A 51,832-nucleotide genomic window follows, 5' to 3' on the forward strand; every position below is an offset into this window, starting at 1 on the left:
ACAATCAACTTTCCCCCGGTTTTCCAGATTAGCCACTTTGGGCCCGCCACATTTTGCTATCATTACTCAGCATCACAGTTCAAGGCAAGATGTAAGAAACTGGCGATCAACTCCCAGTGACCAATTTCTTCCAAAAAAATGTTTTTTGATCTTTCAAAACTATACCAATCTAGAATGTTAGAAGGTAAATGACTTATTTTGGAGGACTTTTTTGTTAATTTTGGCCAATAATACTCAGAAACAGCCTCCTCAAAGCATCATTTCAGGTCCCCTTCTCTTTTATTTGTACATGCTTAGCCAGGTCCAGTTTTAGAATAGATAATATGTCTTTCAATTGTTATGCAGATGATATGGAAACCTATCTGCCAATAAAAAAAAATATGTCCATGCAAGTCTTGCTGAACTGTCTAAAAGCAAAACTATGGATAGAGTTTAACTAAATTAATTTTCATGAAAAACAACAACCCTGAAATCATAGTAAGCTGAACTCTTGGATGGCATTAATAGTGATCTAGGTGTTATTTTTTATTTATGATTAGTTTATTTTGCTTGAATTCTTTGGGGAAGGAAAAGACTTTTGTTAAGACATTTACATGTTTATAACTTCATGTTTATCATGACGCAAACAGCAATGGACCCACATGCAGAAACCAAAAAAGTTATTCATTTAAACTAAAATATGCCAAAAAAGACCACCTTTCAAGTCCAACAATGTCTAAACTGAAAAATACACAGGAAGCAGTGAAACACAAGGATACAATTAACAACACAAATAGGGAATCACAAATGAAACAAGAAGAAATGTTTTGGTTTACTGTAACTGTTTGTGTGTTAGTGTTGACCAGTCATCTCTTTGTCAGCTTGCAGCAGCTCGTGGCCTGACTGGGAAGAGAGAGACAGCGCAGTTGTTTCACACTGGTACTGGCTTGTCTCTACTGACTTCCTGTCAGCTTCAGGATCCAGTTTAAGGTTGAATTACGGGCTTGAACCACAATACTTGTCTAAGCTGTAGCACCAACATGTTTCAGTCAAACACACCAGATTCTTTTAGACGTTTTAGATCCATGCTGAAAAACCCCAGGTAACACAGCCTTTATGGTGGCTAATCCAAAACTGTGGACAGTTTGCTTAAGACCTACTTTTTTGCATTGGCTTTTAGTCCATGTTGACGTTGACATCTATTTTTTATATGCAACGATATTTCACTCGTATTCATCATGTTGTTATTGAGTTACTTGTGTTGTTATTTTTAATCATGTTGTCCTTCTGTATGTAGTTTAAGATCACACACCTAGGTCAACTGTGGTCGTTTCATGTGCTTTTAATGTGTTCTTAAAGTGCTTGATGGATTTAATATAAAAACAGCTTGTGAGAAAGAAGTGATATGAAGAGAAGTGTATGCAGCTCTGTGTCTGATACAGGCTCAAAGATGCACGCATCTAAAGGAGAATACAGAAAGGTTTTAATGACCTGAGATCCCTGTCACACTACACCAGAGTTAAGTCTGATTTGACTGACAGTTTGACTGCACGTCAGGGGTAAGAGAGAGGCCAATAAGTTGTCACACCACAGAGCGGGTCAGAACTCTGTCGGTCCATCTCAACATCGTCTCCCTCCCTCTGAAGTTAGCTCAGGCTTTTCACTTTCTCTTTTATGACCTGCCTGTCACATTCACTCACATCTGAGAGGCTGAAACTCAGTCTGAGGGCTGTCACATGTTCACAGTGTGTGTGTGTGTGTGTGTGTGTGTGTGTGTGTGTGTGTGTGTGTGTGTGTGTGTGTGTCTGTGCAAAAAGCACAAGTCAACTGCTGCACCATCGATTTGTATGAGCAGACAAAAAACAGAAGTGTGTGTGTCTATGGGGAGGGGGAAGACGGACTAAGGATGAGACAGTTTAATGCAAAAACCTGCAGACGCCCAGACACAGTTAATTAAAGCCGTGATTTCTATCTCAGAGATAATGCGGCAAATGAATTAACAAAAGCCTGGGGAGCCTCATTCAATCATAGTTTCCAACAACAGGTGGTTTCCTTTTTTCTTTAAATAGCTCATCCTAATGTTATAACATCCAGACTGGTCTAAAGGGTTAGGGAGAGTGGGGTAAGATGACACAGCAGTACATTTAAAAATGTAATCTTTACATGGGATGTTGCCTATATACTGAAATATATGAGAATGCATCTATGACTAAGAAAAATTTGACATCAGAATAAAGAGTGCTCCAGTGGCTCACCATTCTCCAGGCTCATGGTAACTAGATCTGTGTCAGTTTGTAAAATGAGCCACCAGGGGCTAAATCAACCATCCTATTTTTCAAGATTAATTGTAGTCATAATTTTAAATAAATAACTTCATTTAAAAATGCATTCATGTTTTCAAACAATCTCATGTGTTTTTTAGAGTTATAACAACTATGTAGAGTTTAATCTTTTTTTCCCTTTGGTGAGAAGTAGTTTAAAAAGTGAAGATACTTTGAAATTAGAAGGATTACAAACTGGTTTAATTTATCCAGAATGCAGGGAATGTGTGCCTTAGGCCTCAAGTGCATGCACGGAATAGTAGCCCCCTTATCGGTATTAACAGAGATGTAATGGGGATAAGACTGTGGCGATACGGATCATAATGCAATGTGGATTTACAGCCTGAAACACCAGGGGCATGTTGGTACTGATGTGTACACATGCAAAGGTAATGACAGAACAGAAGAACTTTGTAAAGTGCCAGGTCTGCGATCTCACATTACATTAAATAAATAAAGAAACGTGCTGTGTAAAGAAACAGGACCTCCACACAGCTGAAGAGCTGATCCACTTTATCCCCGCTATTATATCCCCATACAGTTATACTGAAGGCAAGACGTCAAAAGGATGTAAATCTAAGAACCGCTGCAGTCTGCATCGGGCTTTTGAATGTGCTATTTTCTAACTTTGGTGCATTAAATGCTCTGGTACAATAACAAAAGAAAATAAAGAGATCAGTGCAGCAGAAGAGCAACAATGTGTGTGTGTGTGTGTGAAGTAAAATAACTGTTTTTGTCAATGGTGTCTTTAAAGAGAGAGGTTAAAATGTTCTTCCTCTTTAACAAAAGGGGTCTTCTGTTATGTTGTCAGACTCTTAAAATAACAATCTGAGGTTGTCAGTGGCAAAAGGAAGAACTTTAAGTGGGGTTGCTAATTCAAGAAGCAAGGTTGAAGGAGGTGACCAACATTGATGTATCACACTATTTTTATCTGGTGAACTCATAACTAGCATTAGTATTGTTTTGTCTGATCGTAAATAATGTTTAGGATGTGATTTAGAAGGAATTTTAAATCTGGTTTACTTTGTTGAGGAGCCTCTGACTGTATGTTAGAATGATCTGTGAGAGATGTTCAATAACATATTTAAGACACTGCTCTGCACTTCACTTTTTATGGGGAACACTGCCACCTAGTTATCCACTGGCTCTACTGCAGTGTCAGTATGACATTACTTCTTTAACACCCTGTGTGCTGGTTTATTTTCAGTAGTATTTCTTTCTGTGCCTACAGATAGATTAACCTGAAAGAATTTAGACTCTCAGATTAAACATTCAAGGTCCGACTCTTTCCATCCACTTCCTGTTCCAACACTTTCATGACCTCCCTCAGTAGTTTTGGACACAAATACTTTTGTTATCCAGTCTCTTCCCCTGTGTGAAGGTGTGTCATAGTGTGTGCTGTATTTGGTTAATGAAGGTGATAAAGGTGTACCAGACTTTATTTGGTTTCACTTCAAACAAGATGAAGAAAATTAAATCAATACCAGGTCTGAATGAATACTAAATCAGCCAACTACAAAAGGTCTTTCAAATTAACTGTTTCCATTTCTCATTAATGAATCGTCTACATTTTAATCTAAACATAATGGAATAACAGATCCTGGTGCAGCCCAAGTGAACAGAAAGTCAATGATGACAAGAACCACACTGAATCTTGAGATGCTGCAGCACAGCACTGCTGGATCCTCATGAGTGCTGACTGTCGTTTCTGCCTCCGTTCTCTGCTATGATCCTGCGTTTCTTCTCCTCTGTAGAGTCTTTGAAGACGTGGGCTCTGTAGAACTGCAGCTCTTTGATGCTCTCCTGGATGTCGTCCAGAGCTCTGACAGATAAAAGCAGACAATTATCGGCATGTTTGGATCATCTGACTTTTAAAACTCAGTTCAAATGCACCTAAATGTCTGGACTAAAAGAGTTTTCTTAAGTAGATTAGTGATGTCGATGCAGCCTTGTTTATTTTATTTTTTTACTGTTTATCAAAACAAACAACCATGTATGTAGCTTAGTTATAGTTATTATCAATATCTATTTTGTTTTACTTTTACAAAATCACAAAAATTAAATGTAAAAAAAACAAAAACATTGTCTTTAAAGGAATTGAATTTCATATTATGAAAAATAATGTCTTTTACTATGTTTTTGGATATTTATTTGGGTAACTTGAGTGTCTATTGACCCACAAACTGTGAAATAAACCCATCCAATCAGCATAAGTGTCCGTTTCAAATCTTGTGACATCACAAGTTACACTGTTGGATTTTGGGGGGGGGGGGGGGGGGTCTTATTGCATTTAAAGAGACGTACACACCAAAACGGAGCATTCAGAGAGAGCTGGTTTCTACAGGGTCACAAACCTCCTCTGGTGCTTGATTCATGTTATATTTTGACCAGAACACAGCACACACGTTTCATTAAGAACACAGTGGACTGTTTGAAAGAGTATAATATAATATGTCATTTTTTTCAAAGATGCCTTGTGATTACAGTTTAATTATGGTCATGACACTATTAACATCAATTCATGAATAATTTCATCACCTTTAAAAGAGAAGTCAATCAAAACAGAACAAACGGTGACTAAACGAAACCAAAATTAGGGTGATGCTCACCCACCCAATAGATAGATCTTAAAAGATCTTATGAAGGATAGAGATATTCAAAAAAAAGGAAATAAATTAGGAAACAAAAAGAAGGAAGCGATAAATAAGGAGGTAAGGAAATCAAATAAAAGGAGGAATATGATACGAAGTCCACATGACTCCTAGTATTTCACTTCTGGTTCTTGTTCAGAATAATAGTTTCCTCTTTAGTGCCACGCATCCTGGCCACTAAAAGCTCCAAACCCTTAATATCTTGAACAAAAATATGACCAAACTTTAAATTTGTGCATTAAAGAACTGTTGAACGAAAAGGAAATTGAAAACAAAACATTAAAAAATAATAATAATAGGAAAAACTAATGAAAATGTGAACCTATTTAACGCACAGTTTACCTGTGAGTTCCTTTCTTTTGAGGGGCCATCTTGTAATCCTCAGGAAACCACCGTCTGAAAGTACAGAACAGGAAACCATACATTTTTCTAAATCTGCCAGGACATGAGCAGAGTCAGTTTCATCAACAAGGCTAGAACAGAAACAAATCTATTGACTGAGGTTGAGTTTACCAGAGTTATTCTGCGGCTCTGTTCTACCTGTACGGCTCAGAGGACAGGTCTGAGACTTATGTGAAAATATTCAGATGTACATATACAGACACAATCTTAACACAGAACACAGCCTCATTAAAAACAGCACACACACAGTCAGAGAATGTTTTTACTAGGCTTACAGAGAATCTGTCTTTCTTTTCTTCAACTAGAGCTGAAACGATTCCTCAAATAACTCGATTACAAAAATTCATCGAGGAATTTCCGATTTTTTTTGCGTCATCAAAACTTTGGTATGAGTATAAAACCCGTTTAATGTAGCTGCAGCTACCTGCTCCTCTCTCTGACACACAGACACTTCAACACGCACGCGAGCGCGGCGCGCCCCTTTTAACTTTTAGTCAGCACACAGTTGATCCGTGATCCATACGACCCAGTCGGGAACACGTGATCCGGTCAAACGGTCGGCTTTTCTCCGTTCACTCTCTCCGTGTTTGCAGCTAACATAACGATAGCAGCGTCCTCTCACAGTCTCTGTCATAGACGTATGTCTATGGTCTCTGTAGTCTGTGAGCGCGCTGAATGCACGCGCTGCAGGAGCAGACAGAGAAACACCTTAATTAAGCAAAAGTATGATTTATTCGATTACTCGATTAATCGACGGGATATTCGATAGAATACTCGATTACTAAAATATTCGATAGCTGCAGCTCTATCTTCAACAATAATCAGCCATGAGAAAGATCAATGAGAATTTTGCCATCCATAACTGTTGTACTTAGCTGCCTGATGAGCCTTTTTTGTTACTTTAACACCACATGGGTTTAAGGAAATGCACTATATGTTGCTGTCTCCCATCCATAATAGCACTCCAGCTGTAGCAACATCTCATCACACTCGCATACAAAAAACACTTCACATGTATATGTTAGTACATCTCTATAAATTTTTCAAATTTAAGATTTTTTATAAATTACGTGTTCCACGAGCATGCCTCCACCCCAGGTTCCTAGGAGGAGACTACGTAGTGCAGACACTGTTCCCTTTAGCAATAAATGGAATGATGAACAAGAGGAACGGAGGATGAATGTCACTGTACGGTGACAAGATTTGGGGTGAAGGGGTTTCCCCCTTTGCCCCTGTTGAGTCATCAGCATTCAGGTATGTAAAATGCATTATTGAGGTGTTTTTTTGTTTGTTGATCTATCCTTATTCAAAAAAAGAGCAAAGTTTATTTTTTATAAATGAAGGGGAAAAGAATGATCCTTATCCTAGTTAACAGAACACTGTTGAAAGCCTAAATAGGTAGGCTCATTTTTGTTTTTGGAATATTTGTTGTTTTTCTGACTCTACAAAAAATATGGGAAAAGAAATGATGACAGGTGGGACAGGCTCAATAAACGAAACGGGAAATGTACCAGAAACAATGACTGTGAATCAGCACCCACTTTTAGTATATACATCAGACAGACACAGACACAGAGAGAGGGACATGAACACTGGCCTGCACAGCTCCTTGATGGTGCTGACATCAATGATCCTGTAGTGAAGGTGGTACATAAACTGGGGCATGTACTTGTCCAGGAACCTTTTGTCTGCGTGCACTGAATTTCCTGCAGGAGGACAACAATAAGACACCTCTGTAGAGTCAGTTGTATTACAGAAAGGGCTGCTGGTTTTAAAAAGCCACGCACCAGCAAGAGGACACTGTCCAGGGGGGGTGTGCAGTCTGATGAAGGACAGGAACTCGTACTCGGCTTGTTCCAGGCTGATCTTACTGTCCCGCACAGCCTGGGTCAGTCCTGACTGAGACACAAATGCAGTTTTATACAGTTTTAAGGTTAAGTTATAACATAATGGACATTTCTCTTTATTGCGATGGTTGCTTCTGTTGTTTAATTAGTGGGCCAATACACATCTGATTCCACTGCTTAGCTTTCTTTATGCCATATTATAATATGTCTCATGTATCATGGACAAAACTCCTAAACATTTTACACAGATATCATTGACAGGATGGGCTAGGGAGGGTCTGAGTTTTTGATGGTCATATCCCAGCTTGGGATATGACCATAAAGCACTTCTATCTATCTATGGTCCCATTCTTCGCCCGTTTGAGCAGAGCTTACCTTCCCATGATGCTCCTGGCACCACTCTGACATCCCATCCAACAGCTTGTCTGGCTGCTTGATGATCAGGTTGGGACCCTGCAGACAGAAAACATTTTTTTTTATTATTATGATTACTTCTTTTTTTAGGACTGGTAGAAGACTACTTTTTTATGGGGTTTTCATGTACATGTTAAATACCTCAGCCACAATTTTCAGGTCAGAGTCGGTGATGATGCAGGCCATCTCAATGATCTGATCCTTCTCTATGTCCAGGCCTGTCATCTGTCACACACACACACACACACACACACACACACACACACACACACACATACATACTTGTGTATAAATGCATAGATGGGTTCACAACAGCGACAGTATGCAGAGTCAATCTAAAAATAATCCTGGGAAAAGTATATAAAAGAATAAAAGTTTATAAAAGTTCCAGTTTCTGAAATTAGAAACAAGTGGTGGATAATAGAAAACGTGATGCAGCAGATTTCTGAGCCCAATGTGTGACACAGTTCAAACTCTGCATGCAGCTGCGCAGTTACACAGTCACACGCAGACATGTAACTTCACACGGCTGTTACTGTTGTTCTTGTGCATGCATGTAGGGACTTCACTGTTATTGTAGGTTTCTCTGAACATCATCTGGTTGGCACAAGCTAACTTACACAAACATGCAGAACCGGACTCAGCCCTGAGACTTACCTCCAGGTCCACCCAGACCATCCTCTGAGACATAGCTGTGGACGACATGCTGATTCTTCGGAACCCGTTAACTTTGAATCTTGAACCGAAACGTGAAATAACACCGGGACCTGTTTCTGCTGCCGTAAACCGGTTTTTGTCAGGACTTGAAGTCGCACTTTTCTGTAAAATTGTCCCACAAAGTGTATGATGTGCTACCTTAGAGCACCGGATGACAAACTGTCTCCTCCAACAAAACTGCGAAAGAACCCACGCTGCTGTCCGTGAATACACCGGCATCCCCAGGCTGACTTCCGATCTCAACTGTCGCAAATACAACAAACGGTACCCAACTGCAGCCGCTGATGCAGTACATACAACGCCTCCTACAAGCCACGCCCAACTAATGTGTTAGATTAGATCTGATTGGATCAGGGGATTCTAGGGGCCGTGGTTCTTGCACGCGGCTGCAGCTAAACCCTTCTCTACGTTTCTCCAACGTCCCCTCACTTAAACTCTTCAGGAAAAAACACAGATAAATGATTTAAAAAAATAAATAAATAATAATAATAATGAAGCTCTTCACAAAGAAATTAGGTCTAGTAGTAATTATCGACACTGCCGCCAGGTGGCGGTAAAGTTTTGTAATCTTTGTTTACACTCCTCATTGGCTCACAGAGGAAGACTAAGGTCGCCCCAGGTAGCCTGTGAGCTGTAATGCTAACTTTAACATTAGTCGGTGCTTTGCTCTGTCGTCGCAGATATCTGTAGTCAGCATGAAGTCAACTTTGAGCTTTCAGCATTCGTTGCGGCTAGCTTCACTTGTTTGACAGCACCAAGAGCCAAGATGTTCTCCTCCGTGTATGCTGGCTAACATGTTAATAACGCTGTGCTACGTCTACCTGTGGGTGCGCTTTCACAAGTGTTACTCGGTGCTGATCCGGAACAGTCTGTTCAGACTCAACAGCAGCCGCTTCGGCTTCAGCTTCAGCCTCTGCTCCGGCCCAGCCTCAGCACGGCAGACCGGACCCCGCTGCCCCGTCCGCAGGCAGCCCAGCCCGCCGTCATCCGAGGAGGAGGAGGAGCGGGTCTTCCTGCAGCTGGGGGACAAGGCCGTGTATGTCACAGAGCCGCAGGTCAGTGAGAGAGCCTGACTTCAAACACCACATATCACTGTGTGGATGGAGGATACTGCAGGCCTGACACAGGCCGTTTACATTCAGCCCCACCACTATGCTTTACATTATTGTAATGCAACACATTGTTCTTGAAATGACAAAGTCCCTGTTCTATCTTCCATGTGTAGGGAGAAACAGAACAGCATTCACTATTGATGGATAATGTATTTTTAGAAAGCACAACATTTCTTCACTTGCAAACTTGGCACAGGACAGAAGGGACAATGTGAATGTAATGAATAGAAGGGAGGGAGCAAAAGAAGAGTGACTTTGACATGAATGGATGTGTAAATGAAATCAGTAAATGTTCATTTGAAATTACTGTTATTATGATTTATAATCAGGAATTACATCAGTCAGGGGATGCTAGACCCTTATTAGCATTAGCCCCTTTGAGATGTACTGTCTAGTTTCCAAAAGTGCCAACAGAATGAACACAAAAAAGAAATAGCACAGGAAAAACAAATAACACAAAGTAAAGATTACACATATTATTTGCTCCTATGTGACTCAAATCTGATATTTTAATGAATAATCGCATGAAATCTGATCTTTTCAGTCAGATTTGTTCCACTATCATTTCTGGATCCAAATCCGACACATGGGATCTTTTACCGTGTGACCTCAGTCTGAATGTATGCGACTTTGAAGCCACTCGCTGGCAGCACAGGAGAGAAGGGCAGCTTACATTACCAACCATGTGAGAGACCAAAGCGTTCAACTTGACCTTCATTCATTTGTTTTCAACTTCAATCTGCTTTACAGCAAAAGGAAATAAAAACGCAACTCAAACACAAGGCCCCACACACGTCAAGTCAGGCGTGCAAGGAGGGGCAGTAATGTAGGTCAGTGCTTTGTGGCCCTCCGCTGATTGCTACCTCACGTCTACACGGCCTACTCGGCTCGTTTGTGTATGTTTGGCTGCACTGGTGGTGTTTGTTTCGCTGTGGACATGCCTGGCATGAAGCGTTTGATTCATGTGTAAAAATCTGAGATCAGCACAAACTCAGATATTTCTTTCAAGGCCTTGCTGATCACGGCCGAACAGCTGGAAAAAAAAAAAAACAGCTGGTCAATCAGTGAGTCTCTGAAATATTCTTGTGTTACATCTTCTCCACACATTTACAAAGTGGAGCTGCGCACATCTTTTAACTTTAAGTCTGTTTAACCGCTGGATTATTCAAACTCTTTGCATAAATCATAAGATGCTTTTTAAGTTGACTATCCGCAGGGCGCTGAATAGCCGAGCAGTTACGGTGCTCGCCTCATGTACAGAGCCTTTTGTCAGCATTACAGCAGCCGTGTGTTCAAATCCGACCCCGGGCCCGTTGGGTGCATGTCCTCCCTCACTCTCTCCTCCAAACATCTCCTTCAGGCAAAAAGGACCCAAAAAAAAAAACAATTAAAAAAGAAGCAGCTTGCTCATGGTTGGCACACATCTTTGTGTTATTCTCTATTCTCTTCAGTTACCTATTTGTCCGACAGAGCCACCACAGATTTTTTTCTAATTGCATCCAGTGTCTTTCTCTGTTTTCTTTTTCAAAATATGCAAAATGAATCAACATCTAAATCTTTGCAAGTGGAACCTGAGGCAAACAGATGTGTGTACAATACCACCCGCTACTTCTCATGCACTTGAAATTGCATTCATTTCCCTCAAGGTGGTGCAAGGTTTGAACTGTTATCTCAGTTTAGGTTTTTTTTTTGCAGAGCCACATTTTGTCATCAATCAATCTTTATTTATCAATCAATCACAAATATTTTCAGTCTTCACTCATCTTCACGACCCGTCGGCTCCAGTAGTTCAGTTTCTTTCTGTGCGTGTGTCTGCCGTAATCTCTCCTCTCCACAGAGTCCGCATGACCTGACTGTGACTCTCACTAACTACTAATCTCTGTAACAAGCTTGTAGTGCTGTGAGTTACTAGCAGCCGTCTGTCTCTGTTCTGTGCCGTCCACAGGCATGCGATGACCTCAGCAAATGGACTGTGCTGCTGGGCTCCTCTCTGCTTTGTGGTCCTCGAATAGAAGACATTTCATTCATCATTGAGGCTACAGGACACAGAGTGGGCTACACATCTGCTCACACATCCAATAAGAAAGTAGGCACCACACATTGACCACCAACCAGAAGCATGAGTCTCCTTTAACACTAAACTCTGTGCCCACAGAAGCATTTGTTTGATGTGGTTATTCCATGACGTAGCACTGACTATGTTTTATCCAATAGCTAATGTTTGCATGTGCTGATCACAAGAGAGAACTCGTGGATCTGCCACAGACAGAGACCTTTTAGAGAGAAGGCTGAGCCAAAAAACCCGACATGAGCAAAGGATGCTCCCTACAAATTTCAAATACTGAAATATGGTATTTTCAATTAAATTCAGGCATCACTCAGCAAGTAAAGGACATGTAACAAATAGCAATATGTTGCACATGAAATGTCCCTCACAGGCCCACTTACACACACACACACACACACACACACACACACACACACACACACACACACACACACACACACACACACACACACACACACACACACACACACAGTGTCAGCCCCACAAGGAGATCAAAAGTGAGTAAAACGAAAAGTTTTAAAGAGTAATTGTTTGACTAACACGTGTTAGAAATAGTGAACTCTCTTTTTAAACCTTGAATCACCTTAATTGCTTTTTCTCTACATCTTTTCACCCTATTGTAATAAAACCACAGCTGACATGCCAACACATGTTTTGAGATGCCAACACACCCTTGACCCATAGAAACAAAAAAAATCTGAACTATCCGTCTTTTGCTCTGAACACGGCAGCATTGTGTTGAATGAAACAAACCCAAACTTCAGTTCTGACAAAGAGCTGGGACCGACTAAGGGTGTAAACATAAACGTGTTGGTATTGTCTGCATGTATCCTAACTGTACTAAAAAAAAAAAACTGTGTATACGTTAGTGCCATTTCAACAAAGTCAGACACGTGCTTCTGCAAACATGTAACTTTACTCTCCCGTGTTTGTGCTGGAACAAGAACAATATCACATTTACACGCGTCTCAGTCATTTAGTGTCTGTGTTTGCTCAGGTGTTCATGTTAGTGTGTCGATGGGACTTTGCTAACACATGCTGTGTGTTATTGTGTGCAGGTGCTGAAGTGGTCAGACTACTGTCTTCCTCTGGCCTGTAGCCCTGGGACCCCGTTTCGGGCGGTGGCTCAGGCCAGCGTGGACAACTTCAGTCGACTGGGGGTCGCGTTTATAGAAGATCGCCTTCAGCTGGACGATGGACTCCTGCCTTCAAAGATAATCCGTAAGTTTCCTTTTTTATTTTTATTTTTGTTATTTATATATATATAGGCGGTATATGGATTTTATTTAGTTTTTCAAAATTACTGAACAGAAAAATCCCAACATTGCAGGACAAAACACACAGACAGACAAAAAAAAATAAAAAAAATGTCTTTTTTATAAATGTGTCTTTACTCTACCCTGATTCTGTTGTAAAATCTTAGATCACCAAGAACCTCAAGCGCTGAACACTGACACCGATGTAAAAGTGTAAAAACGTACAGTTCCAAGAGAGTCTGGCTCAAAAGGCATCAGAAGTCTCTTCACAACGCATGTTAAAATACTTGTTTACAGCCTGGTTGGGAAAAAAAAGATTTTGGTCTGAATAGTTCCTGTCTTCATCAGCACACGCCGTACGGAGCTGAAGTTTTTACCGGTACATTTGGACTGGAAGAAGGATATGATCATGAGTTGTGTGTGATTAGGAGCATGTCTGTCAGCATGCTGTAGCTTTATGTCAGGAGGCTTATGGCCCAAATGTTTAATGTTTAAGCTGAAATCCAAACATCTAAAAGTCAGCCTCACAAGTCCAGCCAACATGATTAGCTGTATGTGACCTCTTTCTTCTTTCTTTAATGTTGGGTTGCAACTAGTGTTACAGGAACCTTAGACCATTCCAGTCCATTTATAAGGGGAAGCAAAATGTCTCGTTTTTTATAGATTAACCTGTTTTCTCTAAATAATTCTTGGCTCATGATGTATAATAGTATAAATATCAACTTATTCATACTTTTGATGTAGTTCTGGTAAAAATCAATCTTCAAAGTGTGAACATGAAGAAATCAACCCGACATAATAATGGAGGCAGCACATCCTTCTTTTAAGACTTTCAATGGCTCCAAGAAACGTCAGTCATCTGCACAGTCACATGTTATTGGCCGTTAGAACAGGGGGGGGGGGCACCTTCTTCCAACACTCTCTCACTCACCAGCTTTTACAGGGCTGTTACGAGGCGTCAGCGAAACAGCAGAGGTAAACTCGAAGCACTCTGTGGATCTTTATGGATGTCATGTGTTGATGAAATCTTTTCCTGGATTGAAATCATGTGGACCCATTTGTGCTGGAATATTACGATCAGGAGAGTACAGTTAATCATTTAATGGTAGGTTAGAATATGTTTTGTCAGTTGTGGTTGAACTCAAATAAGAGTAGGAAACAATGAGTGCAGAAAAACAACAAAAAAATTAAACTAAAGTTAGGAAAACTTGACAAATTAGGCTCGACTATGTAATTCATTACCGGGGACATACCTATGAAATAGTACAGTGTCCCTAAACCGCAAACAACATATAACATAACGCATCTAATTAACCACATGTGCTCATAGTTTAGGAAATCCAAAAGCAACATACCACAAAAAGCTGCAGTGAGCTGTATTCAATAAGAGTGTGTTGAGTGCTGAGCAGCTAACAGACAGCATTGCTGATGCCGGAAATATGATGGGTGAAAAATGTATGTGATCAGATTTGACTAATGTTTGTTGTTTTTTTTGTGTGTGTGTCACTAGCTGTCCTCCTCAAAGAATCCACCCTCAGTGAGTTACTGGAGAAGCAGCGTCCAAAGACTGACAGGTCACCGTGCGTGTGTAAACCCTCTCCTGAGCCTTCACCTCATCACCTGTCAGCTGACTACCTGTCCCATCAGTGCCGCAAAGGCAGCCTGCTCCTCCCTCCAGAGGCAAAGAGAAGGTTAGAGGAGAGGCGAGGGTCCGAGCCGCTACGTGGCACCCAGGAGCCGGGACCTGTAGGTGAGCCCGAGGACCATTCCTTAGGGAACCACCGACACATGGAGGGCCATGGACACCACCTGCATCTGTCCAGCTGCAACGAGTGTTTGGAGCTGGAGAACAGCACCATCCTGTCGGTGAAATACGCCTCAGCTGAGAATATACCGGACCTCCCTGATGATGATTCTGTGGGGCTGGACAGCGGGGATGAAAGTGCGGATCTAGATGAAGCCAACGGGCTTTCCGGTCACAGCAACAATGACTGTAACAGCAAACCGCCAAATGTTCTGGTGTTCACAGGGGAGTGTCAGGACCGCTTTCAGGCCCTCAGTCAGCTTCTATACGAGTGTGTCAACATGGAAAACTACACTATCTACCCCCTGCTGCCTCAGCAGGCTCTGACCGACCCCTGGATGGAGAACACCAGGCTCCTCGTCCTGGCAGAGGAGGAGCCTCTGACCCCCCAGCTACAGACCCGCTTTCTCACATACCTAAGCCAGGGGGGCAGGGTCCTGGGGCTGTCGTCCACCCTGTGCCCCGCAGGCCTATGTCTGGAGGACAGGCAGAGGCAGCTCGGGCAGATCAGCAGGCTGAGTTTCACCCGGGAGGACAGCACAGAGCTGGAGCTGAGCGTGCTGGCCAGCAAGAAGGTCTTCATCAGGGACAGTCAAGGAGGAGGGGAGGTGGAGCTGTGGGGGGAGCTGAAGGGGGACGTCCCTCATCAGAGAGACATGGTTATAGTCAGGGTGACCCACGGAAGAGATGGCGGGGAGGCTGTCCTGTGTCAGGTAAAAAAAACACGAGACGTCATTAACTGATGGGGGAAATGTACATGAAGGTTAAACACTATTTTCAAAGTGGCTGATAAGTGTGTGTTTGTATATTTTATTGAATGCCGTTTAAGAAATTAAAATGTATTTAAAACAACCATGATGTCTGAATATATTGAATGAAACTTTGAATATATGCCATGGAAGTCTATGATCTTTTTTAAGCTGACTTCTCCATTAGACTCCAATGTTTGGTTGAACATTACTTAGAATCAGTAAAAATGTTCCAATAATCAAACTATGATACATTCCAACGTATTCGCATCATTTTGAGTGCGAACAGCAGCTTAATAAAAATATTGTGAAGTTCTATAAAGTATTGGTAGATTTCAGCTGATGTCACTTTTTGCTAAATGAGCGTAATCAGCTGGGTGTCTGTTCAATGACGGTGGATAGAGAGATTTGAAATCAGCTTCCGTTCAATATGTTCAGACATCGTTGTTGTTAATAATAACATTCATATAAAGTTTATCCTGTGCTCTCCCAAAACTTACAACGAGGCAACTTCAATAATAATAATAAAAGTCAAACGTGAGGGGGGGGGGGGGGGAGGGGAGGGGGGGGGGCAGCTGTTCCTAGTTTGAGTGAGTCCTAAGGATGTTTGTATGATTAAAAACAACTGTTCCTGTTCTTACTGCTGCGGCAATGTTCATTTGGTCAGAACCCAGTGACCTACTGTATGTGTGGATGAATGTGTCATCATGTAAAACTCACTGAAACACAGTCCCAGGTTCTTCTTCCATTGAACTCACTGCACCAGCCTCACTCCTGTCCAGCATGGGAGTCGACTTTGGATCTCTCTCCTACCACACAAGACACATCTCAAAACACATCTTTTTAAAGTAGCACAGTCAGTCTGATCCTTCTCCATCAGGTCTCATCGATCCTCCACGTCCTGGACATTCCTTTTTTTTTTTTTAATGTTCGTTTTGTCAACGTGTTGCTACTTTGATGTTTCTATCTCTGCTCTGTAAGCTGACCTTGAGAGTTAGGAAAGGCGCCTTCAAATTAAACATTTTATTATTATTATTATTATTATTTGAACTGAAATGATTCTGAACACGTTTAGAATAATCTTCAGATGCTTCTGCACAAAATAAGACTAAACATTTTTTTTTTTTTTTTTAAAGATGCGCTTGAAATGTCGATGACCAAAATGTTTGACCACCTCCACCATGTGTGAGCGAACATGCAGAGTGGAAAAACACGCACAGGCTCACTGCTAAAACAGAACCTCATACATACATATACATGGATAAATGGATTATATATACTGTACTGTATGTTAATATGCTCTAGTTATTATATATACACTGTGCTGTGTAATGTATTTTATAGACTGTATATGTATTTACTCTACTTTAGATAGATAATGCACTCTTAGAATAAAGTGGACTTTTTGTATAGTACTGTGTATAAAGTGTACTGTGCAGTTTGTACAGGTGTATACTGAGCTATAGTCATATACTGTAATGTTAGTACAGGCAAACACTGTACTGATATCCTGTTATAGACGTATACCTGTTTTATGATCGAGTCCACTGTACTGTTTGTGTTGGTTTATTGTGTATAGGTATGTACTGTGCAGTTTGCAGGTACACATACTCTATATACTCTACTGTTTGTATAAACGTGTCGTGTATTCCCGTCTGCAGGTGCACCTGGAGGTCTCTCCTGACTCCCAGCATGTGACGTCAGAGGGTTTTAAAGACCTGAAGGTGAACAATGCTCTGCGATACGAAGTCCTGACAGAGATCCTCTCCTCTCTCGGCCTCAGCTGTGAGCTCAGCCAGACTCCGGCCCCCAGCCCCGTCCACCTGCTGACCACCTCACAGGTAACACCTTTTCCTTTTCTTTTTTTTTTTTCTTTTTTTTTTAGTCAGGCCGATTAAGACGGACGGAGATGATCAGATCTCTGCCTGACATACAGCGACGGAGTCTGTCTTAGGGATCAAATGTTAAGATGTATTTTGAATTGACGCTGCTGCAACACAGAGAAGAAAAAAAAAAAACGTTTTTTCGGTGCTGCTCTGAATTGTTCCCTCTTTAAATGAAACATAAATGCTTCACAGAAATATAAGCTTGTTTTTTCAAACAAGTTAGACATCGCTCGGCTTGTCCACTGACACACACAACAGATCGGTCAAACACATGCAGCGTGTTGTGTTTATTTAAGTTAATTTTCTGAGCAGCAGCCCACACGTGTTCTTCATGCAGCACATGTGGAAACAATCTGTGGTCTTTTAATGTATGGAAATATATGATGATGAATGCAGCAGATGTTTGATCAGACTCAGTGACAACAGCCTGAAACGCTCAGCGAAAAACGTGCGTTTGATCAGTGGAAAAGTTTAAGCTTCACTTTGTCCTGTAGCTGTCAAAGAAGTCGAAAAAAACATCCACTAATAATTCCAGATTGTATGAAAATAATTGTTCAAAAGGTCTAACTTTAAAGTTTATTCAAACAGAATTCACATTTTTATAAGTGAGTCTCCATTGCTGTTGCACTTTGATCAATAACCACAGAGAGGAGAAGGCAACAAGCTTTTAATGAAGCGTGGCACGTTCTGATCGACATTCTCCTAATGAAGTATTCCAGAAAAACAACATTATGCAATCCACTACAGGACAGAACAAACCACAACATAACCTAAATGATATCCAGGGTTTCTATCTCTATCTATGTTTACATGGACAGACATAATCAGGATAAAAGCCTCATCATAAGAAAATGCTTGAGTGAAGTTCAAATTCCAAATTTGAATGATTTCAATTAGATTCATAAATTTGGCATAATGTAAACATGCTATGCTAAACAGCTAATGATATATACATAAAAAATCTGTGTAAGAAAATACAAAGGGAGACCTGCAAATTTCCACATTCTGGGAGCAATTTGGGGGTTGAGTGTCTTGCCCAAGGACACATCGGAAATGTTGCTGCAGGAGCTGGGGATTGAACCCTCGACTTTCCAGTTAAGAGACGACGACTCTACTTACTGAGTCAGCGCCGCCAAAAAAATTGTTGAAGACATCTCACTATAATCCACATTAAATGTTTGTGCTTTTTGAGATTTCAAGTTTTCAAATCACTTTTTTTTTTTTTTGGTAAATCTTTTAAAATAACTCAAACAATATAAGATGGAGATGGAACCTTCATATCGAGCTCTTTACACATTGTTGCCTCGACATTGAAACAAAAAAACAAGTACCGGTAATCATTTCAAAACAAAAACAGTCTCTCCTTCGCACTCTTAGTAATGCAGTGTTTCTCAATCAATAAACAAAGAATTGAATTATTAAACTGATTTTTTTTCCCTTGAGCAATAAAAAAATGTGATCTTTAAGAATAGCATGTAATAGCAGATTTAATTTTCCTCTCAGTTTATCAGTAAAGTATACCAATAGGATACCTGCAGTAGTGGAAAATAACCAGTAGGTGGAGTCAAAGCTCCACACTCCATTACACTAAAGTAAGAATTCCACCTTTAAAAACTATATGATATATTTAATCCATCAATTATCAGTTTCTATTTTTATTTTGCCAATTCATACTAAATGTTTCTTGAAGAGCAGAAAGAACAGGTCTTCACCCTGCTCTTTGTTATTTTATTTAATCCACAATGAGCACAGTACTTGGCATTATTTAGTTAAAAAAAAACTAAAACGTATCCTACAGAAAACGAGCAGATCCTCGAGGCTCGTGTTAAATAAAATCATCAACTAAGACTGTGCCGTGCTGCGGACAGAGGGAGATGTTCTGCCTTCATTAGTGAGACGAGTGGGAGAATTACATGCAGCAAAGGAGACACGGGTGGGATTTGAACCCTGGCTGCCCGCTTTGAGGACTTTAGCCTCTGTACATGTCTTTGAGCACTGACCCTATCAGAAGCTCTGATGAAGAAGACAGGTTGCATTGGATGTTTTTTAATACTCAAAATAAGAACATGAAATAACTTTAAATCCCTAAAGCAGTAACATTTCACTCACATTTTAATGCAGCCGTAAAATGAATATAAAAATATGACAGGGAACAAGTGCATCACGTCTCAGAGCTTCAGATTCAAACAATTAAATGTCTTTTCTTTCATCTTCCTAAAGAGAAGCCTTAGCCTCGTAATGTTACCAACATTGTGAAAACATACAGATCTTATTCACTCACTGATTTAGATTACTGTACTCTTACTGTAATTACGGCTTGTTATTCCTTCAACACATGAGTTCTATTCTGCTCAGCTACACACACACACACACACACACACACGTGGGTGGCTGTGGCTCAGTGGTAGAGTCACTCTTAACCTTAAGGTTGGGGGTTTGATCCCCAGCTCCTGCACACCCTGTCAGAGTGTCCTTGGGCAAGACCCTGACCCCCAAATTGCTCCTTGTGCAGCATCAGCAGCGAGTGAATGTGTATGATTGGCTTAGTTAATACTAATGCTTTTACTTAATTAGTTGATGCTGACCCTTTACAAAGCAGCCTCTGCCGTCACTGTGTGAATGTGGCGTTGATGGGTATGTGGGACCTGCAGCGTTGAAGCCCTGATGTAGTCAGAAGACTAGAAAAGCGCAATACAAGCTGATGTCCATTTAATATGTAACATTTACAAACAACACGCGACTCTCCTGCTCGTGTCTCACAGTGGGAGAAAATATCATGGATTTGGAATGTCAGCACACCGCTAACATTTTAGTCCTAACTCGTCTCATTATGGAAAACAATTATGGGGGGGGGGGGGTCTCCTTAGCTAACACAGTCATATCAATGCTACGAGTAGCTCAACAGAATCACAGCATCAACTAAAGAGCGGAGGACAACAGACCGACGAACAGAAAACTTCTACTATACTGCAGCCCTTTAAATGTCTGACGGCAGTCGCGTGCATTCAGTCACCGTGCAGCAGTCACAGGACGGACGTCACTCCCCCCTCTGATGTGCTTTGGGTGAATTCTCTGGAGAATATCCTGCTGGGTTCTCACATCAGCTCAATCGGACTCGTTGTTGAAACGGTTCAAATCTGAACTTGGCCCTTCGCTGTATGCCATCCCTCACTCCCAGCCTTTCCCGTCCCTCTTCAGCTCCTGACGTTTTTCTCGCAGTATTGGGGCAAAAAAAATCAAGATCAACTTTTCAGCCCAGAGTTGAAGCGACGTCACTCTAGCAGATTAGTTTTTCACGAGTTTAAAGGCTCCTCTGAGAGGTGACTGCATCAGGGACGCGTAACATAGCAACATCAGTGTTATTGTAATGTTTGTCACCCTGCTGAGATGGATGAGCTCCTGGACTAACAGGGAGACCCTGAACACATCACATCCTGTTAGTTCTGCTGAAGATGACTTCATGTTAATGTCACTCCTGATTACATTCAATATTTCAGACAGTTAGTGAATAATAGAATTGTGTGTGTGTGTGTGTGTGTGTGTGTGTGTGTGTGTGTGTGTGTGTGTGTGTGTGTGTGTGTGTGTGTGTGTGTGTGTGTGTGTGTGTGTGTGTGTGTGTGTGTGTGTGTGTGTGTGTGTGTGTGTGTGTGTGTGTGTGTGTGTGTGTGTGTGTGTGTGTGTGTGTGTGTGTGTGTGTGTGTGTGTGTGTGTGTGTGTGGGGCCTTAGGTTAGAAAGCTGAGTATTAAAGACAAACGGAACAGAGTGGACAGCTGCCTGATTAAACCATTACTTAACATCAAGTGTTTCTACATTTGTAATAAAAACTGATCCTGATACACAAACCCAGACAAAACACCCGTATATATACAGTATTATGCAGTTATGATGCCAAAGTGTGTGCAGACCCCTGACTTTGAGATATCAGCAAATACCACCACTGCTCTGCTTCCAAACACTTCTGGATCGTTGCTGCTGGGAGACCCTCCTTACTCCAACTGCTACAACTCTTAATACCCATCGAAGTTTTCACTTTTAAAATGTAAATGTTGATCAGTCCCCATTTTTATCATCATCATTTTAAATGTCATTCTTAGACCTGTTCATTTAAACAGGTCTAATAGACGCTATGATCAGTCTATTATCATTACTTTACTGTTTCTGTTGAAATGACTCGGTGTTCTGGTCCTTCTGTGTGTCAGGAGGTCAGGTCTGTGTTCCTGCGCTGGCTGCAGACGTGTGCTGATCCAAACGGCCTGGTCACCAAAGTGTCCAAAGCTCCCCTCAGGATCGTGTCCTGCTCTGATCTTCCGGGTGGTTCTGGCCTTCCCGAGGACTCTCTGATCCTGGTCACAGACTCGCCACCATCTCAGAGCTGGGCCCACTTCAATATGGAGACCTACACACAGAACCTGAAAACCAGAGTACTGGGTCACACCCTGCTGTATGCGGAGGTGGTCACCTCCACCATGGACCTGCTGGAAGGGTAAGAAACACATTCTGAGTTCTGTTTGAAAACGTGCTGACGTGTCACAACACCTCACTGATTCACTCCGGGACCTTTTTCGGCAGACTTTCCCTCCAGTCGTTTGAACGTGTGTGTTCACTCACGCTCCCTCACAGCCGGAGACACACGAGGTGAAATAGAACTGTAACGTTCCTCCTTACAGTTCTTTCTAAGGGCGCTTTACGACACTCAGTCTGTATACCAGCACAGTGTCCCAGATGTATTGAATTTGGAATTTTAGTAAATGTTTAATCATACATGTGGAACTGAGGTGGGGTTTTTTATCCAACACACACACACACACAGACTCACACAGTGTGCAGGGGGACACGGAGGCTGGAACAGATTATACTGCTGGCTGACCTGAGTCCAGCCGAGCAGGTCAGTCTAATAGAGTCTTTGTTTGGAGCTCACATGTGGGTGGAGCGGGCTCTGAGGCTGCAGGTGGGAACAATTAAAAGTGTCATAAAGTTTGAAAAATGGCTGCTGGAGCAGAGCTGAGCTGATTGGAACAGACACTGTTGTCATTAAGCTTCCACACAAAGCTAACCCCCAACCCGTGCTGCTAATATTTGACTTTCCAGATGTTTCTGTGGAGCGGCTTGATTAATGTTATTATGTAGGAATGCTTGTTTTATTTTCTGCTGCACATGTGTTGATTAGGCTCTAAGTATGATGGAGAGAGATCAGCCTCTGTGGCGGAGCTGACAGGCTCAAAGTGGAGCAGAGTGTAAGGCTCTGATTTTAAATTCTACAGCTGTGAAACATCTTTGTATCTTAGTGTGTGTATTCAAATTAAAATCACAAAGTTGTTTTTGGGGTTTTTTTTGGGACCACATGTCATTCGCTGTATTTTCATGACAGTTTGAGTTGTGCTCAGATAGAGGGTCCTTTGAATCATAGTCTTTGTGTTAAATGTAAATCAGGTTGAGTCCGGGTTTTTTTTCTGATCGTCGAGGGAGTAAGAGATGCTCCTCCACAGCAGGTTCACATATTCAAACAGGACAAGAAGGACAATGGGCAAACATATAACATTTGATTTTCCAAGGTTGATTTGCTGTTCATTTGGTGCCTGTTTTGGCCTCATGTCGATTACCTATATTGGGTTATATTTGAAAATTGGATTCTTTATTGCGTCCCCCCGGCCTCTTCTTCTCTGTTCAACTTGCTTCAAAGCTATTTTCAAAAGTAAACTTGGTGCGTACGTGGAGTACCAAACAGGAAGCTAGTAGACATGGCGGGGAGTCGAGGAAACACGCGGCTCTCCTGGCTTTTGTCAAAGGAGGAAAAAACTGTGCGAGAATGCCTCTTTGATGCGTCCTTGTGTTTGCACCACGATGGAGTGGAGAGGACTGAATGTGACGCTGCCCTTCAGATCCTCCTGTGGGAACCTTCACTAGCTCACCTACGGAAACCTTTAATGATTTTTTCTCTCTCTCTTCTAGCTTATGGAAGGCTTTTATTGTACAGTGTTGTGAGACTGAACAGCATATCTGAAAAAAACTACTTCAGATTAAGGTCCACATACTCCCAAATGACCGACGTGCTATTTTTATTGTCCCTGAAATCCGCGTCTTGTCCAACTAAAGCCATGTCAGAAATTAAAGAGCGTGTGGAGCAGGCTTTTGTGATTGGTTAGCGTTACCTGTCCACGAGCACCAACCCGCTTCTGATTGGTGAGCTTGGCAGGGTCGGAGGGAGACGGCGTGTATATGTAAATTAGTTGACGCCACAGCTCCTGGGTCAATCAGAAGGAGCACTGCCAAAAAAAAAACGCAGCTTTGGTGCGTTTTTTGAAATGGCGATTTCGATCAGAAAACCATAAATCGTTCAGCCTTACTTCAAAGCATATTTGACATTTTTATTTAGCTGTTATATCAGTAGATGATTTAAAATATTACAGCCTGATAAGAGGAAAAATGTTTTCTGTTCAGACAGCTGAACCCAGCGAATATCTGATATTATCATTCTCATCCAAAATCTCAAATATTACTACTATTATTTCTATGATTTCAGGCCAAACGTAATTAATGAAATAAAAATAGAGACACAATAATAAGTTAATAAGACTACTAATAGATGAAGCATGACAGAGACTTTGGGATAACACTTGTTGTGTACTGGTGCATGTACTACATTAGCTCTTCTGCCAGCATGTCACAGTGGAAACATACACATAACAGCAGCAGCATCACCTCCTCGGTCATTTCAATGCGTTTGATATTCAGGAGGACGCACTAAAAGAACCACACATGTTGCTGTCATTCCTCCTCGAGCAGCTGATAATCCCCCAGACGTAAAGTCGTCTTGTTTTTTGCCGCTCACATTCCTGAGCACGTCAGAGGAACAGCATGTTTTAATATGCTGATGTGCTTAATCAGATAGTCAAACAGATGTTGATTTTCAGAGTTATTAGAGTCCTTTGAGGTGACAATGACTCGAGTCTTTTCTGCTATGTGGAGGATAAATAAAGCTTTGAGAGCTAACAGGCGCTCAGGGAGCTGCTTTCAAGCTCCTGCAGGGTTCCGAGCGGCTCAAATTGAGGAGCTGATGAAAACTTCTTCGGTGCGGAGGATTGAAGCTGAGGCTGAATGGCCGGCTCACTGAGTGTTTGTTCTCGGTATTAATGCTTTGTTTGGCCGCAGCAGCTAATAATAGCAGCACAGAGACACAGCAGAGTGTTCTCACAAGGTCACACCTCACTAGAATCTCAATGAACCTCCATCAGCAGCTTCACACATGGACACACAGACGTGTCCCTGCCTGCAGCTGCTCGGGCTGTTTGTTAGACTCCAAGTGCTTTTATATACAATATTAAACATCCAGTATTCACTTTTCCATTCAGAGCTAGAGGAGGGAATTGATGCCAATCAACTGAGAACTTTAGGGAAGCAACTTGATCAGAATAAAGTAAACTGTGAATTCACTCTGCATAACTTGAAGAACAGTCAAATTCAGTTCAGAAGCTAGATATAACAAACTAAAGACAGGCTTATGCAGTAAATCTACCTGTAATGTAATCCTCATCATATTGTACATGATCTCATATTATTCATTGTGAATAATTAATGAATAAAGCCTTTCATTCAAATGATTGACGGCTCTAGTTTCAACTGTGAAATGTTCCATCCCTGGAGCTAACATCAGCTAGCATGCTGCTGTTGTCAGATATGTACTTACTGTAGGAGGACAGAGTGACTCATATGAACAAGCTGACTTCAAACGTAAAAGAAAAAACATTCCCCTACAATATGTGTTCTATCTCTGAATGAACAACTGACTGTTCAATTTTAATTCAAGGTTCGAATGTTTTATCTGTCACTTCCTCATACAGGATGCTCAGTGAAATGTTTTTGTGGCATGTACTGTACTTCTCTGCTCAACTGAAGTAAAAATACAAACAGATAAAACACAGTGCAATGTGGTAGAATAAAACCCAGTAAAGGGTTTAAACAATGTGCAATAGTTATGAATGACTGAAGACATTGTCATCATAAAGACAGGAAGTCACAGCCTCATTGACTTCACTTTAAGATGATTCCCAACAGGCTCTGAGCTTCTTCTTCTTTTTTTTTTAATACTAACACTGAAAGTAAGTACTTCAGCTTTGTGTGCATTTTTATATAAATACTGACAGTTTCAAATGTTGAATACCGCCCGGGGAATTTCAATGGAACCACAGCTGTTCTTTAAGCTACATCTGAAGCTCCTGTGTTACTGTAAAACTTTTCAGCTTTCAGAAACCATCCACCTATTAATGCAGCTCAGCTATATATATATATATATATATATATATAGTAGTAGTAGTAGTAGTAGTAGTAGTAGTAGTAGTTAATTATATGTGTACATGTCGAAATACTCACAAGCTGGGGAGAAAACAATGGTCCCTTCTAAACATCGTACAAGCAAACACTTGAGCTAAAAAAAACAACAAGTAACCATTACTGTAAACATCCTTCAGAGGTATAACTCCTAACCTTTCAAAGTTTTGTAGCTTGGTTAGTGTACAAAGTGATCAGTTATTTGGCTCCTCCCCCCTCTACAGAATATGCAGATAGAGGAAGAACGTCTCTGATGGCCGACAGAGGTGACTGAACACAGCAGAGATCTTCAACACTCTGCACAGCCCCGCTGACAACAAGGATTTATGTCAGTACTCGTGATCCTCGGTGTTACCGAGCGTCATGGATACACACTGAGTGAAGAAGAGTGTGAAGCAGCAGAATGCGACCCTGAAAATAACTCCAACTCTTTTTATCAATCACCTTATTGTGTGCATGAATAAATCAGATTAAGACATTGATTAAAGTGACGTATCCAAGTTTTCAGAATTTCATTGGATACAGCATGTCATCAGCATGCCATTGCCTCGGTACATCAGAGACATCAGAACAGGAGAATGCACTTTCAATGACGAGCTGGAAGCCTTTTATATATGCAGAAAAAGCGTTGGGCTCATATTCATATGAACTGAAGAGAACACAGAGAAGCATCGCACACACACACACACACACACACACACACTCTTCATAGATGATGAGATTATTTTCTGGGTTAGCGTTTGTTCTGATGAACGCTGGTTGTGTGTATGCGAGTGTGTCACTGCCGTGTCTATGTTGAGAGATGTTATGATAACAGACTGCGGGGGGGGGGGGGGGGGTGTCAAACAGCACTGCTGGTCCAAAAAACATAATGATTCTTTCCTGCCTAGCTAAACTTGATCCCAGTGCCTGCAGCTACACACTTCCTACGTATTGACTTTTTCTTCGAGGAGCCTCAAAAAAAAAAAACCCAAGGGTCCACTTTCACTTTTACACCCCCCCCCCCCCCCCCCCCCCCCCCCCACACACACACACACACACACCTCATGTTATTTTTCCCTCAGAGGTGGCTCTGAGTAAAGTAGAAGAAGCAGCAGTGGATGTAAATGTAGTTCTGATAGCTTTCCCTGATACTTACAGCCACACATTCTTCTTTTTCCATGTTGTCTGCACATGTGAGAAGCATGCTGGCACACACACACACGCACAGCACACACACACACACACACACGTATTGCAACTTCTGTCACTTCTTCTCACACTGCGCAGAGTCCCATGATCAGAACAGTGCAGCAGCAGCTGAAGAGTCCAACCAGCTAAACAAAGTGAGTCTAGTGAAAGCTGTTCCAGTTGTCTGGCCAGAGAGCCTGGTGATCACTGTTTGTTTTCACAGGTAATCCAATATCCAAACTGACACTGTATGAATTAGGGTCCTGTTTCCTGTGAAAAATACAGCCCACTTCTCATAACCGTGGCAAACAGGTTCAACCATAAAAATCTAATTGGCTCAATTGACCTCGCATGCTCCACCTGCAATTATCACAGATTGTCAGCAGATGCCTCTTATTTCAGGGAACACATGGAGCCGTGTTTGACCTGAACCCGGTTTGTGTCGACAAGAGGGGGCCGGTATGCTCTGCAGCCCCGAGACCACTCTGATGAGAAGGGCCACATAGTCCAACACAGAGGCTACAAATGCTGAATTTCATTTCAGCCTAACCCGAAGGGTCCGATGGGGCCAGAAACAGAACCGCCTCAGTACGTCAGGGGCCGAGACCATCATGGTATGAGACCTTTAGGGGCCCAGAGTTAATTCAAAACACTGCTGCCAGGCTTTGAAAGGCATCGCAAGAGAAATGACTACATTACACCTGTCCTTGTTCCCCTAAGCAGCTGCCTATGAACTTTTTAACATTTTAAAATCTTATTTTTTAGTTTTTGAAGCTGTACAAGGCATTAGCAGTTATTAATTTTTTTTTTTGTTTTTTTGTTTTTGGCTCTTGTTTACCTGATCATTTGTTTTTATTGTGGCGTCACTTTTTTTTTTTTTTTTTTAAGATTTCTTTTTGGGCCTTTATTACTGTAGAGACAGGACCGTGGGTAGAATCAGACATCAAGGAGAGAGATGGGGGGGCGAACAACATACGGGACAGGAGCCACAGGTCGTCCACCTGGAGGACGACAGCCTTTGCACATTTTTACCTTTTATAGTCAAGTTTTAGTCGACCAAAAGTTGTCGGTCGAGTTTGAACAAAACCGTCTTCCCCTCCTCATAAATAATTCAGTTAGCCTAAGACAGGTATGAAAAATTGGTATTAAGAAAACAGGTTACACAAGTTATTTTTCTAAACTCATTACCACGTGAAAAGTCTTAAACACTTAAAACAATCCAATTAAAATACGTAACAAAGCAGCTGTAAAACATTGTAATCTAACAGGTTACATCATTACTGTAAGCCCAGCAGAGCTACAGAGTAATCATGGTTTTTTTTATACATTTGAAAAAGTGCAGCCTTCTAAGGTCAGTGATAATTTCAACCTGGGGGAGATGGATTTAAAAAAAAACACCCCTACAATTTGAGTCCCATTGTGTCTCATTAACGACAACGAAACATCATGTTTTTATAATTAAAGATTAATTAATCGCCTGACAGTTACTCATCTTAGTCATGGGACAAGGTAACTCAAAGAATGATTCAGGTCCCGTGGTTTTACAAACTCAGCAGCATTGCGGTCGTACACTGATACTTTCGTATCAGCGTGAACACGGACCAGAACCTGAGCCAGAGCAGCAGGCGGGGTCCAGATGGGCAGTACAAGGTCACTGAGTGGTGCCTCAGCTGCCCTGTGGTAATGGAGCTCCCTTTCTCATTGATCACTTCCAATAGTGCTATTTGGAAATGATCATTTGTGCTGTCCCTCAGTAAACAGGATTAGCTCAATTAATCACATTTACAGATTAGTTTGTCCTCTCTTATTGATCAGCCCCTCTATGCTGCTGAATGATCAATGCAAACACGCTTATGCACCCAAAATCCTGTTTCAAAAATGAGCATTGACGGCAGAGATAATCTTTTAATCTGAGATATTTTAATCCGGGAAGTGAGAGGGTTTGGGTTTGGAGGATAAATGGCTTTCAGGAAAATGATATTTTCACTGATGGCATCAAACAAGGCCACTTGATTGGTTACATTATGCATAAAAAAAACATCTGTACAAGCTTTCCTCTTTGCATCTGTAAATATGTCAGTGAAGTCAGATGCAGCCAGAAATGAGTTCATGCTAACATGTAGCAGCAGAGTCTCCTCTGTTCTCTCTCTGTGGGCCTTGTTTCTTTGACATGCACACATCTTATTATCACATGTCATCCTCTCACAGATGACTCTGCTGGGGAGGGTCTTTGTCCTCCTGACCCCAAGTATCTGAGGGGGTGACCCCCTGTGGCTTAGCTGCCCCCGTAAAACAAAGAGTCCTGTGCGAGGATTTAGAGGCTCACGCTCGACGTCAGGACAACAGTGACCCCCTTTTTTTTTCTCTCTCTGATGATTGAGCTACTTTGTCTGTCTTTGTTCTGCTGTTGTCTGAACGAATGGAAGACGACGGTGGCATTGATCAAAAGAGATCTCAGCAGTCAGTGAAACATTACAGAGGATGCACACTGTCTCTGCTATCACTGTCCTGTCCAGTTAATTCAGCTTCGATGTAGCTTTGGGAATAAGTTCAACTCCAATTTAAATTTAGAATAAAATCTAAAAATGATGCCGTCACCGCCTCGTTCCTTTTTTCTCCGTTTGCTTCTTTGACCTTTATCGTTCCACAATCAACGCAATTCTGTTATTACGCCATGAGGCTCATAAATGACGTAGCACAGCTAAGAGAAGATGCAGAATCGCATCAGCAGAAACCACAGAACGATTTAAACAGCATCAGAAGTTTCTTTGATAAGATAAGACGTCTCGCCACAGTCGGCGCCTCGAAGGAAGGGCGGACAGCGGGTTTCATCGTCTCTCTCTGATCCCCTTCAGTACTGGCGTTCCATCACTCGCAGTACCTACACAGTGGTTTGTGAGGAGATATACTGTGCGATCTTCGATGCTGAAAAGGCTTTCCTTGAAATGTGGTTCATGTTAAAGTTGAAGGTTAGGTAATGAAACAAATGGACGATTTGATGTCCTGGTCGCCAAGACGTCAAAACATGAAGTCCTTCTTAAAGTATTTGTGCCCCGACATTATTCAGATTTCTACAAGAAACACAATGTCATGTTGTGTCAATCTCTTACTCCAAAATTGGATACCGTTTTTTTTTTTTTGGGGGGGGGGGGGTACAGTTTCTGATTTTCTGGGTTATTTCGCATCCATCCATCCCTGTGGAAGTGAGAGCAGGCGTGTCTACCTCAAACATACTCCCAACCTCTGCTTAGGATCAATTGATTTATGGAAATTGGTGGTTTTAATGTTTTGTTCCATTATAGCGAGCAGCGTATCAGAGTGGACCACTGACATACATTTGAAGGGGATGGCGATAATTCTGCATGCCCTTTATCAACGGTTGAAACTCTCGACGCAAAAGAACCAAAAACATCTTTTCTCTTTTTTTGTCAAAGGTTTCTGTGTGTAATGTTTTTCTTATCGAATTAAGGATTTAAAAAAAACACATCTGTAAAATACAGACTCAGGGTGCAAAGGCCTAAAGTCAGAGCTGTGTGTGGAATATCGACCAACCAACGAATTCGTGAGGCGGGTTTTCTTTTTTTTCTTTTCCAGATTTAAAGTTTTTCCTTTTTACGTGTTTTTACAGTCACACACATCTGGCTGACTTCTATGAATACATTACAGTTATTTAAAAAAACAATGGACAGGCCTTATTAAAACATTACAAAGTTGTGTTTTTTAAATGAATCTTTTGGACTTTATTTCAGATGGAAACATGTAAGAGGACAGATAGAAGTCAAAACAATGGCCACTGCCATGAAGATTGAGTCTATATGGAGCTTCAGTTAACTCTTAATATATGCGTTGTGTTTATATTTGCTCCAGTGGTGAACATAAAGAATGGTTCTCATTTAGGATTATACATTTTTTAAAAATCAATGGCTTTTGAACATCAAAGCAGTTTTTTCTTGTTGTAGGAATCTGTGTATTGTCCCAGCCTCACACTTTATACTTCAAGTGTTTTTATTCTTCAGTACAATTGATTCAGACATGTGATTAGCCCCCCTGAGCTCAGAGTGTTACTCTGATTAACACTTTGACAGATCTCTTACAAGCTCTGTGGGACTGATCTCACACTGCATTACTGCTGACTAGCTTTGCATCACAATAGAAGAAATACTGCACTCTTTTCCTCTGCTCATTATACGTTAGCAGAGCGAAGGGACAGCCGTATATCAGCTTCATTCACTCTTACCATAGTCAGCTGTTATAATCATACTTGATCTGTTGTGTCTATGTTTTTATATAGCTGCTTGTATACAGGAGGTATTTCTCTTTGCTTCACAGTTTATCGACGGATGTAACATTTTATCGTGATAAATCGATTCAAAGGTGTCATGGTTCACATTGGGACCAGAAAAATGCGATAATATGGTGAGCATCAGCAGCTGTAGAGCAACATTTAAAAAAATGAGGAAGCAGCGTCGTCATTTAAATGGGAGGTGTGGAAGCATTTTGGCTTCTTCAAGACAGAAACGGAAAGAGGTGAGAAGATAACAGGCAAATATTGCAAGAAGACGGGGAAGTGCACACATAGCACAACCAACATGATGCAGCATTTAATCAACAGCTCAATGACGAGCTGGGTTCAAATGAAATGCGCTCGCAGTGAGAATGATTGTGAAGCCGGTTCTAATGCCTCTGTGTTCCTCTCATCCTCCCGCAGGCTCGGTCTGAAATCACCCAAAGATGTGGGCTTAATTGCAGTCGCTGCTCGACAGAGTCAGGGCAGAGGTGAGAACCAGTACACATACCTCTAATGTTTGACCTGAACCCGCTTCCTCATGTCACTTTGTATGTATGATGCATACACTCTTAAAATACGACACACTGACCAGAACCAAATAAGTTTCATCTTTTTTCCTGCTCAGTTTGAACCTCACAAAAAAAAAAAAAAAAGATTTTTGGAAAACCACCTGAAAAAACATAAACGTCACCGTGGTCCTGTTGAAGACACTTGACAGCGTTCAACAGTAATTGTGTATATTAAATGTGAATTATCATATTCATTTACAATTGGAGTAAAGGTGTTAAATTTGCAGGGATTATTTCCTGTATTCATCCTTCACTGATTTTCACTTGATTAATAAAGCTTAACATGCTGTGAAGAGTTCAGAACTGATGGTGGAACAGTCTCAGTTCAATACTGATGGCTCTATATTAAAACCAGACAATCAGCTTCATAACTGTCTGTTTCTGAGTATTTTATTGAATGATAATCACTCTGTATCACTTTCAAATGAAATAGCTTTACAGTAAGTGCCAAAATAATAAGAAGAAAGATTATTATATTTGCTTTGAGTTCACACTCGTGCGAGGGTTTTTAAGCTGGTTATGAATGGGACTGAAGGTAACACGGACTCATCTGTATTAAAGTCATCACAATACCAGAATCCTAAACAAATCAAAATCAAATGTTATCGATACTTTTTTCAAAACCATGGCAACAATTTTTTTTTTTTGACAGTGCAACTTATCTCCCCACTTATATTAATGGACTCTTGCTTTGTTTACTGCAGGACGAGGCAAGAATGCCTGGCTAAGCCCTTTGGGGTGTGCCATGTTCACTCTGAGGGTCCAGGTGGACCTGAGCACCAGACTCGGACAGAGGATCCCCTTCCTCCAGCACCTGGCTGCTCTGGCTGTGGTGGAGGCTGTTTGCACACTTCCTGGATATGAGGTAACAGCCTACGTCATTTTCTGTACCAGTTTATATCAGGCCCTGATTTGACCTTGTACTGTCATCCATCCATGTGATCATATAACATGTGGACAGTACTTGTGTATGAGCCTTCACGTAAACAATGCATCACTACTGATCATTTGGGATCGGTTCTCACTTTCCTGTTTCAAGTGCAAATCTATCGAGAGCCTCATTCAGCTTTATTAGAAATCCACATTCTAAACATTCAACAATGACAGGCAGATCACAGTTTGATCTACGCCACCTCTTTGTTTTCTAATCAGTGCATTGTGTTGTGCATTTAAATTGTTGAAAAATAGAAGCATTACAGAGAATGATGCTGCATGTGCATTATTACTGTGCATCATATTAACAGGACATTGACTTGAGGGTGAAGTGGCCCAATGACATCTACTACAGTAACCTGATGAAGCTGGGGGGCGTCCTGGTGACGTCCACCATGATTGGATCCACCTTTCATCTGCTCGTAGGTAAATATACACAAGCCTTTTTGAGCAGAGATTTTCTTTTTGAGATGACATGTATTGCATGTATTTGTCTTACAGCCTGGTTAAAAAAACGATAAGAGGTCTGAATAGCTGATGGCTTTATCAGCCCACATTATAACACTCGCTAACACTAGCCACCGAGACTGTTTCTAGCGACATTCAATAGAACGGCACCACTGTTAGCTTTACCTTTCATCCAACCAACCGCTTTCTCCTCAACCCTCCCCTCATTGGCTGGATTTGTTTGACCTTACAGACCCGTCTACTGAAACTTTCAACTCAAATAATAATTGGACAAATGTCTTTAATGACATCATTTAGAAAAACATCCTTCAGTTGAAATCTGTTTCAGCATGTCCATGTATTATTAAACATGAACTTCAGTTTTATATCCATGTTGTCTTAATCTGTTCATGATGGATTAATGTTGGGAGTGGGACTTTGTAGACAATGCAACAGCCGTAAGGTTTTTATACCTGCGAGCCTGCAGGTTGCTAAGATAACATTTGTTTTGACTTGGTGTTATACAGATAAAGATTTGATTGATTCATGATTTCTAGGTGTCCCCTCGAGGTCTGTGAGCAGTAAAAACGAGTCTGTCCCTTGTTGTCTCTGCAGGCTGTGGGTTCAACGTGACCAACAGTAACCCCACAGTGTGCATTAACGATCTGATCCAGCGTCACAACAGCGAGCACGGCAGCAGTCTGCAGCCGCTTAGCTCTCCCCAGCTCATCGCCCGCTCTGTCACTTGCCTGGAAAGCCTCATCAGCAGCTTCCAGGAAGGGGGGCCAGATGCCGTGCTGCCCACATACTACAGGAGGTGGATCCACAGGTCAGCCCCTTAAAGACCCCCGCCCCTCTGTGGATTCAGGATTATTCTCTTTTACAACCAGAAACTTAATTCAGCATCTGTATGCAGTCTGTGAGTCCCAGTCCAGATTCTGGATCAGTTCAGTGTAGTTAGTAGGCCACTCCTTAGTAGGCCTACACATTATGAGAAGCATATGACAGTGTGAAATAACATTGTTCAATATACACTACTGGTGGAAATTTAAAAGGAAAACACTACATTATTAAATCATTATAAACCAAAAAAATCAATGGTACTTCATGCATGAAGCTCATGTTGCATTATAGAATCTATCTTTCCCATTTTTTTATACTGAGCAGTTTAAAATATAACACTCAGGTCACAAGTGAATTTTGCTTTAACATTTGAAGCCAAAAAAGACTTAAAGAGTTTTAAACCTAAATCAAAAACATAACACATCAGCCAAACCTTAAAGTTCTATGATTAATAGTATAAAGTAATGTAAAGTCTGTAATGCACTCTTTGATGCATCTCATGGTTCCATGAAAGTTTTTACAGGCTTACAATTTAGGCGTACCTTTTGTTTTTTGAGCTCATGAATTATTCATTTTTGTCAGAACCTAAAGACAATTTCGACCAGAATCCGGAGAGAGGAGAGGAAGCGAAGGGAACCAGTGAGGGAAACTTTCATGCTTAAGCTATTGTGCTGCCAACGATGTCTCCTGAAGCAGCCTGTAATATATAATGATGATGACTATTTTTGTCCTTCCTCTTCTTCTGCTCATATTTAGCTAAAACTGACATCAGTGACTGAGACCGTGTCCCTCATTTAGTAGATTTCCCCCAGAAAGTATTGTGCGTTTGTTTTCATATTTGATTTCCTATCGTCTCCTGGAGCCCACATTCACCTCCCTCTCTATGCTCTGTCCTCAGCGAAACTAAGGTACGTCTGTGGAGCGAAGATGGGCTGGAGGCGGACGTAGTGGGACTGGACCAGAATGGATTCCTGCAGGTGCACAGTAAGGAGCAAGGCCTGGTCTCTGTGGAGCCTGATGGGAACTCCTTCGATATGCTGAGGAACCTGGTGGTCATGAAGCAGCGTTAGGACCAAAACCCTGCAACAAAACGGACTCTTCTAGTTGATGTAAATACACGTGTTATGGGTTTACAGTGAGGAGAGATGGCTTTAAAGGCAGCTACATGCAGAGATATCTTCCTCAGTGATGTCAGGGTAGCATCACTATGGTGGGACCACAGATTAGACATTTTATCTAACAGCCTGTAATTATAAAACATTCATCCTGATGTGACATGAGAACTGAGCACACTGCAGATCTTTATGTTATAAAAATAAAGATTTACCAAGAAACGTGTCATTCACTTCTTTAAACTTCCATACTGTAAGTTTAAGGAGCATGTCCACACTTGACTGGTTTGGCCCTAACTTGCTCAGTGACATATGAAGGGGTGCCATGAAGCAAGTGTGTACACACACACGCCAAAAAAAGAATAGAATTTATTTACCCTTTCTGTATGAACTAGTCTCGACCACTGTAACTACAAACATTGTGATTCTTAATTTTGTAATTAAAAAAAAAAAAAAGTTAAAGTAACATGGCAAACATGTAGGTTCAAAAGTCCCAATTTTAATTTGTATCAAAGGGAAACATCCTGTCATACACAGACTTCCAGTTTCACTCTGCAAACTGCTGCATCAGTATTCAACATTAAACTGTCATCATCTTCATAAATAAATAAATGTTATGGAATATGTTTTAGCAAGGTACTATGCTATGGTTTGGTTTGGTAAGTAACCTGTCCTTAATCTATGATTCATACTGTAACATCACTGCAGAGCGCTCACTCCCCGGACATTAACACAATGGTTTCTTTCCACAGGCTGTCAATCTGATGAACTCTTAGTGGTCACAGTGTGTCAGATCTGTCACTGTGCAATAACCCAAAACACCCACGGGGTTTATGGACACTTGATTGTTACATGTTAGTATGATGATCCTCCTTATCTAACGTTCTTCTTTCATGTAAATTCTACAAAAAAAACATCTACTTCATACATTAACTCATATGTATATTTAAGCATCCTTTGCACGCCTCACCACTGACATATTGTCTTATTGAGGCTTTAACATTTGTTTGTTAATGTAGCACTTCCTGTATTTGAATGGTAAGTGTTGGATAAGATTAAATTGGACTCAGAGGTATTCCTCAAAGAGGTTGTGTATCTTGGGAAGACGACCAAGTATGGTTTTTAATTCCACCCTCATTCTGTTACTGTATCCTCACAGTTTAACAGTAAAAAGTCAAAACAATCAATAATCCCCCTTCAAATGCATTATATGCACAAGCCAGTTTAGAAAATGTAAGGAGTAGAAGGTGGAGATGTGAATAAAACTAGAGAAAAAAATAAAGATACAGAGAATCCTTATAAACTAAACTAAAGCTGAGAGGAATCCAAATCAAACAGACCAAACCCGTTTACAAGAAACAAATCATTTGATCGCTTTAAATATTGAAGAAAGAGGGGTTCATTACATCTCAACAGTCCACACAATTAAACAAATTATTTTTATCATGAAAAAAATCAGTACATTTTAACTGATACAAAGGAGACACGTTTGGTTTGGTCATTTTATTTGTGTTGTTTTCTGGCACATGACAGATTTTACAGACACTTTGGTATCAAGCTGCGTGACGATGTGGTACTGTAACGTAACCTTACTTCATAAAGTAAAAAGGTTTTAAAAGTGCAGGTAAAGGACAGCTGAGCTCAAAGTTTGCAAAAAAAAAAAGAGGAACAAAGTGCGGATGTTTTTGATTTAAAAAGCTTGGTGATCGTTTTCTGAATGTGTGAAGATGAGTTTCTTTAGATTCTGATTGGCAGGTTGGCAGCTCTGCCGCCAGTCCATGAATGACTGAGAGTTTGAATGCTGACATGTAGTGTAAAGTGCTTTTAGTGGTTTGAAGTCTTAGCAGTCTGTATACTATTTATTCAAAATATCTTTTACAGCCCAATGTAACAAACAGATGTTTTAATTTAAGGAAAAAGCTTTATTGTATTTTCCACCCAAGTAAGGTTTGCACCTGTCAACTCAATCAAGAGGTTGGTGTACTGAACTGTTCATTCTTTAGTGTCCTGTTTATCCAATCATCTTCCCAATCTGTTGGACCCTATTCTGAAAGTGTTAATGTCTTATACATGAAGTTATATGTTCTTGGATAAATAGTGCATCCAAAGAAGTTAGTCACCCTTAGATTTTCCTCTCAAACGTTAACACAGTGCTGTGGAAGCTTGTGATGCTCCTGCTCTGCTCTGTTATCATAAAAACAGTCATACCACTCAGTGTTTATGGTTGACTGGTTGACCTGCAGAAAGGGTGTTGCAATGTGTTGTCTGCTTATCAACATGCGGGGATGTAAATCTCCTTCCTTAGCTACTGCTGCTTGCTCTAAGAAACACTTAATACATCCTCTGTGGTCAGTGCAAAGCATCTTTAGGCCCAGAAGAATCAAACCAGATGGTTATCAAGAACCCGTCATACCCAGAGAAGTCTGTGCGTAGGACTGTCTGTAGGTTTCCTTCCACAATTCCCTTGCTCTGCCCTCCTCAGGCCCTGTAGTGATGTGGAATGGTGAAAGGCACAGGACAAGGTGTGAGAAGTGCTGAGCAAAACTTTGCACAAAGTTGGCAATTGAGTAATGGGTGTCGAGATTGCGGGATGTGCATCCATTTCATCTGAGCAGCCCAAAATGTCCCTGCTCCTAACAGTCTTAACAGTTAAACTATAACAGGAGGAGCTTCCCTCAGTGCAGTTTAAAGACCAAATGTCACCTGCTTGTCAGGTCCCATCACCGAACAATACATGGACCATTTTCTTCAGCAACAATCACAAATATAATTACTTTTCATTGGATACACAACTGTTTAAAAGCTCATTCACCAGCTAATGAATTAACCACAGAGACAGACTGTTTCGCATTGATAAACAGCATTTGCCAGCAACTCACAACCCTCTTAACCAAATAGGGTAACTTCTGGTTCCAGAAAAACAACATGGGTTTGATTCCGTAACTTCAAAGAAGGATTTTACAACCTGATGGGAAACTATATTTTATTTTATTTTAAAGTCCACGACCAAGACTGGCAAACTCTGCAAGCATCAAATATGCAAAGCACGCACTCTCCATGCAGGATACGCTTAATACAAGTCCTTTAAGTCTTTTTAGATCAACATCCTAAGCAGACAAGTAGACAACTGCCTCTCATCCTCCCACATCATTAAATTTAATGGACCATATCCTCTTACTTGATATGACATTTTCTAAAAAAGAATCTTTATTCTTTGGGTCCCTTCACAGGAAAGATGCACAAAAAAGCCTGAAGTTCAGTTTTTTAAGAGAACCGTCATTTTACAGATGACCGCTGGCTGTCAGTTTGAAACATCCTGCTCAATTCTTGACACTGCTGAGACCCACATTTACTAAAATGTGTTGTTTTTGTTCACAATTTTTTTCCAAATGAAACCTCATGTTTTCTGACACTCATACAAACAACCAAGTATAAAAAAGCATTACTTTCCATGAAAATGTAAGTGTAGACTAATACAAAAAGCTAACTGCAAATCCTGGGACTGAAATCATTGCTAGTCTTTTGGCCTTTTTTTGGTTTGAGTTGAATTATAATTAAAAGAAAAGGTGCATTGCATATATTATATAAGAGCTTACAGCTAGGGCGTCCATATCTCCTGCAAGAGTACAAACTGAAAGAGAGCAGGCGCAGCCTTTGGAGGACTTAGAGCCAGAGAGTCTCCTGAGCTCTTATCTTGGATCACAGCAGAGTCTCCTGAACTTCTGCAATTGGTCACCTTTCATTCGTGATGATTACAGATGTTCCAATGTAGTGCGGGATTTCTCTGTGGCTCTCAGGAGATGAGCTCGGGCTGTAAGAAGCTGTCCCTTTGCCTTGAACACTGTGGCTAAGTGTGGTGAAATGGGGGTCTAAATTGGAGCCATGTTTACCAAAGATTTTACTGAAGTTCAAAGTGTCTTGGCCTGGAAGAGCAAGCAATCTTCTTGTTCTCATCCTCCTCTCTTCCTCAGCCGACGTGGACTGTAGATTTTTGGCGGACACACACAGCTGTGGGCCGTCGGCTGGTGGAAGATATCCTCTGGTTGGATGGCTGTTGGGAGCTTCCATCATACACAGCCTCCTCCTCTGCTCCATTGCCAGGTGCATAGGCAGGGGCTGGCTCATGTGGTGCTCGCCTTTACTCTGCGCCAGGCTGCTTAGCATAGGACAGGAAATGACCCCGTCCCCTGCAGGTCCCTTAGCACAGTTTTCATTTTGTTGGATGCCCTTGTTTAAAGGTTTACCGTCCTTGAGAGGATGAGGATGTATGTAAACCTCAGACAGCTCAGTGTGTACAAGAGCATAGTGTTCATAGGGTTCCTCCTTTAACCTCTTGGTAGGGTGCAGGTTTGTGCTAATAACACAATCAGAGTAGAGATCATCAGGATGCCTTCGATCGGGTGCTATCCCCAGGCCTGAGGAAGTAAAAAAAAAAATCACCCTTAAAATTACTCCAGAACATTCAAACTATAGGTCATCATGTTAATATATATTTTCTGCCATATTTAAAGATACAACTAAAAACATGCTTCTTATTAGGGAAACATCGAACAACCAACGAGCTGACATTTAATCATCACTTAGTGCGCTCATATCAATGTGGAGCTAAATTCAGAAACGCCCCAAATGACCCCCAACTGATCAGATCACCTGAACTGATTATTTTATAACATGAGATGGGCCGCCAACAGGTACTGATGAACCAATGTTAATTCTTTCGTCTGAGATTATTATAGGCTGCCTTGACCACCAATGTGTTCAAGATGCCCACATTGGCCTACAGAAGGACTAAGGTAGCGTTAATATAAATGCATTGTGGGGGATGGGGGAATGCTCACAGAATCTGATCAAAACAGCCGTGCTACACTGTTTCCTGATTTCAGATCCGAGCGGAAATGGTGATAAGTACCCTTATCTGTGTGACACAATCTTTGAGTAGTGGAATTATCAGAGCTGTTGTACATATAACATGTTTACAGGGTTAGGTAAGATAACATATTGGAAAATATTTTTTTTTTTACTGAGGTTTAATTATTTTGACTTTGAAGTGGTTGGATGGGTACCGGTGTATTTGTTGGGTCCTGGCGGGCTGAAGTTCCATCCAACGGGCACTCTGTTCAGGGAGCCAATGATTTGTTGACACGACTGAGAGGGGGGACTTGAAGCAGGCAGCTGGCTCTGATCATCCGGACGTCTGGGTTTGTAGGTGTAATGAAGGTTCCGATTCTGAGTAGCGCTGCAGGGCAGCTGGCCTACTTCTGGGCTCAAGCTAGAGCGCTTCTCCCTGCAGGGCGTCACTTGGTACTGGGGTCTGTCCTTCCACAGTCCCCTCTGTAGGGGGCAGCCTGGGTGGTCTGGCTGGAAGATGCTGTTAGCCTGCTGCAAACATGCAATAGCACAGAGTGAGTTATGGGGATGACCACTTGATAACTCTCACTGAACCATCAAGTTTCATATTTGAGATGTGACAGTGAAATGTGGTGATGTCTGCAAAAATTTTGTTTTTATTTTTCTTGAACTTGTTTTTTATTAGGTACACAGGTAAAACATACAACAACAGGAAAAGTGTTGTTTTTCATAAGTATGTTTTCTTTTTGGGGGTTAATTTGTGAGAAGTTGTGTGTTGTAAAAAGTTGTGTTTTGACCCTCAGAGTCACTTGCTACATAACTAAATTTTTGAAAATCTGAAAAATACAGACTTCTCATTATGCAGGGAATTGAAAAATAAAAACAAAAAATCTGTAGTCACATTCTCAAGAGCAGATGACAGGCGAATGAATATTTGATTATGTAAGGAATATTTAAATAATATATTAAGAATATATTCTTTATTCAGGTTCTTGTTTTTAAATGAATCCGAGTTAGTCGACTCGTGTCCTACCTCAGGATAGGGAGCGGCTCTCACTCTGGTTTTCATCCGGACTGCTTTTGGTCTGTGCTGCTTGTGGTGGTCCAGAGAGGAAGTGAGACTAAGATCTGGTTTGTTCCTTCGACTCTGGTCTACAGATAACTGCAGCTCCTTGGATTCAATGTCTCTGTGCATCAAAGAGAAGGTCAACTTAAAAACCTTTGTACTTGTGTAAGAACTTTGAAATGGAGAATTGTAGGTCGAGGGAGTGTACTCACGTGAGGACGTAGTTTACACTGACAATACAGTGAGGTCTGGAGGAACGGCTGTTATGGACGATGGTGGCGTAGCTCTGCACCCACACCCAGCCTCCGTGCTTTGATAACATGCGGTAGTACTTAGTTGTGACCTGACCCTTCACTAGTACTGCAGAAAAAAAAAAAAAACAAAGATCAGGATTTGAGGGAGAAACATGGTAGTTCTGACATCAGCATCTCATCATCAGAAAGGAAGGACACTATAAACTATAGAGCAACACTTGCATTTTTGTGGAGACATATTTCTGAACCCACAGATCGAGTCCAGTTCTCCCTACATTGAGTTTACTTTTTCATTTTCGAGAACTCCTATGCTGGTTGTTTTTTCTGCTGAATGATCGACTTTGTTCAGACCACCAACACAAACAGACCACCGTGTTTCACTATGCTTGGATTAATCACAGTTGTGTCCAGACCGATATCGGAGAGTCATCATGTAACGGGGAATTTTGCAAATCACATGACTATTAGAAGTGGTTAAAATGCAAATCTAATCAGAGGCTGACAGCTGTCTGAGGCCACACACTGGTTGCTTGGTTCAGATTTCAGATTTAATTACTCTCTGAATAATCTCTGAAAGTTCTGCACCACAACCTAACTCGATGGAGGTTTGGAGGAGAGCTGGTTAATCCATGCATCCACCTTGTAGATTATTAAAAGCAGTTTCTTTAGATACTATCAAATACAACATGAACACGATACCATACAGACTCGTAGAGGTTGTTTGGATCCACAAATGTGATCACATAGTAATGAAGTGTGTCCTTAAACCTGATCTGAATAACACATCTGATGTGTCTGCTGCCTGAATAATGCTTGAAATAAAAGTGATATAAAAGCTCTTTATATTAATTAGGGCATTAACTAGTTAATCAGAATAATTAACATACAGTACACCTGTGCAGTGTCTCCATGTAGTCACAGGGATTGAAAATAACATCCTTACTGCATCTTTGAATGTCTCTTTCAATTTCAAAAACACCTCAGACTACTCAGTTAAAGAATCAAAAGAAAGGACTCACGTAAATGGTGAGCGAATCGAAGCTGGAAAACGTCGCAGCCATGGACGTGGTGGTACAGAGTCTTCTCGATGAGGTCCTGAGGCTCGTATCCTGTCAGCTCGGTCACCCTGAGAGAGAGCATCGAAAGACATCACTGGACTCTGTGTTTCATAGTGATCACCAAACTAGACGTTTACATATATCATTCAGCTGTTTGAGATGACATGTCTGTTTGTAATCACACGTTTTCTTTGGTTTCTCTGATATTTAGATTTGACCCAGGGATGATAAAGATATTATATCATGGCTTCATTGGCTTGGATCTCTAAGGTGTGTCCTACCTTGTGTCTAAGAAAATGAGTTTGAAGTCCAGGCTGGCCCTGAACATGAACATGTTGCTGTGGAGTTTGATCTCTGTGATCCCACTGGGGGGCAGGGAGTGACCCACTGCCACCAGACCCACAGTCTGATAACAGGATTCATAAAGTGCCATGTCCATCATGAACTGACGCACTTTAAGGTAGCCGCTGCAGTGGATTACCTGAAAACAACACGATGAAAAGGTTATTTTCTCCAGGGTCAGAAAAACAAGAGTCTTTTAACCAGAGAGCATTAAAATAGCAAAAATACACAGTTTATATTGTGTAGTCAACACATGTCATGGTTAGAAGGAAAACGCAGAATGCCGATTGATAATTGTTTAAAAGTGAAGTAAATCGTTGACAGGAGAAGAAGGTATAGTGACCATCTTAAATACAGACAGAATACTTTCAGACCTCTGAGTTACCATTAGTCAGATTGTGTGTGTGCGTGTGTGTGTATGTGAGAGGAAGAGACACGTACCTTATATCCCCCACATGTTAGCCCTGCATTTCTTTTGGCTAGAACACACTTCATCCTCAAGAAGAACGAGCGCTCCACTTCATACTCTGTCACACGAACACACATCACACAGTCAGAACTCATGTAAGAGTACACTGGATTTTATCATATAGTACAGCAAAGTAATACCTATAATAATTATTCTCTAGAGAACCTGAAGATGCCACCTCGCTCAGTTACTGTTGAAGCTAATATTCACCATGTTGACTCCTGTGAAGAGTCTGACACAGAAGAGGAAGAGGCTTTTCTCTTTGTAGAAAGAAAAGGATCTCCAGACCATAAGAGAGTGCTGCTGTTTGCTCCTCCTCTTTACTATCTGTAATCAATGTTGTCTTAAACAGCAACACAGTGTAGGGCAAAGATCTAATGTCGTTGTTGTAATCATGTCTTTTGTTTGTAATCTTGGAGGATCACATAAACCCAGCACCTGTAACACAGTCAGGGTGCTCGTCATTCTGGAAATGTTGGCTCAAACTAACTTGATATTGTTTGAATTAAGCTGCAGTGAAACCTGCCTCACGTCAAACAGATACTGTATAGGTATCTGTTGGTCAAACCTGCCACAGGCCAAATAAAATTTAAATGAATTTGTTAATTGAAAAATTCACCCCATAAAGTTGTCATGAATAGAAAGCGCTTTTTTCAAGAACAAGGCTGTAAACTGACTGTTTACACTGTCTGATTATGACATCACGGGTCTCTATGCGGTCGACTCACTTTTGGCAGACAACCTCAAGTGGACACTCGAGGAACTGCTGCTAGCCGCAGGTTCCTACAAACAGAGCCCCTTTTTTCTGCACTTAATTTCCAACATCAGAGGCTTCTGATTGGTTATAAATTACTGCAGTATACTTGCTTTATCGCAAGATATAATAATTAACATTTTTCATTTTTCTTCTACAGTGTTTAACGTCAGCCGCAAAGTGAGTGTAACTGTAAACATGACTATTACCATTAAAACAGATACACATAGATGTATTTTGAATGGTGACAACAAAGACTGCTTTTATTCATTGATTTCTCCTGCACACTCGTCATGTGAATACGAGCAGGTCATGTGACAGATAATGCTAAAGGTGTGTGAGAGCCTGAAGACTGAGGATGCAACGTACCTGCAGAAAAGTGATGGTGCTGCGGCTGACACACACCCAGCACTGCTGTCATCTCATCATGGTCGGAGGGGTGGATGTACTCGAATATACTGTTTCCTGTCAGCTCCACCTGCGCGCACACACACACACACACACACACACACACACAGCTGTTCATGAAAGACCTGCTGCACTACCAATAACAACAGTGCAGACACAGAAACAAGTTGAATCCTTCAGACAGATCTGTTTTCGTTTAATCCCAAATAAACATTGATATTAGTTCTAACTGTTCTCAGGTACATTAACTATGTGATGCCAGACAGGGGCTCTTACCTGGGAAAGGCCCAGGTGGACCGATGCAGTCTCAGAGATGTACATGATTTTTCCATCAGAGGAGACAACAAACACAAAGCCATCCAGAGTCTGAGGGGCAGAGGATTCACTGTTTAACAAGGTTAGTGATGCGGTCATCTTCATTTTTACATATTGCTGACACTACTCAGCTTCTATCAAAGTGTTCATGGGCGCAAGGAAATTCCGAGGACACGTAGATGTCTTTGTTTACCTGAGTACATTCTGAAGCTAATCTTAAAGATCCAAGTGAGACTCCACTCACTTTGATTGTGGTTCCTTTTAGAGATGTTCACTGAGAAGCCTCTTCGATTTTGATTTGGCTATTCAATGACTTGAGGCCTCATTTCAATACTTATATTGATTTATGAAAGGGGTGGATTGGCAGGGGATGTTCAGGATAACACACCAACGTGTGAAAATCTCTTTTGTCTTCGTCGGACCAGCTAAGGCTACTCGTTTTTGTGCGTTTGATGTTAACTTAGATTAACCAGAAGGTCCTTCATTTGATTTAAAAAAAAAAGGCAGAGCTGAATTCAAATAGCAAACAAACTGTGTTTAGCTTAAATACATTAATATACACAATATTTTTTTTTTAACTTATTACTACATCATTATGATTATTTCATGTCATTATTTTTTATCTTTTCTTACTTTACTTCTTTCTTCCCCAATCCTCCCCACACCTACAACCAAAAACACACACCGCGCCTTGACTTTGTTTGTATTCTCTTAATTGTCTTCTTCTATAAAGAATCGGTTAAGCACTATTTTGTTATTTTTTATTATTTACTCTTTAGTGTCACAATTATTATTTTTATTTCACAATTTAAAAACATGAGGCCAACCTATCCAGTTTCCGCACTAGAGAGAGTAGGGTATCCTTAAGCATGAGCGCTCTTACACCACACACACTTCATGAAACTGTTCTTGTGTGTCATTAAATCCTCTTTGAAATGTTGTCAGGCAAGTAGAGCAACAATTTGATCCTGTCACTGAAAAAACAAAACATGTCATTTGACTGGACTGACCTGCAGCAGGTGAGAACCCAGATCTTTAGCCATGCTGTCCAGAGGACTGAAGAGAGCAGACTGACCCCAACCATCACCGAGACCTAAAGAGAGAGTCAACACACAAACATATTAAGCAACAAAAAATCTGTGATTCCATAAACAATTTTCAGAAATTATTATACCTGTTAGAATCTGTCTCAATGTTGCTATATCTATCATTGAACACATCGTACTGTGTAGTAGTGAAGGGCCGGGTCCTCTTGTAAATCAAGACTTTGAAAAATGAAACAAACAGCCTTGATGAGCCCTCAGATTTTCTGGGTCATCATCAGAGTCAACGGAAACACCCTTAACAATGGATGTAGAGCCGAGGACAATGTCCACCTAAAACCAGTGACCCCAGCTCGTACCATTACAAAGCTTTGCATGACCAAGAGGAGTACATAGAAAAGAGTCCTGTATAGCCAGCTGATCCTAAGGCTCAGCACCAGGCCTCAGAGCAGAGACAAACTACTGTATATTTGGCTCTAAATGGTCATTCGACCATGTTGAGTCATGAGAAACTGAAAAATATGTTTACAATGTACAGACTGCCCATGGCTGTCAGCTCTGTCCACACAGACAGGTGGAGACAGAGACACACTTCATGCTGCACTGGAGCAAATGTGAAAAAAGTAAAGTCCATGATTTTGAGTCCCTACCTGCAGAATAAAACAGAGCCAGCAGCATAGATGAAGCAAAATATATCTGATTCTGTCACAATAAGAGAGACAACCATCTCCACACATAACATCCCCCTGTTACACAGTGTAGTCGAGAGCCCAGTGTTTGCAGATTACCTATCTCAAACCAAGGAAGAGCTACAGCAGGGCTTCAATCTTCTGCACAGTTTTCTTCCAGACCTGGACCCTGACAGTAAATCTAACCAAAACTAAAATTATGGTATTATTTAAACAGCCTCCAATACCACAAATTCAAATCCGTACCACTGAAACAGCGGATACAGTTGAAATGGGACACATAAAACAACATTTACTTGGTCTGAACATTAGCACCACAAATAGCTGTGAACAAACCAAGAGACAAGGCAAAAAAGGGCTTTTTATGCCATCAGAATGGAAATTGTTTCACAAAGGAAATTTGACGTGGCCTGCTGAGGGTATCGCCTACTTGGGGAACACATTTACCCCCTCCTTTTCTGAGCTCATCGAAGTTAACATTGAACCCCTCTTTGATAAGCTGAGATCCCATATCCACAGGTGGCTTCCCCTGAACCGATCACTATGGGGGAAGGCCATTGTTGTAAAAAATGGCTGTGTCACCCAAATTCAATTATATTTTACAATCACTCCTTGTCAACATCCCAATTAAGTACTTTCATTTATTTAGCATAATGTGTAACACAATCCTACGAGGTGGTAAACAACCACTTATACAATTAACCAAACTCCAAAGGCAAGTGGATTGGGGAGACTGGTTGTTCCTAATCTATTACTCTGTCACTACTCCTGCCTTCAACACCTCAATGACATCTTCTGCCAGAGAGAGCTCCACCCTAGTGTAATATTGAAGAATATTTATGCACCTGTATCAAAAGCTATAATGTCCCTTTTCCAGTTTTTTCGCGGTCTCATCCTATATTTTGTCACCTTAACTGGGTATGGAAAAAGATTGGGAATATACTCAACTTTGAGAAATCCTGAACTATGTACAGGTCACTCTCCCTTCCTATGGAACGACTGATGGAAGAATAGCATTAATGTATTGGTGCATTTATATGAGGATTGTACTTTTATGTCTTTAAATGAACTACAAATGAGGTTTGAGCTATCAGGACAGCAGATTTGAGGATACTTTCAAATCAAAAGCTCCGTTAAGAAAGTCCTTTTCTCCTCGGGCATTCCTAGCCGAAGTACCCACAAAAATGTTTTCCTTATTTGGTAACATGAAGTCGGTACTATTTCATGGTGTATTACAGTCCGCACAGATAATAATAATATGATAAAAGAACATTTATATGTCTGTGTGTAAGATACTTAGTGGCCTAAGGCTCAAGTATATTTGTATCTTTGTAGTCTTCAACGGACAGCTAAACAGAGATATAGATACTTGTGAGGACAAGTGAGAGGAGTGGAGCTGCATTTAAAAGTCTGAGGCCCACAGTCAAACTTGCAGGCTGTCGCCTCTGAGGCTCTACAGATCCATCAATAGAGCTTTATAATGCTTCATACAAAACTGTTTGTTACGTAAACTGCTGCACACTGTCACACACAAACACACACTTTTCAATACACAAAGAACACAGTTCAGATTCTTTCCATATAAAATGTCCAAACGTATTTGAGATAAATTTATTGGTGCCTTTAAGTATTAGTATTAGTATTATTTTGTTTTCATATTTTAAACAAACATTTTCTTCACTTTTCTGAGCTCCTCTTTCATTAAAGTAATTATTTTCAACTTCATATTTATTATCATCCTGAAGGACATGAGAGCTGCAACATGCATCAAGATACAACAGACAGAAAATCATCAGGTTTACAGACCACAGCTCAAATGGGGGAAAAAAAAGTACTTCATCCACACTGAGCCCGAGGCCGAAACAGTTTGGACACAACAAAAAGAGTGTGCGAAGTCGCAAAAGTGCTGTAGAGTAGGTATAGTTCAATAAATTGTTTAAATGAATAATCACGCTAAAATAGTTCATAATGAACAAACAATAAGAAAATAAAAACTAAAATTGTAATCTGAAAACCTGTCTAACGCCACAAATACATAAAAAAATACATAAGAAACAGCAAATTAAGCTTTTCAAAGGTATCGGGGATCAAAGAAGCTGTATCAGGCTTACAGAGCTCCTATTCTACTATTCATTTAGAAGATTAACGTCAGAGAGTTAGGATAACATAAGGAAGGAGAGAGGAGGAAACAATGGAAGTATGCAACTCTAAGTCTGAATATTATCATTATTATTATTATTATTATTATTATTATTATTATTATAAGTACTATTTTATTACTATAGCTTCAAGGCTGTAGGAGAAAAGGTTTATCGTTTTTTCTGCTGAGGCTTGTGTGTTTCATCCTTGTTTTAAAAAAATAAATCTGTGAAAACATTTAATAAAAACTTTTTATGAGAATCAAACATTTTGAATTTTAGGAAAACAGGAAGTGTCAGTTTAAACAATAAAAATGAACACATGGTTTAAAAACAAAAGTGAAACTCGTAAAGTCAAGCAAATATTTGACTTTTTTCATAAATCCTCTTCATTAAAATATATATTTTTAATATATTATATTTTATTACAAATGAATGATCTGTCATCATTTTATAATAATCAGATTTCACTTTTAACATTCATGTTTAATTTAATTTGTTTTAATTCTAGGATGTTGACAGTAGATTAGATCTCACTGACATATTAAGAATACATGAATAAAGTGAATATGCTTTTGTTGAGCTTATATCATATATTTCATCCTGATGAGGATGTTTAAAATATCAGACCCCCCTCTGTTTGATCAGTGAATTAATATGTGAATTACAACAACACAAAAGATACAAATGGGCAGCCAAGACACAAGGATCCAGATAAGACCACAAGACAGTCAGCGGGTCTGATCTGCATCCATGCATACATTAAATCATCAGGAGTCACACATTATAACTGAGTGATGTGTCAGTCACTCTTATCACTATCTTTGAAGCCTAACTCATCCTGAAACCTGCTGGATTGCTAATCTTCAACACAAAAACAAATAACACCACCAGAACAGAAAATACAATCAAATAAAATGTTCTTTTACAATGCAAAATTTCCGACTGTTCAAGCCTGCTGGGAAGTTTATATTTGTGAAAGCACGTGCAGATTTTAAGGGTTGTCTCTGACTTTCAGACTGATAAAAAAAATAAAATCCCTGTATTTGAATTTAGATGTTTCAAATATATAATACTAAAAACATCCCCACTCTCAAACTAGTAAAATAGATTATCCTCAGTTAAAATCTGCCAGGACAATGTTTCTTGTTGTTCAGTAAAATGACAGGATTAGTTTAAGGACAGAGCTTTTGGGTCTTTTTTAGGCTGAGCCCCCCTAAAGCTCTGCTCCAAAAATCGCCCTTGACCGGTCCAGCACAGCGCTGCCTCTAACTCAACAGGATAAACTATAACTGGTGTTAATACTTGGGTTATTTATGTGGTTACAATGGGTGAAGATCTATAAGTTTCAATGGTCTAGGGCAGTCTGGTTTCTTTAATCAGCGCGTGCACGTTCATTAGCGCTGCGGCCTCGCGCACAGCCCGGGAACACGGCGCTCTGTCTCTCCGGGTGGCCTGCTGTCTTTTAGTGTCGGTGTTGATGAGTGCTGAAGGGAAGGAAGGAGTGTGTTTTGCTGCCCTCTGAGTGTGTGTTCACACTAATTAACTCATTATGATGATGATGATGAATGAGTGAGGAGTTAAGAGCAGACAGCAGCTTGTATCACTGAAAGAGCACAGACTGTTTTACTGACTGACATGTCACAGAGCACTGAACTCTTTTTATTTCTATTAATAATAATATCATCATTTTTGAAAAAAATGAAATTTGATTCCAACCATATATTAAAATTATTTTATTTTGATAGACACAAAAATAAGTCGTTGACCCATTATTATAGGCTAATGTTTTTATATTTGTTATTTTAAAAAATGGAATGACAAAAAACATTTGATTGTTTATTTTGTTGTTGTTTTTTGTTGCCCCTCAAAATCCGGCGTTAGACAATGGTAGTCTAATACTTTTGTCGCTTTTAATGTAGATTTATTTCATTTGTTAATCATTAAAAAATAAATTTCTTATCAACTTTAATTAAAAAGTCAGTGAATCAAACAGACAGAAGCACAAACAAACACACATAGGCCTACACATACACACACGCACACAGGCTTACAATGTCAAACTCGTTTTTCTCTCTCAACGAAGCAGCTTCATTTTACATCGACAATATTTAACATAGGCACCATCAGTCTGTCTCTTTTTTCACTCATACGCTTTGCAAACTTTAATACCGGATATTATTACTATAGGAATATAACTCTGTTATCACCATCAGAAAACACCAAATGTCTTCATTCAAAAAGTTGTTCTTCTTTCTGCTCCTCAGTCGGCTATAGGCTAATAAACTTTTATATAGAGAAATGAACCCAGCTGTTCACCTTTAACAAGAACAATTCACTTCTTCATATTTTAATAAGTCACCTTATATTCTCTGCAAAATCATAGGCTATGTATTATAGCCTGAACACCACACGATAACTAGGCATAATAATAATAATAATAATAATAATAATAATAATAATAATGATAATAATAATAATAATAATAATAATAATAAAGGCCCAAAAAGAAAACTTCACATTTCTATAAGCAAAGACTACATGTTTTTCCCCTCATGATAAAAAATAAATATAGGCCTTTAAATAGCTTCTATACATTTTTGAATGAAAAATAGTCTATTATTGAAAAGCAGTGCTCACCGTCGGGGAACACGGCTCTCATCCGGAGGTAGCTGCTGGTCAGGCGGATGATGGAGGCCTTGTCCAGCTGGGAGGTGATGGCGGCCGGCAGAGGCAGCAGCTTGGCTAACTCGTAGAACTCCCCGTTCTCCTTCTCCCTCCGAGTCTTTGCTGCGTTTTTACACTTCTCCTTCATTTCTGGATTATTATTTTTTTATTCCAGCGGAAACTAAAATCTGCGCGGAGTTCCGTCATCCGCTCCCGGACCAACACAAAAAAGTCATATAGGCTTTTAAAAGAGGAAACAAACTATGATTATACAGGCTATCCCGTTAATTTTTGAAACGAGGAGAAGTTCATCCTTGAATCAGAGCAGACTGCACGTGTTCATCCCGTCAGCAGCCCCGCACATCTCATCCTTCCACCGCTCCGGACATTTCCTCCACGGGTTCACCTGTTGTAGTCTCCGGGTTCACCTGCACCTCTGAGGCGGTAAAAGTTTTAAAGAGCCAGCGGGGAGTCCATGTTTGTTCTGCTGCTGTGTCAATTTAGTTGTCGTCAGTTTATCGCTCTTCAGATTATAAATCCTGACATTCGCATCCATCAAAATCTGATCAGTGTGAAGAATCAGAGCACACTGAGACCTGACTGACAAGCTCTGAAAACATCCACCCCACCTCTCTCTCTCTCTCTCTCTCTCTCTCTCTCTCTCTCTCTCTCCCTCCCTCCCTCCCTCTCTCTCTATTCATCTTTCAACGCAAGTCAAGACAATCCAATTCAAACGTGCTATAGGGAACATATTATTTACATTATAGGCTACAAAACTGATACAAACAGAAAAGCGTTTCCCAAAGTCTAAAACAGGTGGTTTGTAACCTTACAGTACAAATATTTTTTTATCTGAGATTTCGAGATTAAAGTCATACTTTAATAAA

General features: G+C 40.7%; 3 protein-coding genes across 7 annotated transcripts; 1 reads left to right on the forward strand and 2 right to left on the reverse strand.

The window, feature by feature from the left end:
* Positions 1 to 3,721: 3,721 nt before the first annotated feature.
* smfn (small fragment nuclease) lies at positions 3,722 to 9,289 on the reverse strand. 4 transcript variants are annotated; one of them, XM_079355333.1, is made up of 8 exons: positions 8,470 to 8,534; positions 8,272 to 8,387; positions 7,756 to 7,839; positions 7,576 to 7,653; positions 7,141 to 7,252; positions 6,951 to 7,059; positions 5,294 to 5,347; positions 3,722 to 4,122 (listed from the first exon to the last, which is right to left on the reverse strand). In XM_079355333.1, the coding sequence occupies exons 2-8, from the start codon at positions 8,317 to 8,319 to the stop codon at positions 3,987 to 3,989; spliced, it is 621 nt and encodes a 206-aa protein (XP_079211459.1). In that variant the 5' UTR covers positions 8,320 to 8,387; positions 8,470 to 8,534; the 3' UTR covers positions 3,722 to 3,986. The 4 variants fall into 4 exon arrangements, with proteins under 4 accessions (XP_079211459.1, XP_079211460.1, XP_079211458.1 ...); XM_079355334.1 differs by lacking the exons at positions 8,272 to 8,387; positions 8,470 to 8,534 and adding an exon at positions 9,153 to 9,289; XM_079355332.1 differs by lacking the exon at positions 8,272 to 8,387 and having other exon boundaries at positions 8,470 to 8,688.
* Positions 8,748 to 35,116, forward strand: hlcs (holocarboxylase synthetase (biotin-(proprionyl-CoA-carboxylase (ATP-hydrolysing)) ligase)). 2 transcript variants are annotated; one of them, XM_079355329.1, is made up of 11 exons: positions 8,752 to 9,386; positions 11,389 to 11,529; positions 12,570 to 12,732; positions 14,278 to 15,284; positions 16,982 to 17,161; positions 21,407 to 21,690; positions 31,411 to 31,478; positions 32,264 to 32,424; positions 32,804 to 32,918; positions 33,555 to 33,768; positions 34,681 to 35,116. In XM_079355329.1, exons 1-11 carry the CDS (start codon positions 9,114 to 9,116, stop codon positions 34,850 to 34,852), a joined length of 2,778 nt encoding a protein of 925 aa, XP_079211455.1. In that variant the 5' UTR covers positions 8,752 to 9,113; the 3' UTR covers positions 34,853 to 35,116. The 2 variants fall into 2 exon arrangements, with proteins under 2 accessions (XP_079211456.1, XP_079211455.1); XM_079355330.1 differs by lacking the exon at positions 11,389 to 11,529 and having other exon boundaries at positions 8,748 to 9,386.
* A 3,400-nt stretch (positions 35,117 to 38,516) lies between these two features.
* On the reverse strand, positions 38,517 to 51,189 carry sim2 (SIM bHLH transcription factor 2). The gene is made up of 11 exons (XM_079355143.1): positions 50,919 to 51,189; positions 45,419 to 45,501; positions 44,370 to 44,459; positions 44,055 to 44,163; positions 42,904 to 42,989; positions 42,402 to 42,601; positions 42,082 to 42,188; positions 41,021 to 41,168; positions 40,776 to 40,929; positions 39,958 to 40,273; positions 38,517 to 39,309 (listed from the first exon to the last, which is right to left on the reverse strand). Exons 1-11 carry the CDS (start codon positions 51,091 to 51,093, stop codon positions 38,627 to 38,629), a joined length of 2,151 nt encoding a protein of 716 aa, XP_079211269.1. The 5' UTR covers positions 51,094 to 51,189; the 3' UTR covers positions 38,517 to 38,626.
* Between the last annotated feature and the right edge of the window lie 643 nt (positions 51,190 to 51,832).

The sequence above is a fragment of the Symphodus melops genome (assembly GCF_947650265.1).
Source record: "Symphodus melops genome assembly, chromosome: 11".
In the NCBI taxonomy this organism is placed as follows: Eukaryota; Metazoa; Chordata; class Actinopteri; order Labriformes; family Labridae; genus Symphodus; species Symphodus melops.

Excerpts from the sequence above, each read along its gene's own strand:
- smfn (XM_079355331.1), bottom strand. The coding sequence starts at position 8,550 with ATGCCGGTGTATTCACGGACAGCAGCGTGGGTTCTTTCGCAGTTTTGT. Across the intron at positions 7,253-7,575 it reads GCCAGGAGCATCATGGGAAG|TCAGGACTGACCCAGGCTGT; the intron begins GTAAGCTCTGCT and ends TTTGTGTCTCAG. Across the intron at positions 5,348-6,950 it reads ACCATCAAGGAGCTGTGCAG|ACGGTGGTTTCCTGAGGATT; the intron begins GCCAGTGTTCAT and ends CTGTACTTTCAG.
- hlcs (XM_079355329.1), top strand. The coding sequence starts at position 9,114 with ATGCTGGCTAACATGTTAATAACGCTGTGCTACGTCTACCTGTGGGTG. Across the intron at positions 17,162-21,406 it reads ACCTGCTGACCACCTCACAG|GAGGTCAGGTCTGTGTTCCT; the intron begins GTAACACCTTTT and ends TCTGTGTGTCAG. Across the intron at positions 33,769-34,680 it reads TACAGGAGGTGGATCCACAG|CGAAACTAAGGTACGTCTGT; the intron begins GTCAGCCCCTTA and ends CTCTGTCCTCAG.
- sim2 (XM_079355143.1), bottom strand. The coding sequence starts at position 51,093 with ATGAAGGAGAAGTGTAAAAACGCAGCAAAGACTCGGAGGGAGAAGGAG. Across the intron at positions 44,460-45,418 it reads TGGGTTCTCACCTGCTGCAG|ACTCTGGATGGCTTTGTGTT; the intron begins GTCAGTCCAGTC and ends TCTGCCCCTCAG. Across the intron at positions 40,930-41,020 it reads AGTGTAAACTACGTCCTCAC|AGACATTGAATCCAAGGAGC; the intron begins GTGAGTACACTC and ends TTTGATGCACAG.